This window comes from Notolepis coatsorum (assembly GCF_963971535.1).
Source record: "Notolepis coatsorum genome assembly, chromosome: 4".
Lineage (NCBI taxonomy): Eukaryota > Metazoa > Chordata > Actinopteri > Aulopiformes > Paralepididae > Notolepis > Notolepis coatsorum.
This window is the reverse complement of record NC_140168.1, coordinates 104,233,149-104,305,237: the sequence shown is the minus strand read 5'-3', so window position 1 is coordinate 104,305,237 and position 72,089 is coordinate 104,233,149. Positions and strand designations below refer to the sequence as shown.

The 72,089-nt window shown below is 44.1% G+C and overlaps 1 protein-coding gene across 1 annotated transcript; it reads left to right on the top strand.

Moving 5' to 3' along the window:
• Positions 1-34,746: 34,746 nt before the first annotated feature.
• LOC311226634 (zinc-binding protein A33-like) lies at positions 34,747-67,172 on the top strand (the record flags this gene model as incomplete). Its single annotated transcript, XM_084312051.1, has 5 exons — positions 34,747-35,142; positions 36,635-36,865; positions 37,110-37,132; positions 39,317-39,956; positions 67,137-67,172. 5 exons carry the CDS (start codon positions 34,747-34,749, stop codon positions 67,170-67,172), a joined length of 1,326 nt encoding a protein of 441 aa, XP_084168177.1.
• Between the last annotated feature and the right edge of the window lie 4,917 nt (positions 67,173-72,089).

The following is a 72,089-nucleotide window of genomic DNA, read 5'->3' as shown; positions in this document are numbered from 1 at the left end:
GGAATGTGCTATGACTCTGATGCAGGGGTATATCCTTGCTCCTCCCTTGGCTAGTTTCATTTTAGTTGAGATTTCGCCTTTGGGGTCAGAAGGGTATACTGCCGTTACCTCTGCTCCTGCCGCACCGAGGCAAATCTCGTCCCTCTGAGCGGCCAAGTCTTTCCATGTCATGTATGGATTACATCCCTCCTCTGGGTTTAGTAACCAGCATTGTGGTTCCGGATCAGGCAGTGAGCAGTCAGGGAGTTGTTCCTTTGTCTGACCCGTGTCACTAAAAGAGGTGAATATATAGTCCGATCAGGCCTCCCATCTCTCTGATGTGTTTCTTGGTTCACATGGGACCCGAGTGATCATTCTATAGTGGGTCACTGGTATTCCTCTATGTTCCTTAATCGTTGGTTCTTCAAACTCCCATTCAGTACGAGTCCTGGGGTAATCAATTGCCCTTATAAATCCCAGGGTTAGTGCGATGGCGAGTGCTACCAGAGTCACTCTCAGTATACATTTAACTGCCACAGCCTTGGCTGATTTCTTGGGTTGAATCGCCAGGCTTGGTGATATCTCTTCTATGTTTGGAGCGGCCCTGTTCTCGGATTCATTGTCAGAATCTGACTGCTCCCATTCCCGGTCTATATCCATTGTCAAGCAGGTCATGATCTCCTTTCGAGCGGCCCTGTTTCCGGATTCGTCATTTGGGCGGGGCACCGCATATGCTCCTTTGTTTAGGCAGGTCATGTGCTCATATATATAGTCCCTGCCCATATGCGTTGGTTGTCTGATTATGACTGGCAGGTCATTGTATGGTGGGTTTGGTGGTGCCCAATATTCTGATGTCGGGGTACCGGGTCCCAGTGTGTCTTCGGGACTAGGCCCATTGCGCATGGGTATGGGTTGTTCCCCGTACTCCGGGGCGACCAGGTTATCGGTGTTTGTGGTTTTCTTCAGGTAGGCCATATTCCCCCTTCTCGCCTTCCCTTCGCTGCCTGAGAAGAAAAGGTGAGACGGTTATCGCCTGTGTGCATCGAGCATGTACTACTTGGTCAAGGCTTTTGATTTTCGCCTAATGCGATCCCACATACTGGGCGCCCTCAGGCCTGGTCCCATGCCGTCGGGGTAGTGTACCCTCTTTGGTTTGAACATGGACCCCTTCCTAATGCTTCCTATCACAGGACTGTCTTTACCAGCGGTAATCTCTATAGAGATGCCTCTGATAGGGTGTGGCATATGCCCCACACTCAGCGTGACAGAGAGTATCACCCATTGGTATTCTTTCCCATTCACTGGTCTCTCTGTATCTCCTGGGGATATGGACTTCCCTTTCGTGCCCGTTTTAGTTATTCCAGGCCCGTTTCTCACCAGTAGTTCTAGTGATAGGGTTTCTCGGAACCCTTCTCTGAGCTCTCCACTTATAGTGGTCAACCAATCGAATTCTCCACCGTGTCTGTGTGCAGAGTTGGGGAAGGGCAAGGAGATCAGTCCCGAGGTTAGTAGCACAGCCCTTTTAGCCAGCATCATGCGCACCAGGCTGGCTACATCCAGTAGAAGGTAATTTCCCTTCAGTCTATCATTGGTCATGACCTCCTGTCCTTTGGTGAACAGTCTTGACCTCTCCTCCGTATCCTTTACCCAGAATGTGTCTGGTCCTTTCACCAGGAACATCTTGTCCCCCCTTGAAGGCATTGCCCTGGGGAAACAGGTGTTTATGGTTTTCTCGAGATAGGTTTCCATCAGGCTGGCCAGGTTTTCCGTGCTGCCCTTGAAGGCTATACCTCCTCGGCCTGCGGCCCCTTTGCGGACTGGGGCATCCCCATCTTGCAGGTATCCTCTGCCCTTTGTCAGGTATATTCCTGAACCTAGTTTTACTTCTGTATGGTCTTGGCATTTGGCCAGAGCATAGCCCAGCCATGAGCACCCGCACTTGGATGCTAACTGTGGGGTCATAGGAGGGTACGCTGCCAGTACTATACTGGGTCCGTATTCGATATAACATGCTTGGCAGACAATTGTTCTGCATCCCCTCGGGCCCTCCTTTGGCCCAAAGGTGTAGGTATCATCGCCTGGGCGATATAGAGGTCTGTGATCCGTGGGGACCTGTTCTGGACGATTCCGTGACGGTCCGTGCCACAGTAGGTTAGTCACCTGGACGAGGCACAAGGTGCATTTATCCAGGTTGTGTCCCCATTTTGTCCATCTGATTATGCTTCCTCCTGGTCCCTCCACAGGTTCTGCTTCCGGGGTGTCGGGGTGACGTACTAGTGATCTGTTATCTGACAGATACCCCTTTTTTGCAGCCTTAACTGCTCTGTCAGCCACGCCCATAAAAACGCTGGCGCCTCTTATGTTTCCAGCGTCCCCATTCAAAGGGGACAATCCTGGCGCCATACAGATCAATATATTGTGCCTGGCGCACTCCAAGGCGAAAGGCATGGACTCTCTAAGTCCCGGAACACCCCCTTTTACACCCAATTGGGCCATCTTGCTTCCCGTTTCCTGTGGTGTAGAGCTTGAGACTCCAGCCATTTCCCAGTTCTTCACCTGGTTTTGCGGACTTGATCTATGTGCACTATACCTAGGTCCTGCAATCTAAGTTGCCTGGGACTAAGTATTTCAACCATGGTATCTTTGCGTTCACACTTCTTGCTGGGATTCCCTGCCAGGGGTTTTCGGAGCACCCACACGGCTTCACCTAAGGAGAAAGGAGAGGAGACAGCCGTGTTATCTTTTGAAACACATCTCTTATCCTCTCTTCCCAAGTTCACAGCTTGGTGTATCCTAAGGAGGGAGGTTGGTTCATCCCAGGATCGCAACATATCCTCCTTGATTATCTGCTCTTTTATAGAGCGTACAGGTCTTTGCAGTTTTCCAGCACATGGGTCTTGAACACCGTCCAGCCTGGGTCCGCTTCCTCTATGGGGATGTTCCTATTCCTAGGGTTTTTCCCCTCGAGAGCTTTGCCTTTCAGTTTGTGGAGTGGGGATGCTTTTGTCACATAGCCAGGCACATGGGTCATAATGTGGCCGCATTTTCCCATGGCAGAGTCCAGCTGACTCAGGGACACAGGCTTCTCTATGGCCGCTACATGATCCAGGTATTCCCTGCTGACTGACTTTCCGGTGTCCGTGATGTTGAAACCCAGATACCTCAGGGTATGTTTCGCGATCTCGCACTTCTTGAGGCCTATTTTTAATCCGGCCCTGGAGAGGCGGGTCACTACCTGGTCCAGTAGTTCCAAGTGTTCCTTTTCCGAGTCATTGGTCCAATATACGTCGTCGATGTAGATGGTGACGTCCAGACCTCTCAGGATGTCCTCTATGACTCCTTGGAACACATTCGGGGAGTTCTTATACCCCTGTGGTAATACTGTCCATCCATAAGACAGCCCGTTCCAGGTGAACGCCGTCTTTTGGGTCTTTTAGGGGGTCGATAGGTACTGACCAGAATCCATTAGCCAGGTCAATGCTAGACTTCCAACGTTTGTTGGGCAGATTCCTGGTTGTTTGTGCTATGTTTATCATTGTCCTGGTGTCTGGCATTCAGGGCAATTAGGTTGTGCACTAATCTCCATGATCCATCAGGTTTGGGGACTCCCATTACAGGGGTATTTGTTAGAGCAGAGTCCAACATAGTCAATACGCCCATTTGTTCCAATTCCGTGATGGTTTCTGTCAGTTCCTTTTTGCACCTCGGGCCAACCCTGTGTTGTGCTTGTCTCGGTGGTATGGTCCCTTTTATAGTGTGTGTATACTTGGGGTCCACCCTTCCCACATCGTTCTTGTGGGTAGCATAAGAGCCTCTCTTGAGTATTTCTCGTATGAGGGTTTTCTCGTGACTTTCGGACTCTTCCACAACCTTGTCCATTTCGCCCCGTATGTCCACCGGCTTCATATATTTGACACGGACTCTTTGCTGTGGCCTTTTCGGGTCACAATCGGGTATGAATTTTTCCTTTTCGTACAGTAGCATCAAGTCTCTTGGGGATAACAGGGGTTCCGAATTAGGTGGTCCTACCACTCCTGATATCCCATGCTTCTCTCCTGTACCCATGAGGGCTCTGGTCCCATTACCTAATTCCACTTCTATAGATCCGGTAATGGGTGTATTTACATGCAGGGAGATTTCCGCCCCGGTGTCTACTAGGTATTGGTCGTTTCCCACTTGACACGTTAACTTCCCATCAGTCTCCTGTGTTTTGAGTGCAATAGCATTCAGTAGGGGCCTCTCCTGGGGATCTATATTGAGGGTTAATAGATTCTCTGTCACTCTGCCTTCTTCCCATGCTCGAGTGTCATGTGTCACATCCCCAGGAGGTAAGGATTCTATTATTTCTCCTTCCGGGATTTGGATTCCTCCCTTCTTGCCCTCGTCTCTGCTTGCTGTTCTGGGGTTAATGCCCTCCAGTCGTCTGCAGAGAGGTATTCGATGCCGGAAGGATCCCTTTTCCCTGTTCTCTCCTTTGTTGCTTTCGGGGGGAACTCCTGGGAGACCCCCCTTTTGGCGTTTTTTGAGTAGGTAGGGCTAGCTTTAGCTGGTGGCTGTTGCCTGGTTTTGGGAGGCTGAAGGTGAGCCTTCTCATCTCGTGGTTCCTCCCCTTTCCTATCCCCCCAGGTGTATTTTTGGTTATGCAGCATTTTGACTTGGTCATATAGCATACATTCGGTACGTAACTGGTCATGGGACCACGCTGCGCATTTGGCTGCCAGAAGGTTACCCCCTGGTACTCCTATGAATAGCTTTTCAAGCAGTAAGCCTTATCCTTGTACCGGTCCTCCACGTATGACTGATTCTGCTGCAACAGTGAGAGACAAGCTCCCGTCTCGCACCTGTGGGATTAGTTTCTCCACCATGTTTTCCCCTGGATCTTGACCGGGGATTCTTACTTCTATTTCCATCATTTGGGCCATTGAAGCCCCTTCGGGGATCTCCAGCCCTTTGAGGTGTCTCAAAATGCGAGCGGCATCCGGGTCATCGTAGAGAGGTGACCCATGGAAAATCTGAGCAATCCTATGGATATAAGCAGCCTGGTCTCCCCTTGAAGCATTTCCGGGGCCAGTTTTTTGAGCACTTGGGTTTTGCTCAACAATTCTGGTGCTTTGTTGCTTTCTCCATACTGGGTGCTGTCATACAGACTCCTGCCTGTATGTGAACTCTTTCCTCTTGGTCAGTAAATGTCTCCGGGAGATTGGGCTAGTATGGAGTGAGGGCTCACTTCCGGGCGGTGTTCCTCTGTGCTGTGTCTCAGGGCTCGGATTGGGCTTATGGACGGGGCTTCGTTCAACCAGTTTCTTTCTCTCCTGGCTATTTCGGCTATGGCCCTGTCTCGTTTGTACACCTGTTCACGTAGTACGTCATAGCCAGCATGTAAATATGCATGCTTGTATGGTTCCGTTATTCCCGGGTGAGACAACACTTTCTCTGCCTCGGGTGACCGGGCTAAGGCCCGAGCCTTTCCCCATGTCACGGGATATGCTGGCATAATATCCCCTGTTTCTTCTCCTGCCAATTCTCCTTCACTTTCGTCGGAGACGTCCTCCAATCCTGAGCTCCAGGTCAAGCCTGAGGGTGACTGGAAGGCGGTGCCTTTCAGGGGGGGCCCTGGGCCTATATGTCTCAGTTTGACCGGTTTGGCTCTCTTGTTCCGAGGCCTAGGAGGTTCGCCCCTTAGGTACCGAACTCTCTCCCTAGATCTTGACCGAGATGAGGACCTTGAGGAGGCTCTGGAGCTTGACCGATCCCGGTCTTCCTCTATTTCTGAGTCCTGATCCGGATCAGTATACTCTGGTTCGCTATCTGTTGGGTCGTCCCCTGACTCCGGGGGACAGCCTAGTCGTCTAAGAATACTCCTGGCCTGGGACCTGGCAGGTCCGCCCCTTTCTGGTTCGAACTGTACTGTCGGTCTCCGGGGAGTGGATGATCTTCCTCTCTCTGTTGTTCGGGAGGAGTTCTGGGAATTGGACTTTTCCTTTCTGGGGACAATTCCCGACCCCTCAGGGTTTGGAGGGGGAGTGAGAGGTACCGATGCAGGCTCACTGTCCTCATCCTCCTCACTTTCCCCTGCTTTAACCAAGGCCCGGGTTATTCCCTCATGGTCCTTAGGTTCTACCATGAGACAGATTTCCGTGTGCTCTGCACTTCTTATGGTTGAGATCGCGCTGACTACTGCTTCCCCCAACCATATGCCTCTTTGGCCATATCCTCGAGACCTGCCCCACATCAGGTTTATGGCTAGTCGGTAGGGCATGTCCTTGGTACCATGGCCAGCATAGATTTCTCTTTTTTGCAGTAGTTCCTTCATACGGGACACCAGTTTGTCCCAGTTCTTTTGTGAGGACTGTACTTTATTGTACCGGTTTTGGCTTAGGGTCACATGGACAACTTTCTCGGCGTGAAACACATTATAATCACACTCAGTGATTACTGCCTTGCCCGGTTTCAGGGGTTCTTTGGTCCTTATTTCCATTACCTGTTTCCTCAGGTTCCGGTAGTAAACGCCTCCTGCCGTTACCATGCTTGTTTCCCATCTACCATAGCTCGTCAATGATGGTCCAGTGAAGGTGAGAATTGACCATGGTGCATCAGAGTTGTTGGTCCAGACTGGGTAGTTAGTGACTGTTATGTCAGGTGTTTGTATGTGAGAGTTTGTAGATGTTCCTCTCGCCCCTGAGTGTTCACCACAGCGAGAGGTATAGGTTGCTCTCGCTTGTCTCACATCCTTGTGAACACGTGGTCCTGGGCTTATGGACCGCAGGGAGTAATCTCGCCCTGGGGTTGATGTAGCCATCGGTGTGGTTGATCCCCCCAGTGTCTGGAGTTGTCCCCCGAGAGTAAATCCCCTCATTTCACATTCGGAGGGATCGCTAGTTGAGCGGGGTTCCCTCTGGCCCATGTACTTGTGAGTGGGAACAGGCAGTGCTCAGTCTGTTTCTGCTCCTGAGTCCCGACTACGTTCCTGTGTCATCCCCTCCTGGGTGTGTCTCGCACCGGCAAACTGGAGCTCAGGGCTTTCAGGGTTAGTGAAACCCCCTGAGCCTTCTTTCTCCGTGCTTGGAGGCCGAGTGTCTGGTGTTTCCTCATACATCCTCCCGGGTCCTGACGGGGGCCACGTAATTTGGGCCCTCTGTTCTGAGTGACTCGCTTCTCGCGGTGTTCCCTGAGGACCAGACCATGTCTGGTTTCTGTATGCCAGTTCGTTCATGACCTGTGTGAGGTCTCCGACCATAGTGGGCTCAATTTCTTCGAACAGATTTCCCCAGCCATTACGGTAATGTGATGGCCATGCCTCCATTTGAGCTCTGCGCACTGTGTTTGCTTGGTATTTATCCGGGACTAGCAAGACCACTGCCATTGATGCAGCTGGTATTTCTTGGTAGGCTTCCAAGAAGCACCATATGCTCGTGTTGACATCATAGTGCCAAATCCCTGTTCCAAACAGTGTCATGATTAGGCTTGTTATGCCTACTCTCTGGGCTTGTCTGAAAATATTCCTGTAATATGCCAGGAGTACTCGGGTTTGGCCTTCAAGGTCTGTTCCTGGCAGCACGTCTTGCATGGCAATTGTCAGTATCCCCTCGTAACCCTTATTTCTAAGTAGGTAGGGGACTCCTACCAGCACCGTGCCGTCCTTAAGGAGGTTATAAGGTTGTCTGGCCACTTCTCTTGCACACCAGTCGGCGTAGTCGGGTCCTGCCATGTCTTGTATGGTTTTTGCCATTCCTCCTCCATTACGTAGGCCTCGGTTGGCCGGGTTAACCACAAATGTGTGTTTTCCTTTTGGTACAAAGTTTTGTAACCATATGGAGGAGACCCATAGGTGCTGTATATGCTTAGGGTTTCCTGGTTGAGATCTGGGTTTAATAGTACATGAGATTTCATTCAACCTTGACATGCCAGGGGGCATGGTCTGCTCCTCTGGCGGAGAGTTTGGTGTAGGGATTTGGGGCAGGGGGTTCCACTGTCCCTGAAGTCCCAGGCTGTCGGGCCAGTATGCAGGGGCCGTAGCTGTCGGGACCTTTCGTGTTCCAATTACGGCCTGCTGTACAGCTGGCAGCTCTGGGTATAGTGATTCGCTTGGTTCTGTGAATTCCTCACTTCCCGCAAACGTTTCAGGGGACTCTGGGTTTTCCTCCCGTTCTCCTAGGTAGTCCAGACCCAGGCCGGGTATGAAAACTCCCAATCCATCATCCGAGGGTAATTCCTCGTCCTCTATGATGTGGGAATGATTGTGAGACATCGTGTTGGTACTGGCTCATTAGCCGGCGCTGCTGTAGTCTCGGGCTAGGTAGCCTGCTATTAGCACCAGCTCGGTAGCCGGTGCTCCTGTAGACTAGGGCTATGTAGCCTCCTGTTAGCACCAGCTCGGTAGCCGATGGTGAGCTAGTTAGCTCTTGTCTGGCTAGGGCCAGCTCATTTGCTTGTGGCTAGTTAGCCTGCATTCCAAGTGGGCTCCGTTTTGGTTGCCTCATGTAGCCTCGGGCTAGGTATCCATCCAGTTAGCATTCAGTTCACTTGTGGCTAGTTAGCCTGCATTCCAGTGGGCGCCGTTTTGGCAGCGTCACATTAGCATTCAATTCACCTGCGGCTAGCCAGCCCGTGTTCCAGTGGGTGCCGTTTTGGCAGCCTCACGTTAGCATTCAATTCACTTGTGGCTAGTTAGCCTGTGTTCCAGTGAGCGCCGTTTTGGCAGCCTCACGTTAGCATTTAATTCACTTGTGGCTAGTTAGCCTGTGTTCCAGTGAGCGCCGTTTTGGCAGTCTCATGTAGCCTCGGGCCAGGCAGCTTCCCGTTCGCACCTGCAGATCACAAAGCCAAAGTGCCAGAGACGGATCCCTCTCCCGAGGGGAAGGACCTTCCTGAGTAGAGCTTTCCACGTTAGGTTTGTTTCTAAGGCTCCCTTGGCCCTTGACTTTAAAGCTCCCCAGGCCCGCTAGTCGCAGTAGTTTTCTACTTAAGTTTTGAATCTAAGTAAGCATTATGTTACTTTAAGTTCAAGTGACTTTTTAAGGCTCCCTTGGCCCTTGACTTTAAAGCTCCCCAGGCCCGCTAGTCGCAGTAGTTTTCTACTTAAGTTTTGAATCTAAGTAAGCATTATGTTACTTTAAGTTCAAGTGACTTTTTAAGGCTCCCTTGGCCCTTGACTTTAAAGCTCCCCAGGCCCGCTAGTCGCAGTAGTTTTCTACTTAAGTTTTGAATCTAAGTAAGCATTATGTTACTTTAAGTTCAAGTGACTTTTTAAGGCTCCCTTGGCCCTTGACTTTAAAGCTCCCCAGGCCCGCTAGTCGCAGTAGTTTTCTACTTACGTTTTGAATCTAAGTAAGCATTATGTTACTTTAAGTTCAAGTGACTTTTTAAGGCTCCCTTGGCCCTTGACTTTAAAGCTCCCCAGGCCCGCTAGTCGCAGTAGTTTTCTACTTAAGTTTTGAATCTAAGTAAGCATTATGTTACTTTAATCACAAAAATAGAGCCTTCTATTGAAGTGTGATTTTTTTTTTTAGGAAGAGTCTTCTACTTTAGGTTTTGTCAAATCTGTAATTAATTTTACTCCAGAGGCATTTGACAGTAGTCCTGTTTTCTTCGGCCGTTAGCACCTATTCAGTTAGTATAAATGCCCAACGCAAGGGACGCCATGATAAATGCTCATGCCAGTCTTCGGTCAGATTGATAACCCCATAACTCATTGGTCCGCTCATCTCAACATCAAGCAGCGTCCTGCGATGTCTGTGATATCCAGAACCCAATGTGTCCACAAACTGCTGGGGTCAAACCCGACCGACAGACATAACACACGTACCGCTCCGTCCCCCCCAGTCATCGACCATAGGTCAAGTGATTGAATTTGCGGAGTCTCTTATTTTATTTGCACCGGGAAGGATTAATTTGACCAGTATGACACTGTCTTTAATCAGATGATATCCATTTCCCTTATCCGTCACACGGCAACTAGAAGTTACTCTTACGAAGTCACAATATGTCTAGGAGAACTCTTATATGCCTATAATAAAAATAATCTTATTATTATCATCATCATTATTATCATCATTTTACGAAAGGACTTGTAATACTGCTCATTTGAAAGCTTGGTTGTATTACTACTTTTTTAATAAGTATTACCACTGTAACATTACTTAATAAGCCCATTATATAGAATCTACATTATATATATAGAATATATATATGCTACATACACACATGGCATACATATGATATATTTCTTTCTTTAGGGGTCTGTGTGGATAAAGACATATGTGATCATTACTACTAGAGTTTTACATCATAAATCCTAAACATCACGAGGCAGTGTTTCTGCCGAATCTCCTTCATCATGCACAAAAATGGGTAAAGTTACAATGCAACACATTTCAATGCTTACCAGAATGGTCAGAAGGATGTACACGAAGTAGGTTCAAAAAGGTTTTATTTTTAAAAATACAAAATTACAATAAATGCACAATTATGCTTATAAGTACAAAAAGGTTTCTCTTACAAAATATCAGAATGCAGAATCCAAAAAAATCTCTCTTGAGATGGGGCGAGTTAGCCTTTATAAAGGAATTCAAGATCTCTTTGTCATTGGTTCAAATACAGTGATGAAATTTCACTAGCCAGTCAACGTTTAGCACGTCAGTACATATTTATCCAATCATTTTACTGTACGTGTACAGTACGTGTCTTATCATTCCTTCCGTTATTTATTACTTTGCAGTTACATATCATTCGAGTATGAGAAAGTCCCTCCACATACTTTTTTTTTTTTTCTTTTTTTTTTCTTCATTTTCCTCCGATTTTTCTCCCATCCCAATGTTAGTCGTATGCCAATTCCCAATCCCCTTCCTGGTCGCTGCGCACTTACCCCCCACAGTCAGATCATCTGGGAGAGTGGAGGCTATCACGTGCTTCCTCCGACACACGTCCAGCCAATCAACCGCTTCTTTTCACCTGGCAGCGCGGATCCTCCCTGAGAGGGCGTAGCGTGTGGAAGGATCACACTATCCCACTCAGGTCCTATCCGCGCTTAGCAGGCGCCCCGACCGAACTGTAGGAGTCGCTGTTTACAACGACCCGGACCCACCCCGCCAGCTTCTCCCACCTTCTAATACAGCCAATTGTATTAGTGTGAATGGCCAGCCAAGCTGGTGACAACCCCGGAGCTGTGAGCTGGATTCGAACAGGCGAATTCAGCTCACAGCTCCGGGGTTGGTGACGAATCCACATACTATCTTAACAAAACCTGCAAGGGTTAACCTGGTAACCATGCGTCTGACGGCCGGAGAGCTCAGGGAAGGGTTCCGAGCAGCTAGGCCATCTGGGAAAACTCAAAACCCAAAGCAAAGGGTTGCTTTCAGCCATTGGGAACACAGCATTTATACAGTACAGTACAGTACATATTATTATAGTATAGTAATATATAGTATTACACACTCCCTTTTTAAGCATAGAATTATAATACATATAATATAATATATATTATAATCCTTATCCTAAGCCTCAATACTGAGAGCGGGAAAGAGGCCCCGCTCCACATTCCGATGGTTTACTCCCTTTCTGCATGTTCATGTGGAGGGAGGAGGGAGGGAGACAGACACATCGGTACAGATTACTTTTATATGTAGAATTATAAAGCATATAATTAACATATACTAACAGTATATATATGTTTCCATAATTATTACATACGCAAAAGGTTAGATTCACACAACAATATATTCACTGTCTTCCAATCCAGAGTTTAGAATACAGGGCGTTGCTTTTTGATTATATTTTTACCAACATTTCTTTTATTGATAAGGCTTGTTGTTTGTATACTTGGCTGTCTTTCTAGCCTTCTTTGGCCTCTCATACTCCGACCATCCTCTCGTCGTGGGGGGGGAAGAACATGGGGCCTCTGGTCGTGAAGTCCCTGGTCGAGAGGTCATCAATCTTGGGTCTTGCTGGCTGTGACCTCTTTCACAGTACAGTACTGTACTGTTGTTCTGTATCTAAGTGGCTTGCTGCGTTACCCATAGGAGAATAGTACAGTGATGGAAGAATCATCAAGCAGAATGCAGAGCTCTCATCTAAAGTTATTGCATTTATTGCATTTAAAACACAATGTATTCCTATATTAAAAGGTTTGAAATGTCCCACAAAGTTGAGTCTTTGTTGAAAAGAGTCTATATCCAAATAAATGTTGTTGAACACAGCGTTAAATCTATCTAGCTAACTCGAGTTCTTTGTTGTCTGGAAAACCAGGAAGTTCTTTGTCCGATCTCTTTTGTTGTTGTTTGATTCGTTGCTATAGTGATGAGTTCCTCCGTCTGTTCTCGTTTGCCGTCTTGCCGCTGGGGTGGTGTGTTTCTGTTCTGTCCTGTGTGTTCCCAGCGCTCCCTTTTATCAATGAGCAAGACATGTCTGTGTGACGTCATCAAAGGCCGTCCCCTAGACGTTTTCCACCAATCACTGGCTTTCAGTTTGAATTTGAAATTGAGGGTTGTACTTTGTCCAACTGCTCCGTTTTTCATTGTTTCAAATCAGAGTAATAGAATTAGTCAAAAATAGGCTTAATCCTTTTGGTATTAGGCCTCAAGACAGTTATAGACTATATACAAAACTATATATAGTACCCTAAACACAGACATATTATTCTTGACTAAAAAGCTTTTAGGTTTCAGATAAGAGTCAGTCCTTTACCATCAAGCCCAGTTTTATAGTGTTATAATTATTTCTTTTAACTTATTCAATCATCTATGCTAACAGTTCTTCTTAGTTATCATTTTAAATATGTCCAACTTGGTTCAAACAAGGCTTGATTGTAAAATTTCAATTACTCTTTTATCATAACTACAACATGTTTCATATCCTTCCGTTCAAGATTACAAGTACAATATACCAGGACATATCTACAGCTTGTTTGGAGTTTAAATTAAGGATTTAAACATACATTTAGTTACAGCAATAGTGAAACTTAAACTTTCCTCCTCAGACTTCTGTCTCTAAGTGTGTGTCACAGGAGACTCCAGCGAGACAACAGACGTTATGTGACCTATTGGTCCTTTTGTTCCGATCGACAGAGCCCATTGTCTTAAGCTCTTCCTTGGCCTGGCAGCTGGCCCTCAGGTTCCTGTCATAAATATAATTATTTGACCACTCACTCTATATGTAAATCGACCTCTGTGTGGCCATAATGTCAATCAGTCTCTGTAAACACACACAATCTATGAACTAAGTCACCTTTAGTCAAATCCAGGTCATCAATATTTTTGATTGCCAACCTACCAATCACTTCTTGTTACAGTCTAAAAGTGTAAAGCATTCCTTTTGTACATAGCAATCTTTAGGGACATTTCTCAACACATTTTATGAACTATAATTAGCATAATTTACGACAATCCACACTTCGATAGAGACTAACTATCGCCAATTAGCCAGTATAATATGCTAAATATAGATCATAACTCCTGCTTACTGTTTCCACTACTTGGATAAAAAATTTAAAAAAATAAACCACACTTGGATAAAAATACACACTGCAAACCACACTCTTATCCTAAAAAATCGAAAAAACATACTTTTTCTACATACTTTTTCTACCTATAATTATCCCACTCAAACATTTTTATTTTCAGTCCAATTTCATTCACTGTGTGCAGTCTTTGACACCCGTTTTACCACCATCTGATATTTTCTCAGACATCGCGTACCAGGATACATTTCCACTGGTTTCCATTAGGGGTGTCAAATTCTGACTTGGAGCAGGGAGAGGGGGGTCAATGTTCGCCGGATTGACCTGCCCACCCCCTCCTCATTTCTCAGAGACGGTGCAGATCAAGACTGCTGATCTCACTCTTAATGCCACCAATGACTCTTGACTTCAAACAGGGAGGTAGAATCAGAAAGCCACATTGTTGACTTCCGATCCCTCCACTTCTTCTGTCAAGGCCTCGTCGCCTCGAGCTGTCACTCAATAGGGGCATGACCCCCTGCTGTATGACCTGTTCAGTTGAAACAGGAGCTCTTCCCTCGGATGTCAGTTGCGTCGATCTCAGGTGGGGTGATGAGACCTCCCCTCTGGCGATGTCACGGATGTTGAGGAGGTTGTGCTGTCTCCTACAGTCGTCGCTGGCTCGACCCCCGTCGACAATCAGAATAGTGGAAGAGGTTGTGATTCTCTCCACCCTCCGCCTGGTAGGTGATAAGGGATCACCTCCCTTGTTCGATGTCATCCGAACAGTTGATAGGTCTTAGAGCCCTCTTGTTGACAGCCGGACAGTTGACAGCTGGCGCAGGTCAGATGAGAAGACTGTCCTATCCTCGTAGATTGCCTGGCGTTTGGCCTCTCTCATTCCCCTCCGAATCCTCAGGACTCGGTCACTGCGTTGGCCGGAACTCTCAACGCTTGAGAGTTAGGCTTCTCCTGGATCTCTTGGTACCCGCAGTGTTATGGTCCCCCATGGAATCGCTGGGTAGACACTAGCCAGTGTCTTGGATCGTCAGTAGCGATGGAGTCCTTGGTTTTCCTCGCACCACACTTGGATGAATGCTGACAAACCAATCTCCCATCCGTATCCTGCAGTGAGTATATATTGCTTCGGTGGACAACGCAGGTTACTTATATTACAACAATTTATTGAGAATTCCAAATTTTTCCTCCCTCAGATACTTGTTACTGTTCTGAGTTTGACAACTTTTTCTTTTCCAAATCATTTATCTATATATTTCATGGCTTCTATATTGTTAGTATTCAATTAAATCGCATTTCTCTAATTTTTTTGTGCTGTACTTTTTACTAGACCAATGTCTCAATTTTAACACAACATATACTCCACCCCCCTTTGAGAGTGGAATATCATTTCACAATCATACCTTCTCTCCAGACAGTTCTCGGCCCGGACAGCTCAGCTCTGACGGCCATCACCAACAATTCCTATGAGTGGTCACAAACCATATTTCCCTTAATCTCACATCTTTCACACACTCTGCCAGCCCCTTACAAGCTGTCAGAGTCCCCCATAAGACAATTATCAATTACACCTGTCCACACCTTACATTAAAACAATTTGGCCAATGGCGACCAAAATTATCAGAGCTCGGCTATGTACAGAGAACCTTGCTTCCCCAACCCTACACACCAACATGTGACACAACCTCCCAGATTCTACATCTGGACTCTTAATGAGCGGAAAACAGAATTATGAATTAGCTCTCATCCACACTTCGTTTCCAGCTCATCATATAGACTCTTCTATCAGTCCCGCTGTGTCACTCCACCAACCTGTACCCTGACCGACGAGAGTACGTCTCTCAGTCCGCCAGCATCTAAAAAAAAAGAAAGAGAAAGGAAAAGAAAATAATCGAAAACAAAAATTTAAATATGAGTGTCATATCACGCAATATTATAATATAATATTATAATGTTCCATTATCTTGTTTTAAACCACCAACATTTATTAATATGATTAGTCATGCATTGCTAGTTACTTCACTTCCCAATGTCAGTCTTTCACAGCCTTTTAGTAACTTGCATACATAACCTAACCATCCAACTTATCTATATATATATTTATTTTTCCTCTTATCCCTTCACTTTCATTTCCTATATCTTCTTCTTTTTTTTTCTTTTTTTATATTCAGTCTCATGATTTAATATCTATATCTATTTTCCTGAGCGTCATAGCGTCTCCTGTGCATTTACTCATCGTTCTTTTCAGCCTGTGGCCTTTGCAGACACATCCTTACCACCTTCGCAATTGGTTTGATAATGACCCAATACGCCACAGTTCCAGCACCGCTGTCCGCCGGTACCACAATCCCCGAGGGCCTCCTGCCTGCAATCGGATGGCTCCGATCCCCTTGACAAGTTTACTGGGCCCAGGTTCTGTCCTGGCTCTCGGCCATATCCTCCTCGGCCTCCTCTGTTATTTCCTCGAGGCCTGTATGCCCCTCTTTCCCTTTGGGGTCGATATCCTTGACCACAGTTCCTGGCCATATGTCCTAATTGGCCACAATTCCAACATTCTCTCTGAGGCCTCTGTTGTCCCTCAGTGTCACGTCTCACAGTCCTCAACAGGCTCACACCTCTCCGGTCCCCTCCGGGCGTTTCCCTGGGCCGGTCCTGCTTTAGTGTGGGGAGATGCACATACCTGTCCTTTTCTGCTGCTGCCACCTGGCTCCTCATTGCTGGGCGGCCTACAAGGTCCACGGTACGTTTTTCTCCCCCTCTGGCCTGTCTTTGGAAGGGACCTGGAAACTCACCCCTCGCTGTTCAGCTCCCCATTCAGGTAACGGAGCATGTGGCATATTCTGATCACGGAGCCCTCGTTCTGCAGCCTGAAACATTATTTCCAAAATCACATCACTCATCAGTTCATTCTGTTTAGCCAGTTCTTGCTTTAGTACTTCCATCTCGTGCACGGCCTAGTCGATAGCCAATTGCTTCACCACCAGGTCTCTACGGACTGTCTCATTTCGTTCGAACGCTTCTACGAACGCTCTCTGTCGTTCCTGAGAGAGGCAGGTCTGCCTCTCTTCCTCCACCCTGGCGCTGGCTGTCTGGCTCCCCGTCACCGGGCCCCGCCTATCGTTCTGGCTCTGGTGTTGGGGAAAATCTGGACAAGGGGAACTTGTGGGCTGAGAAAACTGTTCATGTATTTTCCCATACCTGTCGTCGGTCCCACGTATTGGCCACTCCATCTGTGTCCCCAACCCCTGTCCAGCCTCTGTTCCAGCCGCAAGACCAGGGTGGGCCTCTTGGGACTGCCATGACAATGCAGCCCTCCTCTGTCTCTTTCTCTGTCCTTTTGTTAATTTGTAGTTACCTGAAATGGTTAGTCCAGCGTGGATCGGCCCTGCCGACTCTTGCTCGACGGACACTGGTTGGAGTAAAACAGTTGTCTCTGTTCGTCTCTCCTCAATGACCCCCTGCGTTGGAGTCAAAGTCATCATTTCAAGTCCCTCTATTATACTGGTCACATGAGGGAAGTCCATCACATCCCAATCAATAAGATTATCATCACTGGTAAAGTCTATCTGGGAAGTGTCTGCAGAGGTTTTCGGCTTTCTCCCACTATAGGCCTGACTATTTTTTGCCATTTCTATCTCACCTCTACTTGTTATATTACAGGTTATTGAAATAGACTGATTGTCAACACTTGTTATTGTTATCTCATTTACGCTTCTAGTTGCTCCTAATAAAGTTTCACCAAGGTGAACTTTCCTCACACTCGACAATCTCACACTTTCAACCACTCCTGCAATATTACCGTTTGAAAAAACAAGTTTCTCTGTGTCTACCTTATCCTATCAACTTGAGGTAAATTCCCTCACACTTTTAGATTTTTTTTTACCGGTGTAGACAGGAATTGGTAACTTTCTTATCTTTCATATTATACCCCTGGCCTCTTTTTTGCCGTTTGTCCCCGTTTGGTGTTGGAATCGTCAGAACTGCATCTGTCCTCGCCCAGTACCTGTCGAGACAAAAGAACAACACCTGCACTTAATTTCAGCACCACTTTCCTCCTTATTCCATTAATATTTTACTCATGGAATAATCGGACTATTGAGAGCTAGTGCAATTTATTTGAACATAACAACATGGCCTTAGCTTTGTTTTCTCCGTTGTCTCATTTGAAACCAGTGGACTTCCCAATCGTTTGTCGTCTCTTCCACACGCGAATCTCTGTGGTATACAAATTTGCATCAACCTCGCCGTCTTGTTCCGGTACGCTGTTGGTCCTCCTTAGAACAATCCGAATTAGTATCACAACAGCCTATCATTCTAAACCCCTGGTGGACATTCGTTATTTAGCTGTCAAAACTTGGTCCTTTCTTGATGATTTGTCATATAGTTCTCATATGTTATTTTGAATAACATCATTAACCTTGTTTTTCTTGTTTGTTTGCTTTTCAAGTCCTACTATGGGAAATAAAAAAAATATTTCTCTCTACATTACAATCAACATTTGCATTTTAACATTTTCTCACATACTTCATATAACATAATTTACATAATTAATAAACCCTTCTCCCCCTTCAACACCAACTTTGGTGTTGATCTCTTCCGCCACCATCTAGTGAGGAAAAAATTAATTTTCAGCGGTTTATACCACTAAATCCCCGTTCTCAGTATAGCGTCCAGCTACCTGTGTTATAAACCACAGAAGCGAACACCACACCCTATCGAAATCCCTACAGATCTTTGACACATCAAAAAAGCATCACCTCTCAGTAGCGACCTGAAAGAGACCCCTAGGCTCCCCGCAAGGATTCCTAAGATCCACACAACTTTCAACCATATCAGCACCTAAACAGGCCAGCGCCCACACGGCACCCAGATTTACATTCATAATAACACCACTTCTATCCAAGGAAACACACACAATATGGCGTAAAGCCTAACCCAGTTTCCAAATACCCCCCAACCCCCACTAACACACTTCTACCTTACAAAAATAATGCACAAACCTAAGCTGAAAATGAGAAGTGACTTCCTTCTCATAGTCATATCACCTGTCACCTTAGTGACACATGCACAATGGATGACTTGCACTCTAATTAACACCAGTCCATACACCGGGTCAACATCTAATCTACAACTGCCTAACCTGTCCCTGCCTATGGAGAGAGCGGAAGAGGGCTGTGAGAGGCTCGGAAACGGGGGGGCACTGAAAAGGGAATCACAACTCACAACAGGAGGGGGGGGGGAGTTAAGGAGAGGGGGGCTGGTAACTTGTCCGAATGAACCAGTCTGTGTACATATAACGTAAGGCTATTCAGAACCAACCCCTATGGCAGGAATCAGTGAAACCCACCCCAAATGTACGCCACTATTCAACCACCCCTATGGAGTAATTAGTCCACCCTTCTATATAACACAAAAATCAAGACATCACCATTGCTACCTGTGAACCAGTCTGTGTCACCTAATGTAAGACCATTCAAATTTGTATGCAACAGTCTGTACACTAAATTGAAAATTAGAAGCATGTTCCCAATCCCCAATCCACAGGAAACCATAGGGGCTTTGAGGGAACGCGCACGCTTGGACGGAGGCATTGGAAAGGAGAGGGGTGGTTTGGAACCAGGTATCCACAACCCACTCCCGCCATGCGCATACTGAACCTAAGTCCACACTTAATCCACAACCCGTCAAAGAGGACGAGCGAAAACAAGTGAGAAAGAGAAAGAGAAAGAGAGAGTAGGAGAGTATGAGGGAGTGTGGGAGGGAGAGATAGGTAGTGAGAGGGGGGGGGCATGTCTTCTAAACACACTCTGCACACCACATCAGAACCAAAACTGATAAGCAGCTTAGTCAATATTATCTGATCCAGTATACTGGCAGGGCTTAAACACTCTCCCAGCATTTATTACACAACTTCCTAATATAGGAGCAATAAGAAAATGACATTTTACACTTTCCTTCAACTGGTCCTTAGCTCCAATCAATACCACAAAGGTGTGAGAAATGGTTCTATACATGGGGATTTTCTTAAAATGTACAGCTTAAATTCCTAATCCCAATGTAGAGGCATCAAAAAATTTGACTAGACTCAATTTGGAAACTGGGAGAGAGAGAAAACGAAAGAGAAAGGAACTTTAAAGAGAGAGAGAGAAAAAGAGAGAGAGAGAGAAAAGAGCTCATTATTACTGTAAATCACTTATACTTAACTTAACTCCATTCATACCTTGTATCTAAAGCCACTTTGATATAAAGAGAGAGAGAGAGAGAGTGTGAATGAAAGGGGAGATTAAGGGAGGGAGAAAGAGAGATGGAGAAGGAAGGAGGGAGATGGAGGGAAGAAGGGTGAGAGAGAGAGAGGGAGAGGGAGGGAGAGCAGTTAGAGTGAGAGGGAGGGAGAGAGAAAGAGAGAGCGTGGGCACGGGACGGAACGGGCGAGAGAGAGAGAGAGAGAGAAAAAGAAAGAAAGAAAGAAAGAAAGAAAGAAAGAAAGAAAGAAAGAAAGAAAGAAAGAAAGAAAGAAAGAAAGAAAGAAAGAAAGAAAGAAAGAAAGAAAGACTGAGAAAGTGAAAGAGAGAGAGAACGGGCGAAAGAGAGAGAAAGAGAGATTAAGTAGAGGAATATGAAACACAACAATCTATTGATTGATTGATTGAAAAGTTTATTAACAGATTGCAGAATGGGTACAGTACAGTACAGCTCAATACATACAATTGTTAAGAGGATGCAGACCTGAGAAAGACTTTCGTCTTGTTTCCATCAGGGTCCCCCATTTTCAATTCATCATATGACACACATGACATACAGATAGACAGTACTGCTACATCTATACATTTATGACATACCAGATTTTCAAATACAGTACTGTTTGTGATACTAAAAAAATCCAGAAGAAGAGTATATACATTTGACATAGAAACTGTGCATTGGGGGAGGTTGGGTAGGTGGGGTGGGGCTGTACATTGGAGGTGGGGGGGGGGGGGGGGGGGGGGGGGTTGGGTAGGGGGGGGGGGACACTGTACATTGGAATACTGACATACATTTGACATGGAAACTGTACATTGGAGGAGGTTGGGTAGGTGTTGGGTTGGGTGGGGCTGTACATTGGAATACTGACAAAGCCATGCTTGGTCTTTATTGTACAACTGGGTTAGGACATTTGTAGGGGCCAGTTTTGAATTGCAGTCTCCCGTAGGTGTTCTTTGAGAGTGTTTTTGAAGGTGGGTAGTGATTTACATTCCTTTACAGCTTTGGGTAGGGCGTTCCACATTGTTGTGGCATAATTGCGAAACGTGTTTAGTCCCTTGTTTGTGCCGAATCTGGGTTTTACATGATTTGTGGAGCTCCCTCTGGTGTTGTGATCGTGGTATTCACTGACCTTTGGGAAGTATTTTGACATGTACATGGGTACCTTGGTCGTGTAGTGTATCTTGTAGACCAGGCCCATTGCAAGTTGCTGTACTCTGTCGTCTACTCTAAGCCATCCTAGGTTGGCAAAGTGTGCAGGGGTGAGGTGGGTTCTAGGAGTCAGGTCAAGCAGTAGTCTGACTAGTTTGTTTTGAGATGTTTGTAATTTGGTTTTTAGTGCCTTTGAGGTGCTTTGGTACCATGAGGTGCAAGCATAGTCGTAGTACCCTTGAATGAGTGCTCCTGCCAGAGTCTTCAGGGTATTCTTGTTTACCAGGGAGGAGATCCGGTACAAGAATCGAGTTCGTTGATTGACTTTTTTGATTACATTGGATGCCATTTTGCCATCTATTAGCCAACACTGCCCCCTGCCGTATTTACTAAACATCACCTGCATCGACCTACCCAGAATCCACCTGGCGGAGGCGACTCCGTACCACACATTATCACTCGTGTCGAAAGTACGCATGCGCGAACCGGTATGTCTAATAAAAATGTGTCCTAACCATAAGCACACTGCTTTTATCATATTAATTCCACTGCAGGTTCACAAAACAGTCATATACACAACATGCACATCCTATAAGAACTATGACTTTCTAAACAACCGTTTCTTGTAAATGGGACACCGGATGTTGATCCCGGAAGTCCGGTTTACTAGTGCTAATAGCCAGCTTAGCTCAGCAATATTATTGCTAGTAAGCCTAGCTTAGCTCTGGTAGCCAGCTTAGCTTAGCTTTGCTAGCCCAGTTATTCCAAACGGCATATTGTCCCGTTCTTTCGAGTGTTATAACACTCAGTATCCTCACGGTTCTACCTTACAACAACACTTAAGTGCTAGTCTACAGTTTAAACATCAAAAAACATATTAATATCGCCCGCGTCTCTGCCCCTCCGAGCACCCTTGTGTATTCATTTTATCGCTTCTACTTCCCGTTTTCTCCACCCACCTGGACACATCGCCCCAGTATTATCAAGCGCTCCTTTCCACACATCAACCGGATATGTAGGACGACTTCCGGTTCAAACTTTTATCGAACTCTTTGATTTCTATTACATTAAACAATGAGTTTAATACAACAGAATTCCATAATCGCGACACATAAGTCGATTACTATTAAACACACCTCACTCACGATTCCTTCAATACACATGATATCACGACGCAACGTCCATATTTAACCACCAACCACCCTCGCGGCTAACTAGCAGCTAAACTAACAGCTAAGCTGCATTGGATAACGAACACGCCAACCGCCTTGGGAAAAATAATACACACACACTACACAACGGCCAATTTATTATATGATTTGCTACAGATCCATGGACCGATTTCCAGCCATTGTACATTTCCACACGGTAAATTCACAAAATAACCGTGCAAAAAACGATTAGACTCCAATTTTTTTTTTTTAAATTGCTTTTTCTTTTAACCGGGACTCCGAGAGGACACGACATTAATTACGAGAACTATATAACAGTAATTTTGTAAAATCATACATACACGCATTCATTCATAAGTACTAAACCCATTTACCCACAGCTAACATGTTTACACACAAACTCCCATTCATAAGTGCACACTTATTCTATCCAAACGTCCAACAACAACAACATCATTTCCTCCTCATAATCATCTCAGCCGGCCGGCCTTAATTCCACACGCAACACGAGCCGTACAGATTCAGCGGTCATAAACACCTCAGGCAAAACGGCCCTTTTGTAGGATAACTACACGAAAAAATTTGAAACATAGGGGAATTCGGACGTGAACCCAAACGTCATATTTCCACTCCATTTACCATCGTTTGTAAGCTGTATATTGCTCGTATGCAGCCCACAACGTCCCGACAATTATATTCCCATTCCTCCCTTAGTTACCCCTACCCCTGTTTGAGCAAATGCAAACCAGGGTCAAACCACTACTACACGCACCTCTTCTCGGTGACTCGCGTAATATTAAACCGCTTACCTGATTCTCAATGTCAGACAATACCGTCGCTGCTCATACGCTCGGCGGCACTCGATTAACCCAAAAATTGTAACTCCCTCGGCACCAATCTATTTTGTCTCGTCGCTAATGACCATTGTCCAACAGAAGGCATGTAACAACATACTATTGTACCATCTTCTCCCCATCTCTCAACCCGCCTGAGCTCGGCAGGAGACAGATAACGAGGATCCGGCCAAATCAAGCTCCTTCCATTAATACAACCACCATTAGGTGCGAGCCTGTCCATCTCCTTGTCCAGGAGTTCGGACAGCCATCATTCTTGATCCAAACGCAAGCTTGATTTCGAACCCATTCACATCTAAATGTACTCTTTATAGCCCTGTAATGATTCACGACACGTTCAACGGCAGCGATTATCAAACAGTACTATAATCCCACACTATTTGCATGATCTTCCCCTGATCCATACTGTAGCATTTCCACACAATATTGGGTTGTATCTAATCAAAGCACCTATCCCTCCTCTCTTTCATCAGCGCTTCCAACATCTTCTTGAAAGCGCGGTCCTGGTCACTTTTAATATCTACTCTCCTATCTAGAAACACGGTCCTGAGCTTAAACATCTGTGCGTCTATAGAGAAACACGGTCCTGAGTTTAAACTTCTGTGCTCCTATTTAGCAGCACGGTACTGAACTTAACTTCTGTGCTTCTGTCCAGAATCGCGGTTTTGAGCTTAACTTAAACATCTGCGCTCCATTTAGATTCCGTCTTCACCGCCAAAATCAGAGTCAATCTTATGACTTTGACTTTCTAACTTTGGCGATACAGACTTAATCATCTCAGAAGCGTGGGTTCGAACGTAACAGAACCCCAGTCCCTGCTGGACGATCTCAGTATCAACATGACGTCTTGTGTTTTGTACTCACCTCGTTTCACATAGATCTCAGGTCGCGTTGTTGAAGGCGAAGCAGTCGTCGACGTCACAGTAAACGTCGATGTGGTGATGAGTTGAGATGAGAGACGTCTTGTTTCAGACCACAGCCCAGAACGGGTCAAGCATCAATTGTGGTAACCATAATTCAGCTTGTCCCATGAAGTATAGTATTACCTTAACAGTACAGTACTCTGCTGTTGTTCTGTATCTAAGTGGCTTGCTGCGTTACCCGTAGGAGAATAGTACGGTGATGGAAGAATCATCAAGCAGAATGCAGAGCTCTCATCTAAAGTAGTTGCATTTATTGCATATAAAACACAATGTATTCCTATATTAAAAGGTTTGAAATGTCCCACCAGTTGAGTCTTTGTTGAAAAGAGTCTATATCCAAATAAATGTTGTTCAACACAGCGTTAAATCTATCTAGCTAAGTCAAGTTCTTTGTTGTCTGGAGAAACCATGAAGTTCTTTGTCCGATCTCTTTTGTTGTTGTTTGATTCATTGCTATGGTGATGAGTTCCTCCGTCTGTTCTAGTTTGCCGTCTTGCCGCTGGGGTGGTGTGTTTCTGTTCTGTCCTGTGTGTTCCCAGCGCTCCCTTTTATCAATGAGCAAGACATGTCTGTGTGACGTCATCAAAAGCCTCCCCTAGACGTTTTCCACCAATCACTGGCTTTCAGTTTGAATTTGAAATTGAGGGTTGTACTTTGTCCAACTGCTCTGTTTTTCATTGTTTCAAATCAGAGGAATAGAATTAGTCAAAAATAGGCTTAATCCTTTTGGTATTAAGCCTCAAGACAGTTATAGTTGAATTCTGATTGATACCCTAAACACAGACATATTATTCTTGACTCAAAAGCTTTTAGGTTTCAGATAAGAGTCAGTCCTTTACCATCAAGCCCAGTTTTATAGTGTTATAATTATTTATTTTAACTTATTAAATCATCTATGCTAACAGTTCTTCTTAGTTATCATTTTAAATATGTCCAACTTGGTTCAAACAAGGCTTGATTGTAAACCTTCAATGACTCTTTTATCATAACTACAACATGTTTCATATCCTTCTGTTCAAGATTACAAGTACAATATACCAGGACATATCTACAGCTTGTTTAGAGTTTAAATTAAGGATTTAAACATACATTTAGTTACAGCAATAGTGAAACTTAAACTTTCCTCCTCAGATTTCTGTCTCTAAGTGTGTGTCACAGGAGACTCAAGCGAGATAACAGAAGTTAGTGTGCCATAGGGTCCAGAGGTCCACTCATCCACAGTCTCCAAGTGTGGCTTTATATATAGAAATAGATGCCAAAGCAAATGCCAAAGAGGACCACCCAACCCTATTGTACAGGACCCAATGGTGAGTATTATATAACTATCACCGTTGATAAATCTGATGGCTGAATTATATATATATGGAGCCTAAAGGTGTCGTAAATTATGCTAATTATATCTCATAAAATGTGTTGAGAAATGTCCCTAAAGATTGCTATGTACAAAAGGAATGCTTTACACTTTTAGACTGTAACAAGAAGTGATTGGTAGGTTGGCAATCAAAAATATTGATGACCTGGATTTGACTAAAGGTGACTTAGTTCATAGATTGTGTGTGTTTACAGAGACTGATTGACATTATGGCCACACAGAGGTCGATTTACATATAGAGTGAGTGGTAAAATAATTCTATTTACGACAGGAACCTGAGGGCCAGCTGCCAGGCCAAGGAAGAGCTTAAGACAATGGGCTCTGTCGATCAGAACAAAAGGACCAATAGGTCACATAACCAATCCTTAGCTCACACTTAAAGCACCTAGAGTTTATACTGAACTTGGTAGATCTGCCTTTAGCTTCTGTGCTCCTGAATCATGGAACGCCTTCAGGGTTAGGTTCATGGATCAATTTAGAGCACTGGTGACCAAGCAGGTCACCACAATCTGTAATTGTTTTAAAATAGTTTGTCAGTGTTTTAAATTATTGTATTTTTATATTCTCTTTATTACTTGAATATACAGTATAATTATTATTTTACATTATTATTAAAAAAAATTACTTTGTATGTTTGCTTTTTAAGTCAACCGGAGCGCTTCATGTTCTACTCTCCTCTGTGTTCCTGGTTACCAAGGTATAAATAAATATAATGAAATACAAAATGCTGAAACAACCTTTCCTCATGTTGAATTGTGTGTTCAAATCTGTCCACTCCGTGTGTCTTCCATGGTATGAATAAATTAATGAAGATAATAAAATACAAAATGTTGAAACACTTTCCTCATGTTGAATTGTGTCTACCCTGTGTGTCTTCCAGCTGGACCTGACCGGCCCCTCTCCCCTGACGTGGAGTACTTGGTGCAGGCATACCCCTGGGACAGAGCTGCTTTCCTGGACCTGATGGACCAGACTCACCACCACCAGACCTGGACTGGACCTGATCCACCAGACTCACCACAACCAGACCTGGACTGGACCTGATGGACCAGACTCACCACGACCAGACCTGGACTGGACCTGATCCACCAGACTCACCATTACCAGACCTGGACTGGACCTGATCCACCAGACTCACCACCACCAGACCTGGACTGGACCTCATCCACCAGACTCACCACGACCAGACCTGGACTGGACCTGATCCACCAGACTCACCACGACCAGACCTGGACTGGACCTGAGCCACCAGACTCACCACGACCAGACCTGGACTGGACCTGATCCATCAGACTCACCACCACCAGACCTGGACTGCGCAGGAGAGGAGAGTTCTGGTCTCTTTCTACTTGGACGGTATTTCCCAGGTTCAGGTAAAGGTTGAGTATATTACTGCAGGGTGGCGCCCGGAGGAGGAGGATGAGGAGGAAGACGTGGCGTTGGAGCCTCCTACAATATCTTAACAATGTAGTACAATGGGGCGGCTGGGTGGCACAGCGGGCAATGCGCTCACCTCTAACGCAGGAGATACTGGTATCGAGCCCAGCTCTCAGCATTGCTTCCGGCTTGGCCGGCCGTCATACTAACACAATTGGCAGTGTTAGAGGGTGGGAAAGCCGGTGGGTGGGTCCTGGTCGTTGTAAACAGCGACTCCTACAGTTCGGTCGGGGTGCCTGCTCAGTGAGGAAAGGATCTAAGGGAGGTAGTGTGATCCTTCCACACGTTACACTCTCTCAGTGAGAGTCCACGCTGCCAGGTGAAAAGAAGCGGTGGGCTGGCTATACATGTGTCGGAGGAAGCATGTGATAGCCTCCTCCACTCTCCCAGACCGACTGTAGGGGGTAGAGTGCGCAACGACCAGAAAGGGGATTGGGAATTGGCATAACGACTAACATTGGGATGGGGGAAAAAAAAGAAGAAAGAAAACAGGATACAAAAGAAGCAGGGTACATAAAAACTAACATCAAAAACACACCTCTCAGTAAACACCGGAAGAGGGGAAAAGGGGAAACAAAAAAGACGACTACTAAACACTAACCAGAAACATGAAACACTGGGGAACACTCTATGCAACATGGAACAATGGGCCAACACGGAGAACAGGAAACAAGGAACTGAAATACACAAGAACACATGACTAACGAGAAACACCTGGGATGATTACAACTGGAGACACCTGGGAGGCGAAACAGATGGACAAAGAACTACAAGAGAGATAAAATGAGATGATCCTTTATTAATCCCCTTGGGGAAATGCAGGTGTCAGAGCAGCATGTGGGGTGGGGTACAGAGCTTCACAGTCCGATAATATAATAAGATACAATATAAAAAGTACAAGATACAAGATAGTACAAGGTAAGTAGGTATGCCTACAGTAGAATTACACAAGGGAATACAGTGTATATATACCCATACTATTTGTATACCTGGCTGAGACTGATTGTATATAAATAAATATGAGTCAATAAATAAATATATGACTACTAAAGACACTATATCGGTTTGAACAGAATTAACACTATGGACAGTATAAACAGTATGCATATATAACAGAGAATACGACTAATATGACTGGTATGAGTGTAAAGGACTACAAGACACAACACAAGGAACTACACCTATGATGACAACCAACACCAGACACTGGGACAAAGCAAGCAGACTACAAACACTAGACAAAGAAACTAATACAAGACAGTAACTCCAAACACTAACTAAACAGTGAACATAATACAAGACAGTAACTACAAACACTAAACAGTGAAACTAATACAAGACAGTAACTCCAAACACTAACTAAACAGATAACCTAATACAAGACAGTAACTACAAACACTAACTAAACAGTGAACCTAATACAAGACAGTAATTACAAACACTAACTAAACAAATAAATGTGTATGTGGAGGAGTGTACGTTTTTCCAGTAACCCTCTGGAGGGGGTAACGGTAGCATTGAGCTGAAGAAGTTGATTCTAGGTAAGACGTCCATCTTAACTATTGATACCTGTGCCTGTACTGAGTTTTTAAGTTTTGACCACCTGTCAAGGTCGTATTTGATTTTATTTTGGATTTTTATGTAATTGTGCTTCACCGTTTGGCTTATGGTAGGGAATACTTCAACTCCCAAATCTAAAGTGTTTTACCATCGGTATCTCTTCTGGGAGGGGTATATATTTTTTTACAGGGGCGTTAAGTGGAAGGAAAGCCGACTTCGGCCAATTTATCTTAAATCCCGATAAATCTCCAAAGTCCTCAATCAACTTGAGAAGATGAGGCAATGCGGTGTTGGGGTTTTGCATGAACAGTATTACGTCGTCCGCATATAAACTAATTTTATGTTGTGTGCCCTTGATTACGATTGGTTCTATGGATTGGGATTGTCTTATATATTGTGCTAAAGGCTCTAATGATAAATCGAATAGTCCAGGACTAAGAGGGCAACCCTGTCTAGAAGAGCGTGATACCGGAAAGATTTCGGAGGTGATTATACCTGTTGTAATCATGGCCGATGGGTCTTTGTATAATACTTTAATCATATCAATGAACCATTGGAGGCTGCAGTTGGTGAAGCATATGAACGTAAACGACTGAAGTACTCCGACATAGCAGCCGAGGCTGCTGGCGTGCCCAGGTGATTCCGGTTGAGGTTGGATCTAAAGGATTTGTTGCCATGTCCACAACCAAGCTTCTAAAGGGGATGGGAGTGCGAGGACAGGCGTTCCGACAAGCTGTCAAAACACTGTCAGAGGCTGCCGAACAAAGCAGCAGATGGCTATGGATTAAGATACTGGTTATATACTAGAGAGGTGAGGTCACTACACCTGGTTATATACTAGATAGGTGGGTGTGGTCACTACACCTGGTTATATACTAGAGAGGTGAGGTCACTTCACCTGGTTATATACTAGAGAGGTGAGGTTACTACACCTGGTTATATACTAGAGAGGTGAGGTCACTACACCTGGTTATATACTAGAGAGGTTAGGTCACTACACCTGGTTATATACTAGAGAGGTGAGGATACTAGAGATGTGTGGTCACTACACCTGGTTATATACTAGAGAGGTGAGGTCACTACACCTGATTATATACTAGAGAGGTGAGGTCACTACACCTGGTTATATACTAGAGAGGTGAGGTCACTACACCTGGTTATATACTAGAGAGGTGAAGTCACTACACCTGGTTATATACTCTTTTTTACTCTATATTGTCATCTGGTGTTTTGTGAGGATCTGTGTCTTCCAAATTTTCTTGGCTGTTCTCTTTTATGTTATTTTTTTAAAACATTTTTAGTCATTGATCTTAACTGATCATTGTGACTTTATTGCTTTTATCGTTTATGCTGTTGGTTTTATGTGACTCCAACTTGTCGTAATCTAAACTAGCGGGGCTTGTTGTTGTTGTCATAGCTACAGCTAAATGCTACCGGCTAATGCTAACCTGGCTAGGCTTGCCTTTAGCCTGGTGGCTAGGATAGCTATTGGATCATCGTGTATACTGTTTTATACGGTGAAAATGAAAAGCTATCTTACAAGATGTCAACACTCACCACGAATGGCTAAAATAATTTTGTACTGCATTAGTAACTTTGATTACTTTTGGACCAGAAATGACCTCTATAAACTGGATGGCCTGCATCCCAGTCTAAGGGGCATTCAACAGCTTACACGTAATTATGTCCAGTACATTGCTTTTAACTCAGATTGATATACACCTTAGCATGACCCTGCACTAGAATCTTCTCCTGGTCATTATGAGGAGCATCCTATAATGGGTCCTGCTGAACACTCCTTCTCCAACACGTCTGTTATTATGTTGTCTGCTTTTACTCTGTCAGATCTCCCTCTACCACCTATTACTTTTAATATAGAAGTCATGATTTCTGATAGGGTTCATGATCATTACCCAACACATTGGCATACTGTAAATCACTCCAACTTAATATCAGTCACTTTACAGTCTTCTATTTCCTTGTCACGTGAGTCAGATAATAAATAATAAATAAATAATCTTTAAAGAAAGGTAAAGGTTTGGGATTGATTCACCTGAACATTAGAAGTCTCCTTCAGCACCAGAAGTTGGACCATCTTAGAATACTGGTAGCACAGGCTGATCCAGATATATTGGTCATATCTGAGTCCTGGTTGAAGAAATCTGATTCTGACTCCACAATAGATCTACATGATTTTAATGTGTTTAGAATTGATAGGGTAGGTAGGGGTGGTGGGGTAGTTATTTATGTTAAATCTTGTTTTTCGGCTTCTGTTGTTAATGCTGTCACAATCCCAATGTGTTTTGAAGTACTTGTTTTAAAGGTCGAGTTGGGGATCAACAATTTTATATATGTAATTGGTGTCTACAGACCCCCTTCTGCTGATGCTAGCTCTTTAGACAGATTAGCTGAGCTCCTTTCGCAATATATTGACTCAGAGGTGATTGTCATGGGTGATTTTAATATTGACTGGTTGAGTGGTTCTGCAAAGCACCTTAAAGAAGTCAGTGGTAACCTCAGTCTTTCCCAGTTAGTTACTGACCCCACCAGGCCAAACCTTAAAAATTACTCTAGGTCTACCCTTGTTGATCTGATTTTTGTGAATAAATATGACAGGATCTCGGCTTGTGGGGTTTTTGACTTAGGCATAAGTGACCATTGCCCCACAGCCTGTGTAAGAAGCACAAGACTGCCAAAAACAAGATCTCACACAGTTTTAAGGAGGAATTTTAAATCCTTTAATCACCAATCATTTTTAGATGATCTTGTTTTTTTTAATACTTATTGTAACACTGAAATTGATGTTCAGTTAGCCCTGGACTCCTTTGTAAATACATTTAATTTATTAGTTGACAAACATGCTCCTTTTAAAAAAGTCTGCATTAAAGATAGAGTAATACCCTGGTTTTCTCAGGAATTGTCAACCCTAATTAAAGACAGAAATGCTGCATGGTCTCGGGCCAGGCGTTCTGGAGACCCTCAACATTGGCTTTCTTTTAGGCAAATTAGAAACAAATGTACTGCAGTAGTAAGAAAATCTAAAACTGATTACTATCTGGAGTTGGTTACAAACTCATACTCTAATCCGGCAAAATTTTGGAGTGCGGTGAATGTGAACAAAATAAAATCATCTAATTCTTTACCCTCTCATATTAAAGTTGAAAACTGTGTGATCTCTGAGCAGAGTGCAATTTGTGTTGCCTTCAATAAGCATTTTGCAGAGGCTGGTAATTTATTTAATAGGAACTATAATGGACCTTGTCCTGTTGATTCTGATTGTTTGTACCCTGTGGGTGTCACTTCCCAATTCTCCTTTCAACCTTTTACACAGTCAGCTGTATTTGATGCTTTGCAATCAATCGATGCAAAGTGTTCTACAGGTGAGGATAACTTAGAGTATTTTTTTTTAAGTTGGCTGCACCAGTTATCGCTGAACAGATGACTTATATTTTGTATCTCTATCTCATCAGGTAGATTTCCTCTAGTTTGGACATCTGCACGGGTGATTCCTTTACATAAGGGAGGTGATAGGGATAACTTAGATAATTATCGTCCTATCTCCAGGCTACCTTGCCTAGCTAAAGTCCTGGAAACACTAGTAAGTAAACAACTTACATTTTACCTTTCAATTAACTACATACTTAGTTATCAACAATCTGGTTTTAGAGCCAAACATAGTACAACATCAGCCATCACTTTGGTTACAAATCACTACACCTGGTTATATACTAGAGAGGTGAGGTCACTACACCTGGTTATATACTAGAGAGGTGAGGTCACTACACCTGGTTATATACTAGAGAGGTGAGGTCACTACACCTGGTTATATACTAGAGAGGTGAGGTCACTACACCTGGTTATATACTAGAGAGGTGAGGTCACTACACCTGGTTATATACTAGAGAGGTGAGGTCACTACACCTGGTTATATACTAGAGAGGTGAGGTCACTACACCTGGTTATATACTAGAGACTGAGGTGAGGTCACTACACCTGGTTATATACTAGAGAGGTGAGGTCACTACACCTGGTTATATACTAGAGAGGTGAGGTCACTACACCTGGTTATATACTAGAGAGGTGAGGTCACTACACCTGGTTATATACTAGAGAGGTGAGGTCACTACACCTGGTTATATACTAGAGAGGTGAGGTCCCTACACCTGGTTATATACTAGAGAGGTGAGGTCACTACACCTGGTTATATACTAGAGAGGTGAGGTCACTACACCTGGTTATATACTAGAGAGGTGAGGTCACTACACCTGGTTATATACTAGAGAGGTGAGGTCACTACACCTGGTTATATACTAGAGAGGTGAGGTCCCTACACCTGGTTATATACTAGAGAGGTGAGGTCACTACACCCATAGGCGCCTACGTAATTGAGCAGGCGAAGCGGGTGCTCTACCAGTATTGAACTTGGGGGAGCAAGCTTGTCTCTTTGCTCCCTCACTTTTTGATCATTGATATATCCCCCCCCCCCCCCAATATATAAATATTATCTAACCATAACTACGTAATTTCAATCAAATTAATAATACGCAATGACACTTAATAACAAGTTTTTAAGTTTCCAAAGATTGCGAATGTGGTGTGAGCTGGACGACGTTGACTTTATTTGCAAACGTTAACGCTATCTATATGGCAGACGAGCAGGGCCGGATTAACGACGGCCGCGGCCCGTGGGCCTATAGTGACGAGGGGCCTCCATTTTTTTTTTTTTTACTTTTTTTTTTACTTTTTTTTTTTTTTTTTTTTTGAGATCGATGTCATGATTGTGCACTGCAGACTCAGGGAGGAGGCAGAGAAGGAGAGAAAGAGACACAAGATTTACAGGTAATGGAAATATATCTTTTTTCTCTTTCTTATTAAAACTTGGCCTATTTGAAAGGAGATTGATTTAATGAAAATGAATGAGCGAAAAATCAATATACAGTGTATATACAGTATATATATATATTAATATATTATTATTATAGTAATTGGCTATCATACTGCAATATAAACTGAGTTTTATAGTGAAAAGAGCAGCTTTATTGGTCAAGATTGAAGTCAAGTCAAGTCAAGTCAGTTTTATTTGTATAGCACATTTCCAGGCAGCGGCAGCTGACACCAAAGTGCTTCACAAGCAAGTTGATAAAAACAAATTAGTGTGAGGCAAGGTATAAGATTAAAAGAAAGAAAAAAAAACATAGCAAGGCAATGAAAGCAACAAAAACAAACAGTATGGTGCAAGATATAGGATTAAAAACATAATAAAGCAATGAAAGTAATAAAAACTGGTAGGACACAGTAAAACAAAGAGGATAGAAGGGCCAGGGGTCTAGTGGTGGCTCTATATTGCAGGAAATTGCACGTACAGGTTAATTAAATTTAAAAGAAAATCTGCCATGGAGGGGGTCGTGCCGGACCCCCTCCAAACCACACCGTGCCTGTCAAAAAAATAAAAAATAAAAAATATTAAAAAAAAATATTAAAGAAAAAAAGAAAAAAATCTTGCACCCCCACTTTCAACTATAACTAGGCGGCCATGACTACACCTGGTTATATACTAGAGAGGTGAGGTCACTACACCTGGTTATATACTAGAGAGGTGGGCGTGGTCACTACACCTGCACAGTAAATTTCGCAGAGTACATTTTACTCAAACTGAGTACATTTTACTCAAACTGAGTAAAATTTACCTTGCGAAATTCACTGTGTGGTTATATACTAGAGAGGTCGGCGTGACCACTTTACCTGGTTATAGGTGGGCGTGGCTAGGTGAATGGTAGGTGCATGAAAAGTTCTTTCAAAGAACGCCCACAGGCGCGAGCATAGTCCAATAGGCGAAGCAAGACGCTTTGCATAACATAACTAGGATTATAACCTTTGATATACAGGTGATAAACATCAGTGTTTCTACACCCCTCATTGACTGACACCCGCCTGCTCCAGATAAAACCCACAGCTCGTACTGAAGGAGTAGGACTAGCTTTAGACAAACACAGCGAAGGACTAGTGTAGAGGAGCCAAAGCTATATATTTAGGTTATGGTATTATATATGAATGTTTATATGTTTATTTTTTTATCCTTACATTGAAACGGCATTAGGAATGTTGATTGGATTTAGATAAAGTCATTGAACCGTCTTTTGTCATAATAGAACATTCTACAACATTGGTGATGATTCATAGCCGAACGTTCTAGAACATTGGTGATGTCATCGTATGATGTCATGACCGAACCGTCTAGAACGTTTGTGTATCTACTGTATATAATATTCAGCAATTCTCTCCGCCAAGTCAGTGTGCATCTTGAAACAGTGCTGAGCAGTACTGAACCGATAGACTAAACAGCATAGATTTTCGGCTTTCCAGTGTGGAGGAATTTTCTTACCTTGTAGTAGTAATGTGAATATTTAGGAAAATAGCTTTGGGACCGCTTCTGTAAAGAAAAACTTCGCTGTGGAAGAGAAATAAACCATTTGGATATTGGCCCTCATAACTAGTGATTAAACAGTGACTTCAACCAGCTGCTGACTGAATCTAAGTAAGTTTATAAAAAAAGTTAAAGTAAACTTCAGGGAGCTTTCCAGAGGAGGGAGTGTTACTGAGAGACAAAATGGCTTTGTATCATTGTGAAGAGGATCTGTCTTGTTCCGTGTGCCATGGCATCTACACAGATCCTGTCCTCTTGTTGTGTAGCCACAGCTTCTGTAAAGCCTGTCTGCAACAATACTGGAGAGACAGAGAAGACAAGAACTGTCCACTTTGTAGGAAAGTCTCTTCAATATTAGATCCTCCTTGTAACTTGGCTTTGAAGAAGCTGTGTGAGGCCTTCAGGGAGAGTAGCCAGGGAGCTCCAGCAAGTTCTGAGGTGTTCTGCAGTCTGCACACAGAAGAACTCAAGCTCTTCTGTCTGGATGACCTCCAGCCCATCTGTGTGGTGTGTCAGACCTCCAGAAAACACAAGATCCACAACTGCTGCCCCATAGAGGAAGCTTCGGAGGATCACAAGGTATGGAAAAATCATTATTATATTAATTTATTCAATCTTTTATTATACTCAATAAATACACAGAGTAAACATTGTTGTCACATTGTTAATGAATACAGAAACATTAGACAATCAGAACAATTAGATGGGATTAGATTCAGACACTGATGTTGGAGTTGATTTATTTTTGTCCACAACGTAGGAGGTGTGGGAGTCAATGTCAGTGTGGGATTCAATGTCAGCATGGGAGTCAATGTCAGTGTGGGAGTCAATGTCAGTGTGGGAGTCAATGTCAGTGTGGGAGTCAATGTCAGCATGGGAGTCAATGTCAGTGTGGGAGTCAATGTCAGTGTGGGAGTCCATGTCAGTGTGGGAGTCAATGTCAGTGTGGGAGTCCATGTCAGTTTGGGAGTCAATGTCAGTGTGGGAGTCAATGTAAGTGTGGGAGTCAATGTCAGCATGGGAGTCCATGTCAGTTTGGGAGTCCATGTCAGTGTGGGAGTCCATGTCAGTGTGGGAGTCAATGTCAGTGTGGGAGTCAATGTCAGCATGGGAGTCCATGTCAGTTTGGGAGTCCATGTCAGTGTGGGAGTCCATGTCAGTGTGGGAGTCAATTTCAGTGTGGGAGTCAATGTCAGCATGGGAGTCCATGTCAGTTTGGGAGTCAATGTCAGTCTGGGAGTCAATGTCAGTGTGGGAGTCAATGTCAGCATGGGAGTCCATGTCAGTTTGGGAGTCCATGTCAGTGTGGGAGTCCATGTCAGTGTGGGAGTCAATGTCAGTGTGGGAGTCAATGTCAGTGTGGGAGTCAATGTCAGCATGGGAGTCCATGTCAGTTTGGGAGTCCATGTCAGTGTGGGAGTCCATGTCAGTGTGGGAGTCAATGTCAGTGTGGGAGTCCAGGATGGCATGGGTGGCAAACGTACTCCATTCCGTGTGTTGAAACCGGTGCTGCAGCACAGAGTCCTCAGGGGGAGACTTACATATTTCAAGTGAAATACATCATGAATGAATGAATTAATTCCATTGCAGAAGCAGCTCCAGGCTCCACTGAAGAACTTAAGTGACAAGCTACAGGCCTTTAAAGAAAACAAACGAACATGCGTCCGCACAGCAGAACACGTAAAGGTTCACATATTCTGTATTAATGATAAATGATTTACTGTAAGGTAGCTGCACTCAACCTGCACACAGTAAGTGCCCTATTGTACATTTGTAGTCCATTGTGGGAGAGACATGATTTTTAACCCCCCTACTGTATATTTCAGTTAGTTAGATAGTAAATTATAACACTACCTTATGCATACTGCACCTTATGTGACACTCTGAATACTGTATAGTTAGTTAGATAGTAAATTATATTGACTTATTTCCTTAAACTTATTTGTTTACACTGCTTCTGTTGTTTTTACTACCTGTACCCCCCCCCCCCCATCCCCCATGCTGCTATGGTGCCTGAATTTCCCCAAGGGGATCAATAAAGGAATATCTTATCTTATTTTATAATCTCCAGGTCCAGGCCCTGCACACAGAGAAGCAGATTGAGGAGGAGTTTAAGAAGCTTCTCCAGTTTCTCCACGAGGAAAAGGAGGCCAGGGTAGCTGCACTGAAGGAGGAAGAGGAGCAGAAGAGCGAGACGATGAAGGAGAAGATTGAGGGGCTGGATAAAGAGATCTCAACCCTTTCAGACACAATCAGAGCCATAGAGCAGGAGCAGAACGCTGAACACGTCTCCTTCCTGCAGGTCAGGACTGGTCTCTCTTCAGTTCATAGGGAATGATGCTGAGGATGTTTAGTACACTGTAAAAACTGGGATTGGGGTTCATTCATATTTATTAAATAAGTATTAGTAACCTATACATAATAAAAATAGAATTGCATTTTACACAGTTTTAGTTGAATACAATTAGCTGATAGTTTAAAAGTGACCAGATGAGGCTCAGTTCTTACAGTGTAGTGTTTAACTTGATCTGTCTTTACCTCCATAGAACTACAAGACCACACTGAAAAGGTAAGTGATTTACCTCTCTTTTTGTCGTTCTCTTTCTCATCTCTATCTCTTTCTATCTCTCTTTTTCTCAATTTCTCTCTCTCTTTCTATCTTTCTCTCCTTTCTCTCTCTCTCTCCTTTCTCTCTGACTCTCTTTCCCTGACTGCTCCCATGTTAACCCTTTCACCGCCGCACTACCAAAACGGTTAACCCTTTCACTGCGACAATACAGAAGGTTAACCCTTTCACTGCCACACGTCAGCCGGTTAACCCTTTCACTGCCACACGACAGAAGGTTAACTAGGCGACCGTCGGTTGTGTGATAGTAAAGGGTTAACCTTCTGTTGTGTGGCAGTGAGAGGGTTAACGGGTGTCGCTGTTCACACCGGCCACGGGCGGTACGCACACACAGACACACACATGCGCGCGCGCGCAGTACTGTATATGAATGAATGAATGACATAATAATATATATAGCCTACGGCGGGCGTAATGAATGAACACAGTATGGCTTATTATTCCATAAGCCTATAGGCTACTGTTCATTCGTAGGCACACACAAGACTTGTTATGGAATATGAATGCAGTCTATTTCCACCGATTAGCTTTAGTTCTTATTTATTTATCCACTGTCATTTCAGTGTTGGTGTATAGGCTATATAGTGTATTTCAATATAAGTTTAATTGATTAATGATATATTCGAAGGAATGCAGGTTTATAGCTATATCAACCCCCTCCAATGTACAGTAAATTACCAAGTATGGTTTTGTCAATATTCCAATGTACAGTTTTGCTTGTATAGTGTAAGTCTATCCCCCACCCATCCCTACCCAACCTCCTCCAACAGTTTCTACGTCAAATGTACTCTCTTTTCTGGACTCTTTTTGTATCACAAACAGTACTGTATTTTCAAATCTGGTATGTCATAAATGTATAGATGTAGCAGTACTGTCTATCTGTGTCATGTGTGTCATATATGTTATGATGAATTGAAAATGGGGGACCCTGATGTAAACAAGACGAAATTCTTTCTCTGGTCTGCATCCCCTTATGTAATTGAGCTGTACTGTACTGTACCCATTCTGCAATCTGTTAATAAAGTTTTCAATCAATCAATCACTCAAACAAAGGTCTGTCCCATTGTATACCAATCAATGGGATACATTGCATGTTGACCTGCATTCTTTCAAATGTATATAATTAATCATTAAAACAGATGTGTAACAAATAAGAAATACAAATTCCACAGAAGGCATTAAATTATTATTATGTTCAATCATTTCACAATAATTGCATAATTGTGTTTGAATATCTGAGTAATTATTTGCCCAAAATAGCTGGTTCAGATATGGTTAATCCAGCTGCCCTGTGATCAGATGAATCCATATTATTTATTTTTCCGACATCAAATTCGTAATTTCTTATCATACAAATATTGTCATATTTATTTTAATGATGATTAAGTAATTAATTCCAAGGAGGCCTGTAGCGTTGACGTGAAGGAATCACTATGAGAACACAGTCTGTCAAGTTATAATAACATTTTAAATTAGTCAATCAATCATGAGATTTGATCGTGGGCTGAGAGCATATTTAAGTGTGCTCCTCAGCACTCTTAGATCTGCTCTCAAATAAGATCTCAGGAAAATTTGAAGACTCCCACTCCCAGCCCTAATATGTCTTAAATAGGCCGAAATAAGACGAAATATTTTGTCGTAACTTCGTTCGAGAATGAGACCCAGTCTCTTTGCTCTCTGTCTCTCTCTCTCACACTCGCTCTCTCACTCTCTCTCTGTCTGTCTCTCTCTCTTTATTTTGCTCTCCCTCTGTCTGTCTGTCTCTCTCTCTCTCTCCCTCTCTCTCTCACTCTCTCTCTATCTCTCTCTCTCTCTCTCTCTCTCTCTCTCTCTCCTTTTAAATTTTCATCTCAGATTAAAGATGCTGTTGTAATTGATAGCACCTTTAGATGATAGATGATCTGGATGATGTGACTAAAGTTGAGAGGGTAGTGGAATGTACAATAGTATGTATGTATGTGTATTTATTGTGTATTGTGTATTTATTGATTGAGTGGAAATGATTGTATATTAGAAACATGATGAAGAGATGGAATACAGTTATTTTTATGGAAATCAATATCTCTCTCTTCTCTGCGGCTCTGAAGCTAAGCCCACAGCAGGACTTACTCTTGAATGTTCTTCCAGAGCTCAGTGCAACCTGCCTCGTCCACAGCTGGTCTCAGGAGCGCTGATAGACAAGGCCAAACACCTGGGCAACCTAACCTTCTCTGTCTGGGAGAAGATGAAGGAGAGGGTCAAGTTCACTCCGGTCACTCTGGACCCAAACAATGCATCACCCTGGCTCTCTATATCTGATGATCTGACCAGTGTGAGACACACAGACACAAAGCAGCAGCTCCCTGACAACCCAGAGAGGAACATTAAGTATACCATTGTTCTGGGTTCTGAGAGCTTCAGCTCAGGAGAACACAGCTGGGAGGTGGAGGTGGGAGACCATCCTCACTGGACTATAGGTATAGCTAAAGAGTCATTTGACAACAAGAGAGAGAGGCTAGAGGTATCACCACAACATGGTATCTGGGCTCTACGTTATAGGAGTGGTAAGTACAGGGATGGTCTGGTGACCCTCACAGTGAAGAGGAGCCTCCAGAGGGTCAGAGTACAGCTGGACTATAACGGGGGGAAGCTGTCCTTCTACGACCCTGAAGACATGACTCACATCTGCACTCATAAACACACCTTCACTGAGAAACTCTACCCATACTTCAGTATAGGACTGGCTGGTGATGCCAAACACCCTGATATAAACATCTGCCCATCAGAGGTGTCTCTCTCTGTGATATAGTCATGACAGTGAGGTGTGTGTGTGTGTGTGTGTGTGTGTGTGTGTGTGTGTGTGTGTGTGTGTGTGTGTGTGTGTGTGTGTGTGTGTGTGTGTGTGTGTGTGTGTGTGTGTGTGTGTGTGTGTGTGTGTGTGTGTGTGTGTGTGTGTGTGTGTGTGTGTGTGTGTGTGTGTGTGTGTGTGTGTGTGTGTGTGTGTGTGTGTGTGTGTGTGTGTGTGTGTGTGTGTGTGTGTGTGTGTGTGTGTGTGTGTGTGTGTGTGTGTGTGTGTGTGTGTGATATAGTCATGACTATATTGGGATCTGGTCACCCTAGTTTGTGTGTCTATGTTTGTGTGTTTCTATGTGTGTGTGTGTGTGTGTGTGTGTGTGTCTGTGTGTGTGTCTGTGTGTGTGTGTGTCTATATCTGTGTGTGTGTGTGTGTGATATAGTCATGACTATATTGGGATCTGGACTTCATTAAGCTCTTCTGTCTTGTCTGATGATGCATACATTGTAGTATCATCGGCGTACATAACCATACATGTATTTTCTAATACCCATGGCAAATCATTTGTAAAAATGGCGTAGAAGAGGGGCCCCAGGCAGCTTCCCTGTGGAATTCCACACTGTAGGGATTTAAAGTTGGACAGGGTACCATTAAACACAACACATTGATGTCTGTTACATATAGCATTACATAAAGATAGCTTTTTATCCAGTTAACAGCTGCAGTTCTGAATCCATATGCAGTTAGTTTTATGAGCAGCAACTCATGATCTATGAGGTCAAAAGCTGCACTGAAATCCAGTAGTACAGTACCCACCATTCGCTTCCTGTCAATTTGTTGTAGCCAGTCATCTGTTAATTGTGTTAAAGCTGTACATGTAGAATAACCCTCCTTATATGCATGTTGGAATTGAGAATTTATACTGTTTTCTGAGAGGTAATCCTGAATCTGTTTAAAAACAACACCTTCCATGATTTTGCTTAAAACTGGCAAGATACTAATAGGTTGACTATTTGCTCCATTAAAAGGCTGTTTAGCATTTTTTGGAAGTGGAGTGACCTTAGCTATCTTCCACATTTGAGGAAAAACACCCTCACTTAGACATAGATTAAAAATATGACACAGTGGCTTTGCTACAATTCTGGCTGCCAGCTGGAGCAGTTTACCATCTAAGTTATCATGACCACAAGGTTTGTCACACTGTATGGACAAGAGAAGCTTTTCCATTTGCTCTAGATTTATATCCATAAAATCAAATTCACATTTTTTTGTATGCATAATATGCTGTTTAATTATTGATTCAGACAGCTTACCATCCACTGGCAGCATTTGATTCCTTATCATCTCCACCTTATCAATAAAATAATCATTAAAATGATTGGCTATATCTCGAGGTTTGGTAATAAATCCACCAGCTGCTTCTATAAACGAGGGCATCGTATTTGTTTTATTATTTCCCATGACCTCATTTAAGGTTCTCCATAACTTTTTGCTGTCACCTTTAATTTCTTCAAACTTGGATTTATAGTATTGTTTTTTCTTCTGTGTATTCATTTTCGTGACTTTGTTTCTCAGAAAACGGTAGGCCTGCCAATCATCCGAGCCACCGGATGCAATAGCATCCTTTTTCAATTGATCCCTCTCTTTCATACAGCTTCTCAACTCCAAATCAAGCCAAGAGGCTTTAGTTGTTTTGACTGTTAATTTCCTCATAGGGGCGTGTTTGTCACAGATGGATGAGAACAGTTTCATAAATAATTGTAAGGCATTCTCTGTACTCGTTAGTTCAGTCACATTATCCCATTGTATCTCGTTCAAGTCTTCAACAAACACATTTTCATTGAAATTATTGTACATTCTCTTGTATATAACTTTAGGCCCAGCTTTTGGCACCTTAGTTTTCCTTGCTACTGCAATGATGTTATGATCACTAAAGCCTACTGGCACAGATACTACTTTTGAACACATCTCCACAGAGTTTGTGAAAATGTGATCAATGCAAGTTGAAGATCTTCCTGTGCACCTGACGTTAACTGGTTGGTGCATTCACAATCTGTGATAGATTGCATACATTGGCCACATCACTTAATTTCTTTTTTAATGTACATGTTTTGGAGAACCAGTCAATATTAAGGTCTCCAACAAAATATATTTCTCTGTCAATATCAGTGACTATTTGTAGCATCTTGCATATATCTTCAAGGTACTGTATGTTTGAGCCCGGTGGTCTATAGCAGCAGCCTATTAGAACTGGTTTAAGGTGAGGTAGATGAACCTGTAGCCATAGCATTTCCACACCAGGTGCACTTAGATCTATTCGTACTTTGACAGGTATATGTTCTTGAATATAAAAAGCAACACCTCCTCCATGCTTATTTCTATCAAGCCTGTATAAATTATACCCCTGTATTGCAACCTGATTGTCATCTATTGATGTGTCTAGATGTGTCTCAGATAGGGCTGTAATATGTAAAGCATTTTCAAATAGGACAGAACTCAGTTCTTGTACCTTGTTTTTTAGACTACAAATATTTAGATGGGCAATTCTTAGTCCCTTCTTTGGTAGTGTCACGTTTTAGACTCAAACGTGAAAGATGTAGAAGATACTTAAAAATATAAGAGATAAAACACTTTTGAAGGTATTTATTATAAAAAGTTTAATATAAAAGTGAATAAGCAAAGTATTTATACAAGGTGAATATATAGCAAGGTACAATTTGAAATCTAGATTGTTACAACCGGCCGGTTGAGTATATAAAAGGAAGGATAAAAGTCAAGTCATTGTGCGTCAGTCCAGCAGTCTCGTCCGTCCCGTCCAGTCAGTCCAAGCAGAAGAAGTTAAAGAAGTGAAGTCCAGTCTCTTCTCTGTCAGGGTGTTTTATTGGTCCCCCAATCGACCAGTGTGGTTGTGGTGGTCGTCCTGCGTGCACGTTGTGTGTCTGTGTGTATTGGTCAGTCAGTATGTCCGCCGTGCATGAGTGCATGTAACGGACATTTACGTGTAAGTTTGTGCATGTGTGTCTCAATGATAACGATCTGTGATTAATGGAGACTGGAATATTTGACCACTGGATGACCTGGTCGTATATTATTCGGCTTGTGGCATCTTGTTAAATTATGTGATCCGGCTTATCTGGTGCCGGTGAGTGCAAGGGTGTGTGTGTGTGTGTGTGTGTGTGTGTGTGTGTGTGTGTGTGTGTGACAGTGAGAGTGAGTGAAGGGGGAGGGCTGTGCTGTCTAGTGGAATGTATCAGTGTGTCTCCTGCAGTATTATGGAGAATCACTATGTGGAATTTAGTAATTATTTAACAGTAGTTGTAAAGTCATTATGATCTGGTCACCCTAGTTTGTGTGTCTATGTTTGTGTGTTTCTATGTTTGTGTGTTTCTATGTGTGTGTGTGTGTGTCTGTGTGTGTGTCTGTGTGTGTGTCTATATCTGTGTGTGTGTGATATAGTCATGACGGTGAGGTGTATTCGTGTGTCTATGTTTGTGTGTATGTGTGTGTGTGTGTGTGTGTGTGTGTGTGTGTGTGTGTGTGTGTGTGTGTGTGTGTGTGTGTGTGTGTGTGTGTGTGTGTGTGTGTGTGTGTGTGTGTGTGTGATATAGTCATGACTATATTGGGATCTGGTCACCCTAGTTTGTGTGTCTATGTTTGTGTGTTTCTATGTTTGTGTGTTTCTATGTGTGTGTGTGTGTGTGTGTGTGTATGTGTGTGTGTGTGTGTGTGTGTGTGTATGTGTTTGTGTGTCTATATCTGTGTGTGTGTGATATAGTCATGACGGTGAGGTGTGTTCGTGTGTCTATGTTTGTGTGTATGTGTGTATGTGTGTGTGTGTGTGTGTGTGTGTGTGTGTGTGTGTGTGTGTGTGTGTGTGTGTGTGTGTGTGTGTGTGTGTGTGTGTGTGTGTGTGTGTGTGTGTGTGTGTGTGTATGTGTGTGATATAGTCATGACAGTGAGGTGTGTTTGTGTGTCTATGTGTGTGTGTGTGTGCGGGACCGATCCCACTTCACTTCCCTTCCTCTGGCTCTACCGCCTGGCAGGTATTACCTTAAAGAGATTAAGTAAGGTATTACTTACCTTAAAGAGATTAAGTAAGGTATTACTTACCTTAAAGAGATTAAGTAAGGTATTACTAACCTTAAAGAGATATTTCACTTTAGTTTCACTAGTTTCCTCGGTCTTCCCTCCACACCTCCAGGAACGGTGCTGTTGACAGAAGACGACTTGAGGTTCTACTAAAGTGAAATGTCCCTTTAAGCAGTAACTATCTCATCACAAACAAGGATGTATCTTATTTGTTTTAGGACAGAGGAGGTGATTGTCTTGTGATTTTACCGAAAGAGTTCATAAATGTGCCCTTTTTTCCCCTACGGCTGAGCGATATCGACGCCATCGAGGTCAGAGGTCAGAGTTGAGACGCACCGTTTGACCCCCACGTGTTGGGGGGGGGGGGGTACTGCGGTTAGATACATGTAGTGGAAACACTGGTGTCTGTTAGAGCGTGTGTAACGCATTGTTGGGAAAGTTCACTTTCTACATGAACTAGTTCAGTTCACAGTTCACAAATTTTAAAATGAACTAGTTCAGTTCATAGTTCATAATAAAAAATTTTGAACTAAAGTTCATGGTTTCAAAAATTTACTAATTTATAATTTATAGTACTTTTTTCAATACGTTGCTGCAAGCTATTATTTGTCAAATATATTGCCACAACCCATAGAACCACAGAATACTGGCATTTCCATAACGCTTTGCTGCCGCCCATTCAGTCCACTAGTAGCAGCTGCAGCTTTCATCTCTACAGTATATTTTCCAAAACATGAGGAAAAATGTGCTGCTTGAATGGTCATTATTAGTATAATAATCTAAATATACTTAAAGTGCCAAAAGAGAAAGTAGTCATTGTGCAAACATATAACATATAAACATGTGCCGACATAACTCTGTACGAACACAACACGAGGTAGGAACCAGGCTGAGGTAGGAAACCAAGGTTGTACCTCAAAGTTCAATATTCAAAGTGCAAAACATTTACTGACTTTAACTAAAACTCTTTTAAATGCTCATACGCTGACGCTGTAGAGTCTGACTCTGAGCGAGTGCAGAGCCTTCTAAAAGTGCAAGTGCTGCCAGAGCGGTTGCCAGATTGGGTGGCTTTTCCGCTTTATTTTGAAGCCTGTTTATGGTGTGTTTTAACTGGGTTTTCGGCTGAAAGGCATATGAAATCTGGCACACTTTTGAACGCCGTTATAATATAGTGCTGAAAATGAACGCTCTTTTGAACGCTGTTATACAGCGCTGAGAATGAAATCGTTCTCAATTACGTTCATCTAGCGGGAATACAGTACGCTCAGTTCACGTTCGCCAAAAATACGAATGCGTTCACGAACGATCGTTCATTGAACGGGTTCAGGTACATCACTGTGTACAGTAAAGTTATTTTTACAGTAATACAATTTTTTACAAGCAAGAACAAGAGCTAAGAATAAATGTAAAGTGCACACTAAAGAATTAAAACAAATAAACAACTTAGCTAATATCGTAATATCGAATAGTGCTTTCTTGGCTCTAAGTCATATTACCAAAAACTGTAGCACGGCGGAGGAAAGAAATCCATGAGAGTTTGGTTATTTCCCAGATCTGGTTTATTCAAAGTCCAAAAGGTATACAAGAATGATCTGGTTCAATCAATGAAAACGCAATGATATTAGTGGAACAAAGCACTATGCCGCCAGTCACTAATATCAGACTAATAAAAAGTAGTTTAAGAGTAACAATCTTTAATGGAGCGTCGGTTGTGGATTCTTTGTTGTCAGGGCGACAACGGCGTCTTTGTTCTCGTGGAAAAACGTCTCAGGCAGGTCCCTCCTCCGTTCGGCGGTGCATACAAGATTCAAGAGCTTCTTTTCGTCTCCTTCGGTGCAGGCTGTCTTAACAGCTAAACCCCGCCCCTGAGCGAATGTCGACCTGGTTCGTCAGGGGGCGGATCTCTACGTCCTGATTGGCTAAAGCTCATAGCGGCCATTTTGGATTAGGGTCGGCGGCCATCTTGATTCTTAAAGGGGCAAGTTGCATCTATTTTAAGGGAAAGAGTTACCTTTCTAAAGTTTAACGTTTAAAGGTACAGTATTTGATTTGACTAACTGAAGAATTTGAGATTAGTTATCACTTGACTGAGACAGTTAATTCAAGTCCTTTCCTGAATTCTATGGCCTTCTAGATACCAAATTAGACCTATTTGTTGGTTTTAAAACAAACTGTTGCATTATAATAGTCTATAATCTTATCTTGGAAGTTAGTTTAGTTTTCTAAGTAAGTTACACATGTTTTGCCAACGTAATCTTCTATTTTAAACTATATTACTGGCTTAATTAACTTTAGCAATGGTTGATACGTGTCTGGTTTAGTCTCATCTTAATCAATACACTGTTTTATAACTATTGAGACTAGTTTCCATACTGAAATACTTATTCGTTTTGGTTGCCGTTTTTCCCAACTTAAGACAAATTGCTCCTGTGTTTAAATGTAACCAGGGCTTATTTAAGAGCCTTCCTGTCCCCCACTAATGTGAGACCAGCTGGCTCTTTTGTTCTAGAGCCCCCAACTGGCTCTACTCAAACAGTTCTTATCTTTTACAACCGGCTGTTGAGTAGCCTATTGTGGGGGTCTGGCTATCGTAAACAACACTATCTGTTCAGATGCTATTTTTAGCTTTTAGTAGAAGCCTGGGAAACCAGATGAACTATTCAAATGCTAAATTACTTTGTCCCAAGGCCTAAAATATGTTTCCAGGGTATTTACAGTTGCGGGGCCAAGGGACGTGGCCGTAATTAAATCACTCTTTTCAGAGCTATGTGCAAATTAAGGGCGGTTTCATTTTGTGATTCCCCACCTCTCCCCTCCGGGGGAGGTGAGAAATCACTTGACCCCAGAGCCTCTATTTTAAAGCCCAACCTCTAGGTTAAACCCTACTGATCAATTATGGGTAGTTTACATCATTGGTATATAATTTCATTATTTATTTTTTTCCATTTGACACCGGAAATGCCACTCTGAAAGAGTTAAAAAGGTCCATGCACGAATAACATGCACGCGCGAATCAAAAAAGCTTATCAAACGCCGACGTCACAACACGTGTGGCTTGCATATTAATGAGCCGAATCTAATGTTGCTTTTCCACTAAAATAAAGTACTCAGTTTGTCTCCGTGTGGGGAGGCGGGGCTGCTGGTGATCAGCATGAGAGCTCCAGAAATGTCACGTGAAAAACTGCAGACCACTGATTGGTCAGAAGAGAGACGCGTCACTGTTTGGGGAGTCTGAACGAAAACAGAACGCCGCCATCTTTAATGTCTCGCGTAGGATGTCTTATGTATGTTTGCAGCAAGAAACAAGTGCAATAAAAAAGGATACAGTCACTGTGTATTCTGCCTCATTTATTGATGAAACAACCGACATCAACACAATTTGCCACCGAGCGGAGAGTTTAGTCTGACAAAAAGATCGCTGATTAGTTACGATTGTTGTTGGGGGTTAGGGACGTAACGTTAGTTAGCCTAATGCTAACGTTAGCAGATAGACACGAGAGGCTATCTGTGTAGAATAGACACAATGAGGTAACGTTAGCATAATAGACACAACGAGAGTCTGGTTAATGTTGTTATTGATTGATTGAATGAAAACTGTGTTTTACTCTGGCTTGCCAAGCTCATCATAGCCCCTTTCATGACTGATGCACCGAGTGAAGCTTGTGGACTCGACAACAGCGGCGGCCGCAGGGCGCCGGAGCCCGCAGCGCTAGTTAGCTTATAGCTATCGTGTAACACTAGCCTTTGCGGGCTCGGGCGCCCTGCGGCTGCCGCCGCCGTCACGTCCATGGGCCCCCCGGCAGGGCACCCGTGGGGACGGGTCGGGGTGTACAGAGAGGAGAGAACCATTTTGGGTCGGCCGTTCATGCCGGCCAGCGAGCCGGATGTCGGGATATGTTGTTAGCACAATAGCTACCAAGCTAAGCTATGTTATCTACTAACGTTATAAACACTATGTGTACAACGACACAATGATTTACATTATTACAAATATGGTAACGTGGTTGTGGCTTTTACAAATAGTGGTTAGCTTTAGAGATGGATGGATGGCTATAATCACGGAGCAATAGTGAGGTGAAACAGATACATTTCCATTCGGCTAGTAGTAGCAAGCATATATCTATGGTAGCAAGGCTCTCTGCCTGCCACTAGCTGTGTGACTCTCAGCGCCCCCTGGTGAGCCCCCTGTTGTCCTGCACCTGTTGTGACGACATTACACGCGCACGTTATGAAACCATTGATTAAAATATGCACGTGCGTGGTGATTGTGTTGGGCAGACAAAATGTTTGATAAAAACGCTAAAACTGGGTCAATTTCAATACTTTTTTTTCCCCTTCTTCATGAAAGCCACTGTTGGCCTAGTCCACATTGTTTATTGAACAAAAATACAACGTGGAGGTTGACCTTTAACCACCAAAGTGACTTCTAGAAGATCTTAATAATCTCTTTGGGGGAAAAGCAGAACACATATAAATAACAGAGTGAATCTTATTGAATAACAGCAGAATACAGTATTGCTTTAACCTCTATGTTTACCCAGTGGAACTACAGGTCACGTTTTTCTATACCTCCTTACCAAATAGAATTCCGACCAGTAGCTAAAGATTCTTTTGGGAATTACATGTTGATGCAGAAATATACCACACTAACACAATAATAATAATAATAATAATAATAATAATAATAATAATAATAATAATAATAATAATAATAATAATAATAATAATAATAATAATAATAATAATAATAATAATAATAATAATAATAATAATAATAATAATAATAATAATAATAATAATAATAATAATAATAATAATAATAATAATAATAATAATAATAATAATAATAATAATAATAATAATAATAATAATAATAATAACAATAACAAACAATAAAATAATGTGCAAATTTGCTTTCAAAGAAAATTAAGAAGAAATGTAAAGTGCACACTAAAGAATTAAAACAAACAACTTAGCTAACAATCAATAATAATAATAACAATAACAAACAATAAAATAATGTCCAAATTTGCTTTAAAATTAAATTATGTATTGTAAAATATGTTACACATATATAATCAAAATATAATATGCTAAATAAACAAACAAATAAATAAAAATTACAAATTCACATTGTCTCAAGAACTATTTACATTCCACTCCCTATCATCACACTTCAAGGTTAGCCTGTAGCTCCTACTGGTTTCCATATACAGTGCAATCCTTCTGGCTGTCCTCGCTGCAAAGTCATCAATCACGGGATGTGTATGAAATATGAATATGAAGCTAAAAGGAATCCATGGGAAATGCAGTTGTACATTATTACTACAGTATTGAACTGAAAGACCCTCCAGTTAGAACCCCCCCCCCCCCCCCCCCCTTGTCTCTATTCTTATTTTTTTTTATCATCTTCTTTGTAGTACAAACTCTTGTGTTTCTCAGTAGGTGTAGTTTCTACAGAGCGGCAGGCGTGTCTCTGATGCAGTGCAGAGGTTCACTGGTGACACCAAACTGGAGCTTGTTCAGTCTTTTGGCGCCACCTTGTGGCCATATTGTGTGTTTTTGTTTTGTTTGAGCTTCAGTATAAACAAGACTTCTATCTGATCAGAGGTGGTTAAAACATCATTCTGGAATAATACTAAAGTTATTCTCTGGCTCCAGAACGTCTCTGAGGATGGGATCTTTAAAAAAAAAAATTATATTGAAACATGGATTTTCCAGTTAAAGATATTTTTCCTAGTATGGATGTTGTTAGCATTATGTAGCTTGAGGCTCTGAGCAGTGTGTTGTATAGCATGCCTCTTCATCATCCCCAGAAGATACCACATCCTCTTCATCACCACCACCACCCAGCGTTAACCCTACTGATCAGTGTAATATTGAAAAATAACACCATCCCTCTTAAAGGTGCTACTAGCCACTAGATGGTGCTATAGGTAACATTCAGCCACTAGATGGTGCTATAAGTAACATTCAGCCACTACATGGTGCTATAGGTAACATTCAGCCACTAGATGGTGCTATAGGTTACATTCAGCCGCTAGATGGTGCTATAGGTAACATTCAGCCACTAGATGGTGCTATAGGTAACATTCAGCCACTAGATGTCACACTAGAGCACCAGCGTGTCATTTACCCAATCGGTGCATCCACGTGGGGATATGGGAAGTAGGGAGGGGATACATGCGACATGTAAACAACATACATTGTGGACCTGCCAAGATTTTTTAAATGATACAAATTCACAAATCAATAATTATTTGAGGGGGGGAAAGCGATATTTTATAAAAGCTCTGGATGTATTATTAGAAAAAAAGAAAAAAAGAATAGTCTACATACTGTACACATTTTATCTATAGCAGCTTTAAGATTCTAACCGTTTCAAATTAACAAGGTGACCGTGTTAAGCCTTAAGGTCCCCCTATAGGGTGACCCTGCTTTTCTTTATTTTCAAGATGTCTACCATCATCCCTGTACCGAAGAAACCTTCCCCAACATGTCCAAATGACTACAGACCGGTGGCACTCACCTCTGTGGTCATGAAATGTTTCGAGTGGCTGGTCAAGGACCACATTTGTGCCTCCCTCCCCAGTGATATGGACCCTATGCAATTTGCATACAGGACAAACAGGTCCACCGACGACGCGGTCTCCCAGGTACTGCACAGCACCCTCTCGCACCTTGACCGTCAGAAGGGGGGCTATGTGAGACTGTTGTTCATTGACTACAGCTCAGCGTTCAACACCATAGTCCCCACCAGACTGGTGGACAAGCTGATCGAGCTAGGTCTGAGCTCCGCCCTGAGCGCCTGGGTACTGGACTTTCTGAGCGAAAGACCCCAGGCGGTCAGGGTGGGGGGTCAGACCTCCAACACCATCACCCTGAGCATCGGGTCCCCCCAGGGCTGTGTTCTGAGCCCCCTGCTGTACTCACTCTACACACACGATTGTGTGGCCAAGTTCAGCTCCAACTCCATAGTGAAGTTCGCAGACGACACGGTGGTGGTGGGGCTGATCTCGGACAATGACGAGAAGGCCTACCGGGAGGAGGTTGAGGTACTGGAACGCTGGTGCCAGGACAACAGCCTGCTCCTGAACATTGGTAAAACCAAGGAGCTGATCGTGGATTATAGGAGAGGACAGCAGGAGACGCACACACCACTGATGATTAACGGGGCTACCGTGAACAGGGTGAGCAGCTTTAAGTACCTGGGGGTCCACATCTCAGAGGACCTGACATGGTCAACACACATAGACACAGTAGTAAAGAAGGCGAAACAGCGCCTCTACCACCTGAGACAGTTAAGGAAGTTCAGAGTATCGGGGAATATACTCCAGTCCTTCTACTCAGGAGCTGTAGAGAGCATCCTGACCGGAAACATCACTGCCTGGTATGGAAACAGCACGGCACAGGACAAGAAGGCCCTACAGAGAGTGGTGCGCTCAGCCGAGCATACCACAGGTATTGCACTACCTCCCCTGCAGGTTCTATACAACAAGAGGTGCAAATCCAGAGCCTGCAGAATAATGAAAGACCCCCACCACCCCAATAACAGCTTGTTTCAGCTGCTGAGGTCAGGCAGACGCCTGCGAACCCCAGCTACTAGGACAGAGAGGCTTAGCTTCTTCCCCCAGGCCATCAGAGTCCTGAACAATGAACATTGAGTACCACAGAACACCATCCACACATAAGCACACATGAGCACACACACGACACGCACGCTGTGCCCGCTCACACACTAGCAGCCACTTTAACACTTCAACATGAGCGGGCACACACTCATGCGCACACACTCACACTTATTGACAAAAGGAAAAGCCACTTTAAATCAGTATTAGCAACAGTAACAGTGTATTGCACTACCAAAGCTACCTAGCATGTCCTATATGCTCTGTAAATAACTATGTACAGATACCGATTCTGATGTCACACCATGTTACCTGTTACCTGTTATTGCACAATTTAATTTTTAATTTTTTTGTATTGGATTCTATTATATGTTGTACCCACTGTATTGCACATCGTTGCGGGCAAGACCACCCGCATTTCATTGTATACTCGTATGCCGTGACAAATAAAACTCTTGACTTGACTTGACTTGACTTATCATAAATCGATCAATAGAGACCGTATTAGATCCCCAATTATCATATCATGGGGAATCATTGGAAAGCCACACTCATTGGCTACAACCCTGTGCACAGATTTTCGAGATCGCCAATTGATTGACGGAGCTAGAGCCCCAGGAGTTGGGGGTGGTAATGTGTACTTTTGCGTACTTTGGGGCACGCCTCACATATCGGCATGTAACTCGAGAACCGCTGAACGGATTTTGTCACCTGAAAGGGCAATCGACAGACAACAAATAGGGCGTTAATTCTTATAATTAATAATAATATAATTATAATTAATATATTGTATTAAAAGAAATGCACACCCGAGCCGCTAGAGGTCAGCAAAGTGGCGCTTCGCAAATCGTCCCCATTTAGCCAAGAGTAAAGACCATAACCCTATCAAAACAGCAGTCAAAGTGTATATTTTCATTTTACCGATGTTTTGTAAGATTTACCGAAAATAATAATTTATCAAAAAAATGCTAATTATATCTCTTTTATCGTAAAACCGTGAGGAAATGACTAAATCCAGATTTAACCCTGTCATTTGAAAGAGGAGCCTTTTCCATATCCATAGATGTATGATTTGGCCATAATAAGGTCAAGGTGACGTTCAAGGTCAAATATGAATTTATAATTAAAATCGATTATTATTTATTACTGTATCTACAAATCCTTCTGTTTAATCATCTTCCCTTTATTCATTTGCTTAGATTTTTTGTACACTTGATCTCAATAAGGTGGTGAAGGAGCTCAGTGAGCAAGCTCTGTTTGCTCACAATTGTAACATAGTGTTATTCACCGTCACAGATGCAAAAAATTATCATCATTTATATTCTCCTTTTTTTCATTACAATTTACTCAAGCCTAATAACAGACACAATATTTCTGACACTGGAAATTAGGGGTGGGACGATACGCATTCGAACCATGTACCGTACGGTACGACCCCCAGGGCGTCTGTGTATCGTACGATTCAGATGACGCGCAAATAAAAAAATGTATTTGGCGGAGCCGGGAGAGGTGAGCACTGGCCCCAGGCAGCAGCAGCAGCAGCAGCAGAAGCACTGCAGCCAGGTGCTAGTCAGTTTGTGTAAAAATGGCAAGCACAATATAAATCAATCTTCATTACGACTTTAAAAACAGCCATTAACATTACATAGGCCTACACACATCTTGCCCTAGCGTTAGCAGTTTGTACAACAAAACGCACGTTTTAACTATGGTAGCCCGCCAGCTAATACAGTCAATGAAATGTTACCGTAGCTACTAGCTAGCAGAGGAGAAAATGGGAGTCTGAAAGGCGGGTTGTTTAAAGACAATGATAGGCGTTTATTCAACATCCAAGAATGCTAACATACAACTGTGTTTTACTAACTCCAACCGGGACTATTGCCGCTTTCCCACTGCATGTTGATGTTATGAACTCCTCCTAACGTTACCGGAGCTGATAAGATTGCCTGAGCTGAAGGTCTGTGACACTAAAATGTCCGTGGGGACCCGCCAACCCATAGATAGTTCCAACTCACCGAATTACGTAATCCACCATAGTTACACTCAATATTTAAATAATGTTAGTCTAAATAAATGTAATAGAATGAACAGAGCAGTGTTGTTTTTAAACAGTACAGTGTGTGTGTGTTAGTTTGATGTATGCTGCCATTTATATTGATCGCCTTCTAATTTGTTTATTTATTGTTAAATTTAGAGGTTATATGTAGGGTTGCAATTAACTGTCTAACTGTACTCAACTGCTTCCACTGACTATGTATATCTGTGTCCACTGGAGGGCACTATAGGCGGAGCCATTCATGATGCCACCAGGTGGCGAGTATAAAAAGAGTTGTCTCCTCCTCTACTTCCTCTCACATCTGCCTCTCATGGAGAGGAGATCTCAATTTGCTGCTGTGCTATGAATCATTGTATATAATAAACCACGCTGATTAAGGGCTAAAGGTAGAAACCATGCCTCATGTCTATATTATTGTCGCCCCATAGCCAATTCTGTCAACAGGTTATGGGCCCAGATCTCGTAGGAGCGAAATAATAAGGGTAGCTAGCTTAGCTGAAGTGTAGGCCAGGTTAGCACCGGGAGCACCGCGTGGCTAGACGCTAGGCCAACGGAGCTAAAGCTACGCCTACCATCAAAAAGGAGGATGGCGACCAAGGGAAGGAGCAAATGGCCCTCATTCCATGGAAAGGCAGAGGAATATGAGCTCTGGGAAGAGCGCATGCTATGCTGCATGCACGGCGTGGGACTCAAGGTGGTGATCTTGGCGGCCCCCACGGGAGACCTGACGGCGGAGGCACAAGCCCAAGACGACAAGCTTAATGCGGACGCATACTGTGAGTTGGCACCGCTGCTCGACGATACAAGCTAGGGGATAATATTCCGTGACACGAAGGACAAAGGCCGAGAAAGCCTGGAAGTGTTGAGGGAGCATTACATCGGACGAGGACGACCCACAGAGACGGTGACAGAATACATAATCCGAGCTGAGCAGATCATCACGGCCAGTGTGCGATCCATAGCATAATCTTTGGGTGAGCCGCGTCGGGGGGGGGGGGGGGGGGTGGGTGGGGTGCGCGGCGCGCCTCTCAGCGAAAAAAAACTCAGAGCGTGTTTTTATAGTCACATATTTGTCATGTGTAGGTGGGTTTTCCAGCAAACTCACCACTCTCGCTGCCGTTGAATTCGTAAGGGCTGCTACCACATAGTAGTACTTGGTGGCATCCGCGGTAATATTCCTGAGAGCGAATTGGGCTTCGGCTTGCGCGAACCAAGCGTTGGCACTCTGCGCAGCTTGAGTGAAACTGCGTTCAAAGTTCTGCGATCTGCGTTCTGTTGTTCAGTTGACATGTTCGATATAATCTCCGAAATACGTCCAAGGGTCACAAATGTAGGAATGCAGTAATGATAGCGTAGACGGAGTCGTGTTCCGATGCAAAAACGCTAGTTTATTACGCACTCTACTGTCGCACAAACACTGTCTCTCTTTAACTACGTCATCCCCCGCTAAGGGTCATGGGAGATGTAGTAAACACCACAAAAGGCTAGAATGCCGTGAATTATGTCCCAGTAAGTAGCCACTACATGCAAATCATTAATCATACATCCAAAATAGCATACGTTTATTATTATACACGATGATGATACAGCTCCCAGGGGAGCTTTAGAGACCCCCAGGGGAGCTGATGTCTGATCTAGGGGAGCTATAGCTCACCGGGCTCCCCTCGTGGATCGCACCCTGATCACGGCGCTTAAGAGTGCAGGAGAGGCACCGAGCGAGGGGCTAATGATGGCGATGGTGATGAGAGGACTACCGGAGTCGTACAAGCCGTTCACGCTACTGGTTACCCACGGTTATCAACGGACATGACGTTGGGACAGTTCAAAGCCGAGCTGCGGAACTTTGAGGCCTCAGAAGATATCCACCCAGCCACCGCGGAGGCCCGAGCGACGCCGAGGGAGAAGGCCATGCCCACGACGGAGCTGACGTATTGGGGATGCGGAGAGAATGGGCATCGGAGGGATAACTGCACCAAGACTGTTTGGTGTAGTTTCTGCAGATCCTCGGGGCACACAGACAAAGAGTGCCGAAAGAAACGAGGCCAGAGTGCTCGACGCCTATGGACAAGATGACGGCAATGGACGAGATCGCGGCTACGGACAAGATCGCGGCGATGGACGAGATGACGACTACAGACAAGATGGCTGCAAACGGTGGACGTGAGGCGAGTCGAGATGACGCCCGGAGAGCGGCAGGACGAGAGGACTTCGTTTTCGGGGCGCAGACTACGTACGTCACCCGGCCAACACAGCACCCGCAGTTCCCGAGGAAGGGACTAATTGTTGACACAGGTGCGTCGTCCCACATCATCAACGACAGGAACAGTTTCAAGAACTTTGACAAATCCTTCGAGCCGGAGGGACACAGCATGGAGCTGGCAGACGGGAAGCACACCTACGGGTTGGCGCAAGGGAGAGGAGACGCACAGGTGTGCCTCATAGACAGTGAGGGGTGCCGGTGTACAGTGACGTTGAAGGACGCTCTCTATATACCCTCGTTCCCACAAGAACTATTCTCAGTAAAGTCCGCCGAGGTGTTCTTCAGTGAAGGTAAAGATGTTCTTGTAGAACAAGATGGTACATGGTTTAACATTGACGTGTATAAGAGAATGTATTACCTACAAACAGAGTGTAATAACAATGATAAATGTAATGTGACTGTTAGTCATGACATCCAGACATGGCATGAAATCATGGGTCATTGTAATCACGAGGATTTACTGAAGCTGCAAGCAGTGACGGTATGCACATTAAAGGTGAAAAGCATAGACCTGACAAAGAATGTGAAGTTTGCATAACAGGGAAGTTTACTCAAACGAGGAACAGGGGCCCCACGGAGAAGGTAAAGAGACCACTGGAGCTAGTTAACACCGACCTAGCCGGTCCAGTAAGGAACGAGTCCATAGGTGGCTTCAACTATGTACAGTCCTTTACAGATGTGGGTACAGGCGTAGTGTTTGTTTATTTCCTTAAAGCAAAGAGTGACGCACTCCAGGCCACGGAGAAGTTCCTTGCCGATATAGCCCCTTATGCGGACATAAAATGTTTGAGGTCAGACAACGGGACCGAGTTTACAAACAGAGAGTTCCAATCACTGTTGAGAAGGAACAAGATCAGACACGAGACGTCATGTCCCTACTCCCCACATCAAAACGGGGTAGCAGAGAGGGAATGGCGCACTCTTTTCGAAATGGCCACATGTAAGCTAGACGATAGTAACATACCGAAGAGCCTGTGGCATTATGCGGTACAAGAAGCCGCTTACACCAGAAACAGGTGTTTTAATAAACACACGGGCACCACCCCATATACGGCAATGACAGGGAAAAGGTGTAATCTAGCCGGAATGCACAAATTCGGATCAGTGTGCTATGCTTACCAGCAGGACAGAGGCAAGCTTGAGTCCAGATCTACTATCCCGGTAAAGGGAAGGTGCAAAAGCACAGACTAGTGAAATTTGTCACAAAGACAACGTGCGAAATCGAAGGTATGGAGGAACAAAGACACCACAGCCTAGTGTACTGAGCACAGACCTGCAGGCAGACAGCCAGCCACCCCCAGAGGACGATGACGAGGAGCACCCGAGGGTGACGTCACGTGCCCCAAGCAGTGGGAGGTATCCCTCACGGGAACACAAACCCCCAAAATATCTGAAAGATTATGCCCGGAGAGGAAGTGACGAGGATGACAGTACACTCACCAGTATTGATTACTGCTACAGAGTAGTGTGTGGCGTGCCTCAGTCCTTTAAGGAAGCCATAGTGTCCCCAGAGTCGAGTAAGTGGGAGAGAGCGATGGATGAGGAGATGAGGTCCTTAGAGGACAACCACACCTTTACCCTCACCAAGGAAGGGATCGAAGGCCACGAAAAGTACAAAGCGAGATTTGTAGCTAAGGGTTTCAGTCAGAGGGAGGGGATAGACTATGGGGAAACATTCTCCCCCACGGCCAATCTGACCAGTGTAAGGGTAGTGGTTCAGAAAGCAGCTGAGGACAACCTGATTTTACATCAGATGGATGTGAAGACAGCCTATCTGTACGCACCCATAGATAGGGAGCTATATATGGAACAACCGGAAGGTTACGAAAAGAAAGGAGAGAAGCTAGTGTGCAAGCTAGAAAAATCCATTTACGGCCTGAAACAGTTTGGGCGAAATTGGAACAAGATGCTTCACACATGTCTCATTGAGGATCACTTCCTACAGAATCCAGAAGACCCCTGTGTTTACTCAAGGGAGTCAAAAGAGTCAGGAAAAGTGATAATCATCATTTGGGTGGATGATTTGATCATTGCAGCAGACACCACTAGAAACCTAGATCAGGTGAAAGGTATGCTCTCCACCAGATTAAAAATGAAAGACCTTGGCAGGTTAAAGCATTTCCTAGGCATGGACTTTGAACAGTCTGCCAATTGTGTAACAGTATCCCAGAAGAGATATGTGGAAAAGATCCTGAAACGTTTTGACATGCAGGAATGTAGAACAAGGGAAACACCATGTGATCAAAAACTGGATTACCAGGAGGATGCTCAGAAACTGACAGATGTAAAAATGTACAGGGAAGCTGTGGGTAGCCTCATCTATTTGACAACATGTACTCGCCCTGACCTATGTTTTGTAGTGAGTAAATTGTCACAGCATTTTGCTGATCCCACAGAGGAGCACTGGATTACGGTAAAACATGTTTTTCGTTACCTCAAAGGTATAGTAGGTAAACAGCTGTGCTTCAGAAAGAGCAGCGAGGGCTTAGGGCTTAAAGCCTACAGTGATGCAGACTGGGCTGCTGACATCACAGATAGAAGGAGTACCACAGGATATTGTGTTAGTTTGAACACAAACAGCTCACTGTCAACTCACTGTCAAGCTCACTGAATACATGGCTCTGGCCATGACAATACAGGAGTGTATTTATCTAGAACAGTGGTTCCCAAAGTCGGGGTCGCGACCCAAAGGTGGGCCGCGAGCAGCCACGGGTGGGCCGCGAGATGATTTAAAAAAAAAAAAAAAGAAAAAAAAAAAAAAATTTGTCAGGCCACTGAACTTAGAAGCAGGCCAGGACAGTGTTTCTAGTTGTATTCTAAAATTCTATTCTATTGTATTCTAAAATGTGACTATATGGTTTTATATTAACTTAATAAATAAACAAAAACGAAAAATCTACTTATTTCAACGAACATTTCAAACTAAATAACAGATTATGCACATAAAACGCTGAAAACAACCGAAGCAACAATAGTATTTTAATGAGGCTATTATTATTATCATTATTATTTTGCAACAAGTTAGCCCTCTCATAAATAGCACATATAAATGAATAACTAACTTGAACTAACTTAATAGGATTGAAGTGATATTTGGCTTAAAAAATCGGTCGCCTGGCAAAAAAAAAAAAAAAAAAAGCCAGACGATGTGCATTGGGCCGCGGCTCTCTGACGCCTTATTTTCTGGGCCCCGGCCTGAAAAGTTTGGGAACCCCTGATCTAGAACACCTGCTCGAAGGGATGGATACCTATGTATATAAGAAGACTGTTTATGAGGACAACCAGGAAACCATTGCCATTGCGAGAAACCCTGTGTGCCGACAGAGGTGTAAGCATGTGGATATAAAGTACCATTTCATCAGATCTGTCATCAGAGAAGAAAGGATGACACTGGTTTATTGTCCAACAGACGACATGGTAGCAGACGCTATGACGAAGCCTGCTTCCAAACTGAAACTGAAAAGATTTGCAGAGGTCATGTTTGGTGTGTAAATATTGACTGCCATATTCTTTGATGTTCTAAACTGTGTTATTTTCTTTGTAAATTGTTTTGAAGAAGTCATACAGGGTGTTAAAACAACCCTAAGTGGGAGTGTTAAAGTTAGAGGTTATATGTAGGGTTGCAATTAACTGTCTAACTGTACTCAACTGCTTCCACTGACTGTATGTATATCTGTGTCCACTGGAGGGCGCTATAGGCGGAGCCAGGTGGCGAGTATAAAAAGAGTTGTCTCCTCCTCCTCTACTTCTTCTCACATCTGCCTCTCACGGAGAGGAGATATCAATGTGCTGCTGTGCTATGAATCATTGTATATAATAAACCACGCTGATTAAGGGCTAAAGGTAGAAACCATGCCTCATGTCTATATTATTGTTGCCCCATAGCCAATTCTGTCAACATTTATTTATTTTAAATAACAGTGACACTTTTCCCTTTGATAAGAAATCCAGTCATATTCATTTCATTGTATTTCAAGCAGAAAACTAATCTTTCCATTAAGAACTGACAATCAGGGAATTTAAACATGGTTGACATTGTTTTTTTGTGTTTATATTAAAGAAAGGAAAGTCTAGTGCTAGTTACTACTTTGACAAATGTAGCCTATATTTTTCAGTCAGTTCGGTCTTTGTGTGCCAAACATTATTTAAAGCTGTAAACTTTAAAGGTAGAGTTTCTGTCACAGTGGTGTCAGGAGAACTGCCTCTCCCTGAACGTCAGCAAAACAAAAGAGATGATTGTGGACTTCAGGAGGTCGGGGGTCAAGGACTACAGCCCCCTCAGCATCGACGGGGCACCGGTTGAGAGAGTGAACAGTTTCAAGTACCTCGGAGCCCACATATCCGAGGATTTGACATGGACCACACACATTGACAGTGTTGTGAAGAAGGCACGACAATGCCTCTACTTCCTCAGGCGCCTAAGGAAGTTCCAAGTCAGTCAGAAGATACTTAAGAACTTCTACTCATGTACAATAGAGAGCATCCTGACTGGCAACATTACCTCCTGGTTTGGGAATAGCACTGCACAAGACCGTAGCAGACTACAAAGAGTGACACGTTCAGCCGAACGCACAATTGGAGGGGGGCTTCCCACCCTCCAGAACATTTACAACAAGCGGTGCAGGGGGAAGGCTAAGAGAATTATTAAGGACTCGAGCCACCCGAACAACTGCCTCTTTGAACTGCTGCGGTCAGGCAAGCGATACCGGAGTCTTAAGGCGAGCACAGAAAGACTCAGAAGAAGCTTCTATCCCCAGGCCATCAGGCTGCTAAACGAACAATAAACACTATGCAACAACCATAAAATGCACACAGCACACACACCCGCACGCACACACTCACTTAAACAAACAACACACTGCAGCACCCACTCTCCACACTTTAGATCACACAAACACACTTTATATTTATTGATAAAGGATTTGCACTACAACTCGTACACCTACTGTAAATTGTACCTAAATTGCACCTCATCCCATTTCTGCCTTGCACTATATAGTATTGTCTATTATATATTATTGTATATTATATGGTAACTCAGTTACGTTATGATGAATTGAAAATGGGGGACCCTGATGTAAACAAGACGAAAGTCTTTCTCTGGTCTGCATCCCCTTAACAATTGTATGTATTGAGCTGTACTGTACTGTACCCATTCTGCACTCTGTTAATAAACTTTTCAATCAATCAATCAAACGTCTATTCTGCATCGAACATTGTACATATGTCTATACTGAACACTGTGACCTCATTTTTTTTACTTCTAATTTACATGCTATACTATGTTATTTTATTTCATACTTATCTTGTCTTGCACAGTCTCTGGAGCGTAACAGTAAGAAGCATTTTGTATAAAAGTATTCTGTACTTCTGTATGACAACTATTAAAGAAACTTGAAACTTGAAACAAAACTAACACTAAACCTTTATTTTTTTTTTTATAAATGAGAAGCATGTTTAGATTTTTGAGTGTTACATTTTTTTTAATAAAGATTAACGTATATCGAACCGAACCGAAAACCGTGACCCCAAAACCGCGATACGAACCGAACCGTCCATTTTGTGAACCGTCCCACCCCTACTGGAAATACATTCCCCCAGGTCCCTAGATGTTCCTAGATACCAATAACATGCAAATTGACCTTGTAGAAGTGGAGCAATCTTCCATTTACTTAGGCATGTACTTTTAGGCAACATTTCTGAAAATAGGGCTACAGCTTAATTAATCTGATATTTGGATGTCTATTTTTTCCTGTTTTAAAGCCTGTTATTGTGTTTAATAAATGGATACTTGTGTCAAACCGTGTTGTGTTGTGCTTCCCGCTTCAAGAACAGAACAGACCAATAGAGCCTGATCTGTATTTAAACATGGAATCCACTTCTGTATTTAAACATGGAATCCACTTCTGTGTTTAAACATGGAATCCACTTCTGTGTTTAAACATGGAATCCACTTCTGTATTTAAACATGAAATCCACTTCTGTGTTTAAACATGGAATCCACTTCTGTGTTTAAACATGAAATCCACTTCTGTATTTAAACATGAAATCCACTTCTGTGATTAAACATGGAATCCACTTCTGTGTTTAAACATGGAATCGACTTCTGTATTTAAACATGGAATCCACTTCTGTGTTTAAACATGGAATCCACTTTTCTTTTTTTTTAACAACTGTTTTTTATTTTCCCTTTTTTTTTTACATGAAACAAGACAAACAATACAATAACAGTAATAATCAACGATAAATCACAGGACAATAACAGAAATAATAATAACAATAATGACAGTCCAGTAAATAAATCAGAATGAAAGTAGATTAAAAGATTAAAAGACATAAAAATAACAAATACAATACATGGGCTCTTGCTCGCTCTTCCCGCCCCCCCCCCCCCCCCCTCAGGACCCCCACTTGGACTATACATCCCACCACTTCATTCAGCATCAGAAAATTGCAAATGTATCTGCGTTCCTTTATCTTATCCACCACAGCTACCCAGACTGCTATGCTTGCTTCGTTAACACCTAAAATTCGTGCAGTAGATATCTCTAGATAAATCACATCGAGATAGGTGAGAATCCATACCTTCCGGCACATTTTATCCAGTTGAATCCAGCTTGACGCTATCAACTTTTTGGCAGCCGTAAGACCCGCCAAAATGAGTCTCTTTACAGAGGTCGATAACTGAGAAACATCATTCAACAACAATACAGAAGGCAGTGTCAGTATGGTCAGAGACAAAAATTCTGATAATTGAGTGGTGACATTTTCCCAGAAAGTCTTGACAGGAGGGCATTCCCAATACATATGCATATATGTACCAAGAGCACCGTTTAAACACAAGGAGCATTGAGATTCCGGTCTGAGACCCATTAGGTGCAATCGTCTAGGGGTCAGGTAAGTCTTATGAACAAAGTTAAGATTAATCTGTTGATGATCTGGGTTGCGTGATGAAAGCCGAACATTTTCCCAGCCTGCATCCCAATCAAAATCTGCTTCCAGGTTTGGGATATCCTTCCTCCAAACCGAGTCTAGGGGAAGGACCTTATATGAGGACGTAAGTAAGTGGCGATAAAAGTCAGAGATGAAGCCTCTCGACGTCTCCTTGTCATAAAATAATTTTGTGAAATCTTTGGTGCTGAAGTGGAACATCTAATGGGACTCCGTGAGCCTCATGGAATCCACTTCTGTGTTTAAACATGTGTAGCAAGGTGGATTATCCCTGCTTCGTGGGAACGGGTGGGCACAATCACTGGGTAGCGAGACACAGTAGAGCTCTGTCTGACTGCACCTCCGTCTTTGAGTCTGGAGCTTCGACTGGAGGCTGGTAGTGTGAGTGGATGGGGCCCGGGATTTACCAACCTGGTCTGGTACTCTGGTCTTCCTCCCCTGCAGCAGGGCGGTCAGCAGTACTCCCCAACACGCTCCCACTTCCCCCAATTGCTCCTTAAACCCTCCCACACCTATTGACTGAATTGTAAATAAATACCCTGGGTTCCCCTGAAGTGTACTCTCTCTTCATTTATCTAAGTTCTGTGATCGTATAGTCTTTACCCATCTCTCTGCATTGTTTGCATTTCAGGTGGTTCAGTTCTATTAAGGAAAACGCAGACGAGGTGGTCTGAATCAAACAAACTGAGGTGTTTATTCCATTCTTAATAAAACACAGCTATGCATCAAACAAGTACAGGATCTGCTTCTTCTATCTAATCATCTCTTTGGTGGTGGGGCAGTTGGTCCCGTTCTGATCGGCGGATGCCGTCAGACTAGTTTCTCCGGTGGTGGTGCTGTTGGTCTCGGGTTGTCCATGACAACACGCGGCCTCTCTTAGTGGTGGCTAGTTGCCAAGGCAACCTTGGTTTCGGATCCTCGGTGGTTTGGGAGCGCTTGATTTCATCTAGGCTCGGTGGAGTCTGGCTCCCCTGCTGCGAGGCGATCGTCTATCATCGTCTGTGTCCATAGCTCTGTGCGTGTCCGGCTCGGCTCTCGAGTCTCCGGTTCTCCAGTCTCTTTCTGTCTCCTTCTGTCTCTGGGTGTGTGTGTTCCGCGCTCTCCTTCTCCGTTCTGCATCCCTGCTTAAAAAGAGGAAAAAACCCTTCCCCCCCTTTCAAGCCCCTGAGACGTGATGTCACGTTCTCGAGGGCTCGGGCGTTTCCTATTGGCTAACGCTCTTTTCTGTTGTCTCGTCATCTTACAGTTGATCAGTCAACTCCATGTAAGGTGGTGGTAGACTAGGTTTTTGGCCGTCTCATGGCGATACGGATTAAATCGAATTGATTGATTAAAAACTCTTACCCACAGACCGCAGAATGAGCACCACAAAGCCACTTATCATACCTGTCAAAAGGATGCAGCCATTTCATCAGGACTTATGACATAACTATATTCAGTATTACTTACTTTCATTTTATGACTTACCAGAGTTGCAGACACATTACTGTTTTTGTAGGGGAAAAGGGAGTACTCATTTTCACATATAAACTAATTAAGTAGCTTGTTGAGTTACTTTGTTTACTTGTTTTCCTGCATAGATAATATGGTTTAATCTAACTTAGCTTTTTACCAGTTGTTTTTAACACCATTTATGAATCTTGATTAACCTAGTTCCTTATATAAGTTCACAATGGTACATTTAGCTTTCTCAGTGGCCAATTTGTGTCATTCATGGTACTAAAGTGTTTGTTTCTACCCGCTGCTTGCTCCTAGACTACCTTTTAGTTGATGACTATGTTACTTTTGGATTTAGCTTTTCATAGTTTGGTAACGCATAATCTCTCTTGCCAGCTGCCTTTTCACTAGCACTTCCTGAAGGGCCCAGTTGGTCCGGCTAAGTCAACAGCACTCTGACCTCAACTGTATTTTCAGTGTATGATGCTAAGATATGTGTTCCTGGCTCTAAACCCTGTGGTTTCTGTTCTTCAAAGATACTATCTCTTCCTGGCAGAAGGTTTTGACAGGGGGGGTTTTCTCACAGTGGCCGGTTGGTCTCTTACACTAAAATAAACACAACTCCTTCCTGATTACCTCAATATAGTCTTGAGGGGTCAGTTTATGACCTTAAGTCAATCTACTTGGTTGGGTGAGGGGAGATTGTCAGCTAACCATCAAAGGGTCTATTCTCTACAGACTGACTCCTGCCCTTACTTGTAAAACCTATTTTGACGAGCGAGGGTATACTGCTAACAGCTGTGGCTTACTTTCTTGGAGAAACTGATCTTAAATTCATTCTGTAGTACTGGACCGTGCATTTTGATTCAATTAATTTACGACACCCCCCGCAAGCAGTACCCTCCCTCGGTGACAATAGAGACCTTACAATAAAAAGGGAAAGGTAGAATAGGAAGGGGTCAATCATATATACGTTACCCACACCAAAAGAGTTGTTAAACGGCTCAGGAATGGACACGCACACAGAACTCCCATCTAATTCTTTACTGTTATTTTGTACTGTTCAGTTACAAGGATGAATGGGAGTGCTCTAATGGACTGTAGTCCTACTATAACTCCATGTGTAACTCAATACCTTATGTCTACGTATATTCTACACACACCTCCGTGTTAGTGCCAGGAGTAATATACTTTAATGTGTTTGACTCATCACCCACGTCTGGGTCGACACCCTGTATAATACCTCTGACAGGCTTTAATTATACGGCAAGAATAATACCTCTCTAGGCTTTACTTATTAGGCAACAGGTCTGTAACCTCCCCACAGGGAAAGGGTTAATTAGATGGGAAAATATTATTAAACACAAACACGTTATCACACTCAAAAGAAATCAAAAGGTGGGCCCACTTTACCAGAACAAAAGTCCTATGCCGGCATGTAATGTTTGGGGTACCCCTTAGGAACTGTAGTTAGCAACGTTAACTTCGCCCGCAGGCTGCACCACACTGTGTACTGTGTAATAGCTCCGGAGCATAGATGCTCAATTGTACTCAACCAAAATGGCGCCCTCGCCGCGCCACCGTTGTCCGGAAGGCAAGATGGCGTCGAACGCTCTCGGCGAGGGCGCTAGCAAGCGGGGCTGGATCAGAGGGCAGTATTGGGCTGAGAGCGTGTGCTGGGTGGTGGCGACCTCTGTTGGTCGGGACGAACTCCCGTGCTCTGAAGGCAGCCTGGTGCAGATCTGGTTGTAGACAGCCGGAGCAGACCGGTTGTGGACGGTTGGTGTTGGGTCGACGCGCATTTATAAGCTTGCCCTCACTAACACTGCAGCTACCCTCTGGGTCCCAAACAGCCCTCCTGCTAGACGGGGTATATAATAACGCAGGGTGTCCCTAAACACCGGTCCTCTTCACGCCACGCTGGCGGGGCGCCTCCATAGAGGGGATAGCTTTAACTTAAGCCCAACTCGGCTATACCGCCTTTGTTCTAGGATAACTCGTTTTATATCACTAGGGATATTCAGGGGGGAAACATGCAACACGCTTCTACGTTTACGGTTATAGGATAACCCGTCGCTTGCTCCGGCGGGGCTCTCCGGTGGTTCTTTAACGGGGCTATTCCAAAGCACCTCCCGTTGTAGCTGCGACCGTTCACGGCAACGTCCCAAGCCGAAGAGGCTCGCCTTCCCTCTTCCGTCCCCATTTACTTGCTCCCCCGGCTCTCTGGTACGCTCTCTGCCTGCCACCGCCCCCTGCTGGTCGCCAACTAGCCACACAGGGAGGCTGGGTGAGTGAATATGGTCCAGCGATAATGTTCATAATGCATATTCCAGCGAGTAGACCAAGGAGGAGCCTGCGTCATTGTTCGAGGGAATATTAATGGAAACTAATTAGAATGTCTTGGTGCACAAAGGGGAGATAAAAGGCAAGTCAGCACTTCTGAATAATAGGCATATTTTCAGGATGCTACATTTCCCCCCACTTTGAACTTGCTAAGTCCTCTGCAAGTTAACACAACGAAACACCAACCAACGCATGCATGAAAACGGTCCTGAGACCAACAGTTTCACACATAGATCGACAATCACACATTATGCTAACAGTTTCACACACCTTGTTTCACCAAGACACCTTCGCACATGGTCCTGGAAACACCGAGCGAGTGGCTGACCTCTGTCATTCAGCTGGGGCCGGGTTCGCTCAACCCCCCACCAGTCCAACTCCGTGTCAGATTCGTCTGTCTCTGTTGGCAGGTCCTCTGCCACGGCTTCGCCCTCCGAGGCCTCTGACGGGCCGCTCGCGGCGGCCCTCCTCACCCCTGTCTCCGCCGTCTTCGCCGTCCTCGTCTGAGGGGACCAACTCTACCTCTCTCGTTCGGCGCTGCTTCAGCGACGACCCGCGGGGCCCTGGGTGGGCTACCCGCCCTAGGGTGCGGTTCCCGAGGGTAAACGAAGGCACCCCCCACGTCTGCTTCGGATGAGCTCCGCGCTCTCATCGGGATCCTTCGGGGAGCTCTCGTCCGCTCTTCCGGGTCGAAGGCCGGGAAGGAGCAGGTCTTGCTCTGATCTCTATGCACGGTCCTTTCGGGACGAACCGTGAACACTGACGTCCCCTTGACGTTTCCATCGCCGCCCTCTGGGCCCGGCTTGTCGCCGGCCAGTGAGCGTCTGCGGCGGTAGTTGAAGTTGCGGCGGTAGCGGCACCGACGAGGCCCCTGATCCGGGCCGTCCTCGCCCCCTTGACCTCCTTCCGACCTGTTCCCCTTGTTCTCCTCTCTGTCTCGCACCAGCCTGGGACGGGGGAAACCCCTTGGTCGGAAGCCTCCGTAATAGTTCTGTCTCCTGGGTACAGCCTCCGGTTCTGGTCTCATTGGAATGGGCGCCCGGGCACCAGCGCGTCTGTCGGGCCGGCCTCCTTGGTGGCGTATCATCCGGCACGTCACCACACTTTTCTCTCCGGCCCCTCGTCGGGCGGTCGCCAGGTCGGACGACCTGCCGGCTGTTGTGTGGGTGGCTCCCTGTGCTGGTGGGAGAGGAACCTCACCGCCCGGTGCTTCCTTCGGGCGCGGTTCTCCCATCGCGTGGGGGCACTCGCGGCCGATATGGCCGGGCTGTTGACAGGTGTAGCAGATTAGCCTCCCATCCTCGCTCCGGCGGGGTAGTCTGCGCGGGGTAGAGGGCACGTCTCCCCTCCGTCGGCTTCCGGCGAAGCCTCTCTGGGGCGTATCTCGCTCCTGTTGAAGCGCCCGGAATAGCTGCTCCATGCACGCAACCAACTGCTCCTGGCCGGCGAAGAGCTGTCGGATGGACTCCTGGAGTGCGGCTAGGTCCAGAGGTGGCTCGCATCTCTCCACAGCGACTCTGGTTACGACGGCGTCGACTGCCCTTCGAGGTCTGGGTCGGTACCCTGACGGGCCCGGAGCTTCGGGGTTGGGAGCAGAGGCTGGGCGTGGCGCGCTGGCGGGGCGGGGGCAATCCCTGCTGAGGTGGCCCGGCTGATTGCAGGCCGAGCAAATCAGCCTGTCCTCTTCGTCCCGGCGGGGCGGTTCTCGCTTAGCGGCGGGCGCGTCGTCTCGGCGTCGCCATCCGGTGGCGCCTCTCCGGGGCTTGTCACGTTCCTGTTGGAAGGTCTGGACTAGTTGCTCCTGGCGCGCACCTAGCCGCTCCATTCCTGCCTGGAGCTGCCTAATAGTCTCCTGCAGTGTGTCAACGCTCAGTGGGGTCTCTCGTCTCTCCCCGGCCGCGGCGTGGACCAAGCCCCGGGGGAACCCTTGTCGGCGGGGAGGACCAGCTCGTCCTCCGTCCAATCGATCGCCGCCTGCAGTACCTGAGGAAACGGCCGCGTCTCGTCCTCCCTCATGTACTTCCGCATTTCTCTCCTCAGGGCCTCGTCCCTGAGGCCCACCACAAACCGCTCCTGCAGCAGGGCGGTGGCGTCGGCGACCAGCATAGGCGCCCGACGTCGTAGGCGACGGATCCTCTCCTGCAGGTCATAGGCGAACTGGCGCACGGTCTCGCCGGCGGCCTGTCTTCGGTCAAAGAACTCCCCCAGGCGAACGCTGACCGGGACCTTGTCTTCGAGGAGCGAGAACAAGGCTTCAGTGTCGGGGACAGTTCCCTCCATCCGGAAGCGTACCGTCTGCTTCGCCTCACCTTTGAGGTGAAGCTGTACGACCTCCGCTTGTTCCTCCGCGGGCCCGGCTTTGACCTCCGGCTTCGGGGTGTCGCCCTCCAACATCTTAGGTCTCTTGGTCGTCACGTACGAGGGAGTGGAGTAGGATGTGTATCCTGTTCGTGACGCCAAATGTAGCAGGGTGGATTATCCCTGCTTCGTGGGAACGGGTGGGCACAATCACTGGGTAGCGAGACACAGTAGAGCTCTGTCTGACTGCACCTCCGTCTTTGAGTCTGGAGCTTCGACTGGAGGCTGGTAGTGTGAGTGGATGGGGCCCTGGTCTGGTACTCTGGTCTTCCTCCCCTGCAGCAGGGCGGTCAGCAGTACTCCCCAACACGCTCCCACTTCCCCCAATTGCTCCTTAAACCCTCCCACACCTAGTGACTGAATTGTAAATAAATACCCTGGGTTCCCCCCGCAAGCAGTACCCTCCCTCGGTGACAATAGAGACCTTACAATAAAAAGGGAAAGGTAGAATAGGAAGGGGTCAATCATATATACGTTACCCACACCAAAAGAGTTGTTAAACGGCTCAGGAATGGACGCGCACACAGAACTCCCATCTAATTCTTTACTGTTATTTTGTACTGTTCAGTTACAAGGATGAATGGGAGTGCTCTAATGGACTGTAGTCCTACTATAACTCCATGTGTAACTCAATACCTTATGTCTACGTATATTCTACACACACCTCCGTGTTAGTGCCAGGAGTAATATACTTTAATGTGTTTGACTCATCACCCACGTCTGGGTCGACACCCTGTATAATACCTCTGACAGGCTTTAATACCTCTCTAGGCTTTACTTATAAGGCAACAGGTCTGTAACCTCCCCACAGGGAAAGGGTTAATTAGATGGGAAAATATTATTAAACACAAACACGTTATCACACTCTAAAGAAATCAAAAGGTGGGCCCACTTTACCAGAACAAAGGTCCTATGCTAATGCCGGCATGTAATGTTTGGGGTACCCCTTAGGAACTGTAGTTAGCAACGTTAACTTCGCCCGCAGGCTGCACCACACTGTGTACTGTGTAATAGCTCCGGAGCATAGATGCTCAATTGTACTCAACCAAAATGGCGCCTTCGCCGCGCCACCGTTGTCCGGAAGGCAAGATGGCGTCGAACGCTCTCGGCGAGGGCGCTAGCAAGCGGGGCTGGATCAGAGGGCAGTGTTGGGCTGAGAGCGTGTGCTGGGTGGTGGCGACCTCTGTTGGTCGGGACGAACTCCCGTGCTCTGAAGGCAGCCTGGTGCAGATCTGGTTGTAGACAGCTGGAGCAGACCGGTTGTGGACGGTTGGTGTTGGGTCGACGCGCATTTATAAGCTTGCCCTCACTAACACTGCAGCTACCCTCTGGGTCCCAAACAGCCCTCCTGCTAGACAGGGTATATAATAACACAGGGTGTCCCTAAACACCGGTCCTCTTCACGCCATGCTGGCGGGGCGCCTCCATAGAGGGGATAGCTTTAACTTAAGCCCAACTCGGCTATACCGCCTTTGTTCTAGGATAACTCGTTTTATATCACTAGGGATATTCAGGGGGGAAACATGCAACACGCTTCTACGTTTACGGTTATAGGATAACCCGTCGCTCGCTCCTGTTGTGTAAACCTCGTACTCTTTGGTTCACATATAATAACGAGACGGAGAGCGTGTGATCACATTGACTGTTTACTAGCCTCCCGACCAGGAAGTACTGTGCCACATATATACCTGTCCGTGTAGCAACACGAGCCAATACCTTACATGACATCTTCCCCTTTTAGTAAGAACCATATCCCTGTCCCTTAATAACAAATAATAATAATAATAATAATAATAATAATAATAATAATAATAATAATAATAATAATAATAATAATAATAATAATAATAATAATAATAATAATAATAATAATAATAATAATAATAATAATAATAATAATAATAATAATAATAATAATAATAATAATAATAATAATAATAATAATAATAATAATAATAATAATAATAATAATAATAATAATAATAATAATAATAATAATAATAATAATAATAATAATAATAATAATAATAATAATAATAATAATAATAATAATAATAATAATAATAATAATAATAATAATAATAATACAAATCTTACACCACAATAGGCATCCAATATTTGCATAACATTTTCAAACAATAAATCTTACTGAACTTATGAACACCTCAAGTTTCAAGTTTCTCAAGTTTCTTTAATAGTTGTCATACAGAAGTACAGAATACTTTCATACAAAATGCTTCTTACTGTTACGCTCCAGAGACTGTGCTAGACAAGATAGAATCAAATAACATAGTATAGCATGTAATTTAGAAGAAGAAAATGAGGTAACAGTGTTCGGTATAGACATATGTACAATGTTCTGAGTTACCATATAATATACAATACTATGCAGTGTACTAATGTACAGTACTATATAGTGCAAAGCAGAAATGGGATGAGGTACAATTTAGGTACAATTTACAGTAAGGTGTACGAGTTGTAGTGCAATCCTTCATCAATAAATATAAAGTGTGGGGAGTGGGTGCTACAGTGTGTTTGTTTAAAGTGGGTGTGTGCTATAAAGTGTGTGGAGTGGGTGCTACAGTGTGTTTGTTTAAAGTGAGTGTGTGCGTGTGGATGTGTGTGCTATGTGCGTTTGGTGGTTGTTGTTGTGTAGTGTTCATTGTTCGTTTAGCAGCCTGATGGCCTGGGGATAGAAGCTTCTTCTGAGTCTTTCTGTGCTCGCCTTGAGACTCCGGTATCGCTTGCCTGACCGCAGCAGTTCAAAGAGGCAGTTGTTCGGGTGACTGGAGTCTTTAATGATTCTCTTAGCCTTGCCCTTGCAACGCTTGTTGTAAATGTTCTGGAGGGTGGGGAGCCCCCCTCCAATTGTGCGTTCGGCTGAACGTGTCACTCTTTGTAGTCTGCTTCGGTCTTGTGCAGTGCTATTCCCAAACCAGGAGGTGATGTTGCCGGTCAAGATGCTCTCTATTGTACATGAGTAGAAGTTCTTAAGGATCTTCTGA